General features: G+C 33.7%; 1 protein-coding gene and 2 long non-coding RNA genes across 4 annotated transcripts in view; all 3 read left to right on the top strand.

Moving 5' to 3' along the window:
• Positions 1 to 2,595, top strand: part of LOC105798301 (uncharacterized) — a 5,425-nt gene extending 2,830 nt beyond the window's left edge. Inside the window, exons 2-3 of the long non-coding RNA XR_008189144.1 lie at positions 2,257 to 2,356; positions 2,457 to 2,595. This is a non-coding gene — a long non-coding RNA (uncharacterized LOC105798301). The remainder of the gene's footprint in view (positions 1 to 2,256; positions 2,357 to 2,456) is intronic.
• Positions 2,596 to 3,817: 1,222 nt separating this feature from the next.
• Positions 3,818 to 4,351, top strand: LOC128032808 (uncharacterized). Its single transcript, XR_008189145.1, has 2 exons — positions 3,818 to 3,964; positions 4,048 to 4,351. It is a non-coding gene; the product is annotated as an uncharacterized LOC128032808 (long non-coding RNA).
• Positions 4,352 to 52,420: 48,069 nt separating this feature from the next.
• LOC105798298 (protein PHLOEM PROTEIN 2-LIKE A9) lies at positions 52,421 to 53,336 on the top strand. Of its 2 annotated transcripts, XM_012628323.2 has the most exons (3): positions 52,421 to 52,567; positions 52,666 to 52,772; positions 52,845 to 53,336. In XM_012628323.2, the coding sequence occupies exons 1-3, from the start codon at positions 52,517 to 52,519 to the stop codon at positions 53,227 to 53,229; spliced, it is 543 nt and encodes a 180-aa protein (XP_012483777.1). In that variant the 5' UTR covers positions 52,421 to 52,516; the 3' UTR covers positions 53,230 to 53,336. The 2 variants fall into 2 exon arrangements, with proteins under 2 accessions (XP_012483777.1, XP_012483774.1); XM_012628320.2 differs by having other exon boundaries at positions 52,666 to 53,336.
• The last annotated feature ends 18,753 nt before the right edge of the window (positions 53,337 to 72,089 follow it).

Raw genomic sequence — 72,089 nt, 5'->3', positions numbered from 1 at the left:
CAAGTCATTCGTGTGTAATCATCAACAATCGTTAAAAAAAACCTATGACCACTATGAGTAGAAACTCGATAAGGTCCCCACAAATCAATGTGCACAAGAGAAAAAGCAGTATTAGCACGAGACTTATGAATAGGAAATGGAAGTCTGGTTTGTTTAGCTAGTAGACAAACATGACACTTATGAATACTATCAACGGCAGATTTTGTACAAGAAAAAATAGGAACCTTGTTCAGTCTCGAAACCGACGCATGACCAAGTCTATGGTGCCAAAGAATGGATGAATCTGTAGAAGCCATTGCAACAAAAGAAGGAGGTAAAACCATAGTCTGTTGAGACAGATCCAGGATATAAAGACCACCTCGTGCTTTACCAATCCCCCTCATCCTTCCACTGGAGAGATCCTGTATAAGGCAAAAATGAGGATAAAAAGAAACCATACAATGAAGATCGGTGGTAAGTTTGGAAACAGAAAGTAAATTGTAACGAAAATTCGGAACATAAAGAACTTTTGTCAATGAAAGGTTAGGTAAAATTGTGCAAGTGCCAGTATGAGTAACGGAGACTGAAGACCCATTTGGAAGCCTAACACTTGGTGACCCTAATGGACATGCAACAGGAGATTCCAAGAAATGAAGATCCGACAGTATATGGTCAGTGGCCCCAGTGTCAATGATCCATTTGTTACCAAGATCCACCATACCTGCTATACTGGTAGCAGCTTCAACGACAATAGGGTCTTTATTCAACAAACGCATGATCTGGTTATACTGATCTTGTGTAAACATAGGAGCTGGCAGACATGACCCACTAGAGTCCAATACTTCACTACTACAAGCAGAGTCAGGGGTAGAAACATTATTCACTGCCGAAGAAGAAGAAACATTCATTTTCCTCTTTGTAAACTTAAAATCTGCAGGATAACCGATGAGTTTATAACAAGTCTCTCTTTTATGTCCCTTAACTTTGCAGTGGTCACAAATACCATTAAATCGTTTTTTCTGTACCATCTGAACTGAAGAAAAAGGAACCAAGTCATCCCCAACATTACTAGAACTATGCTTTCTCTGTGACTCTTCTTGCATAATCATCGAGTACGCATGATTAACAGACGGTAAAGGACTCATCAATAAAATCTGACTACGCACAGCACTATATGACTCATTTAATCCCATAAGAAACTGAAATAAATGCTGCTGTCCAACATGAACATCATTCTATCGAGACTGACCACAATCACAAGAAACCGGTGGTACAAGGGCGTCATATTCGTTCCAAAGTAACTTCAATCTGGTAAAATAGGCAGAGATTGAGACCGTACCTTGATAATAGGTAGTAATTTCACGATGCAAGAAATAAATTCTTGAACCATCAATTTTGTGAAATCGTTCACTAAGATCGTTCCAAACTGCCGCCGCACTGGACGCAAAAACAATCCCCGCCGAGAGTTCTTTACTAATAGTATTTAGAATCTAAGAAAGGACAATCGCATTGCAGCGCTCCCACTGATGACCCATATCCTCCGGTACCATGGTTTTAGAACAGGTGCCATCCACAAATCCCAACTTGTTTTTTGCCAATAACGCAATTCTCATCGTCCGACTCCAAACAGTGTAATTCTCAACACCTGTCAACTGATGAGCGACGAGCAATGTACACGGAGTATCTGATGGATGAAGATAACACGGGTGATTGAAATCAAGAACAGAATCAGAGAGACTCATCTTCTTTGTTATTGAAAGAACCCAAAAAGAGAACAAAGATAACCAGCAATCCAAAAAACGTCAACAAAGAATTATCAGAAAAAAACGACTACCATAGCATCTGATACCATGTTGAAAAAAAATATTCTCACTTACTTGTTTAATACACAGAGTATGTTTACATTTATAGACTATTTGTTGAACTAACTAACTAATCTTGTAACTGCCTAATTTTGCTAACTACTAACTACATTAACTTCTCAACACCAGCTTTATTTAATTTTGTTAAAAGTGACCTGAATGCATTGAAACAAGAAGTTTTGGATATTGGTCAACTTATTCACTTTGATGATCACTCTTCATTCTTCTACAGCAGTATCCTTATGCTAGTAAATCCTTTGGGATGACTTATATATATTGCTTGTCTTATTATGTGGCAACTAAGATCAAAGCATTGTCAATTTGTGATTTTTCGTGTTCATCCGGTGATTTCCCCCTGGTGATGTTTATTTGGTTGCATTAACATTTGAGCAATGGTTCTTTTATTTTTAAATAGGAAAATGAGTTCTTTCAGATGCATGGGCTTTGGATACTGGCCAGAAACCATATGTATGGCAGAGACTAAACCCTGAAGGCGATAGGCCTTCTGCTAGAATGTGAGTTTGTTTATTTCAATAATATAAACAAGCCATCAACTTGTGTAAGTTTGCACAATTTGCGTTCTAGATGTTCCAATTACCTCTACTTTTGTTATAGGTATGCGACTGCTAGTGCCCGCTCGGATGGCATGTTTTTACTTTGTGGTGGAAGAGATTACACTGGGGCGGTATGATCAATCCTTGTATAACATGTACTTTATGCATAATACATTACGATTACAGATGGAGATGATGAATAGTGAGTCATTGTCTCAGGATTCAAGTACTTTAAACAATGAAACTGAGAGACACTTGGAGAATGTAAAACTGAAGTCTATGAAAAAGGAACAAGAGTCTGAGGGCATAGTTTGGTCTCATGAGCTCCTCAAATCTCAATCAGATGCTGTGAATAGGAAGAGATTGGTCTTAAAATTTTTTACAATGCTTGAAATTGTTGTTTATTGTTGCTCCATTTTATGGATCGTTAGGTGATAGTTGGTCCTTTGGCGATATAATGAAATGCATGTCTGAGTGAATTCACTAGCTAAATGTTTTATGATCAATGCTGCAAACTTTTGCTTCTAAAGATGCTTGCAGTGGGAATTTTTGTTGTTAGACTCCTGTGACTTCTTTTATGACTCTTCAATGGTCTGATCAATAAGTCTTTGTTTTGAATGGTTTTCTTTTGTTGCAAAGGATGGTGCACAGGATGAATTCAGTTTTATGCTGTATTTTAAAATGCTATGTTGTATGTATCTTGATCGCATTTCATTCTCTTGTGTTTATTGTCCGTGATGTTCAAATTGTCGTGAGCTTGTTACAAATACTTTTTAAAATGTCAACAACATTCTATTTCAACAGATACCTTTTTTTTTATTCTTGCTATGTCCGGTGTTTGACATTCTTGCTATGCCAACAATAATAATCTTTCAATAATGAATTGAGCCCCTATAATTAAATATATGATTAATTTTGAAATATTAAATAAAATAAATTTTTGAATTTTTCTCTACTTTTAATTCATTTTAATTATTTATTATTGAAAATAAATATAATTTTAATAATTTTTAGTCATTTATTAATTTTGTAATTGTTAAATAATTTTAAAAACTTCTATTATATATCATTTTTAATCTAATGTCTTTAAAAGTCATTTTTTATTTTCACATCACCGCTACAGCTGCGTTTGAATCCAAACACACACTCCACCGCTGTTTCTAATCTCACTGCTACAGTATCCAATCTCACCGCTACAGTAACTAATCTCACCGCCACCGCTATTTTTAACCTCACCGGAGCTAGACACACTGCCCATCCAAACGGAGCCTAAGTTCTGATTTAGCTGCTGTTGTTGTCTTATACTCGGTAAGCCCTTAAGTTCTGATTTAGTATTTGGTGCAATTAACCCAAACATGAAGCATACAATTTGATCAGGATCTGAATGCAACTTTGTTGTTGCTTCTTACTTGTTTAGGGACTTTTGGGGTTCTCCTTTTTATGCGTTGTACACATATGGGGCATACACTTGAAGGAGCCTGTATTTGTTGCAAGTTTCAAGCCAACTTCAATTGCCATTGCAGTTGTTATGAGTGCCATATTCCTTGGCGAAGCAATATTTCTTGGAAGGTACTAAATCAACCATTGTTTTACAGTTTCAACTCTCTTTTTTTGTTTAACATTTCCTGATAGTATCCATTAATATTTTACAGTGTGATTGGAAGCCTAATTTTACGTACGGGACTGTATTGCGTATTATGGGGAACAGCAAAAGAAGAAGAAGAAATGAGAGAAGATGATTGTGGCTTAAGCACCACCATTAGTGGAAGGGTCCCTTTATTGCAAAGCCAACAAAGTTGAACAACTGGCTTACCTTTCTTGAATGTTTTTCCACTCTCCTTGGCATCCTAAAAACAATCATTACTCAATGCCTATCCATTCGGTCCAATTGGATCGAATTTACTCAGTTTCGATTAAGTTTATTTGATAACTCAATATTTTACTCGCCTTTCTTCACTAACACTTATTTCTAACTTTGATGTTGAGGGTTTGAAAATTAACAAAAACAAATTACTAACTTAAAATTTAAATTAAGATAGGACTTGAAAAATCACCTAATTAAAAAATTTTAGTAGTGTTAGAATAGTTACCACCATTGGTTCAAAATCCATTTGAGTTGGGGTAGAGCTCGCTCGCCGAGCCTACTCTCGTACAAAGTTATACGTGCATGAGAATTTGTAACACGTGTTAAATCTAGAGTAGGGTACGTGTCTATATGCATGGAGCCTATTTAACTTGACATCTCAATGACCAGTACTCATATCATATAAATAGATAAATATCGCCAGAAAAAGAGAACTTAGAAAAAAAATACCTCAACGAGTAAGTTGAATTTTAAAATCTTTCATCCTCAATACAATTTCTTGTACAAAACCTTTTAAAAGAATCTTAAATGTTTGTTTATTCAAATCTATTTATTTATCTTTTATGGGATCAACTTCCAAAATATTGGACAAAGGCAAAACTCAACCTTAATATTATATTTAATCATTGTATTCATTGGTGTTAGAACGTTTTCAAATATTTATAATATTTCAAGAACTATAAATGAAAAGATGTGATTAATCAAAAGTTATATTTTTAATTATTGGTAAAAGTTATATCACTTGATTTTTGACAAAGAATTATAACTATTCAATCAATATTATTTGAATAGTTATGTTTAATCAATAGATATTAAATGAATAATTATGTCTCTTTTAGATATGTGATTATATAGAAAAGATACCTATTGAAAGATGTCTTTATGAATAGACATGAAAATTTATATAAATAGGAGTGAGATTTCATTTGGAAAACATACCAAAAAATTCTTATAAGCTCTTTCTATCATTTCTCCATCTTTTTCTATGTATTATACATTGCTTAGTGCTTAGTGGGCTATTTTTGTCAGAGCAAAACGCAAATAGTCATCAGGCTTAATTGTATCCTCGAGGTTCATTTGCACACCGAGTATAGGTGGGGCGAATAGAACCTTAAAGATAACGGCTTGATACAAGCCATGGAGCCTTGTACTATTTCTTCGTTTTCTATTCGAGTTTTGTTCATGTTCCATTTGTGTGTTTGAGATTTTCCTTACTGAAGTTTTCTACTAATAATTTTAAGATTCTATTTCATGATGACTACTACAACACATGCAAGTGGAACACTAAAGGAGTTGGTTTCCAACTTTGTTAAGCTTGATCGGTTTGATAGTGGTAATTTCCGACTATGGTAGAAAAATTTCGACTACTCCGCACATTTCATAAAGTATTTTGCTCGGTTTAACGACAGCTACCCAATACTCAGTAGATCCTTTCCCCAAACCTATACGTGTTTCTGTAGGTTTTACCATAATGGGTTTCTCTGGAAATATATGTACCCATATTTTTCCACCACGGTGTGCATTTCGTGTCATTGTGCGGCACCCTTGTCAAAGTTGTTGATTTGACTTAGGGCTCTAAACGTTCGGAAATAGACTTGGATTTTGACACAACCTGAAATGAAATTGAATCCAAGTCAGATAAAATAATTAAAATAAGTAACTAAAATAAAATAATAAATCAATGATTAAAGAAGCGAATAAAGAAGATAAATGGAAAGATAGAACATGGCATGTAAAAGTCCTACGAAGCCTTGGAAACACGAAGAATCCACAACCCATTCAAGCGGCTCTAATTTCCCCTCCAAGATAGAAACCTTGGCAAGAAAAGGTTTGAAATTGATCCCCACAATCTAAAAAGATTGTTAGAACTCTTCTAAAAGAAACTTAAGAGAAATTCTTGAAAAGAAAAACCTAGAGAGAATTTATTAACTCAAAAGAGAAATAGAATAATAATCAATTGAATGTATTGTGTACAATACAAAAGCCTATATAGAGGCTAGCTAAATAAATTTAAATAAAACTCCTAAGTATACTAGAACTCTAATTTAATCTAAACAAGAAGTAGTTTTAAACTAAATTTTCTTCTTAACATAAAACTCCTAAATAACTTAAAATACTTAATAATTATCAATGTAACACCCCAAAATTTTTAATTCTTGTTTTTGTGTTTATGTGCCACAAGTACTTGTCTACCTCAATGGTTAAGTGCTCTGGGTGTGTGTGAGAGGTTCCAAGTTCAAGCTATGACTTGTACAAGTTTTAGTATTTTTATAAATAAAGCCTTAACCTGACCTAAAGGCCTTAAGTTTAATAGTTGGTAATAAAATAATAGAATGGGCTTGCTGGTCTAGTGGTTAAGTGGAGTGTTTGATTTCATGAGGTCTTGAGTTCAAATCCATGCTAGAGCATAGGCGTTATTTTTGTGCAGTGATGGATAATTATTTCGACAGAGTAGGATTCTGGAGTGGTTGTAGGTTAGTAGGATTAGTGGGAGAAAATTTAGGGATATGGGGTAGCTATCGATATCATCTAAGTTTCTATTTGGTTTTTATTTTTCCCAAATTTCGGCATTCTCCTCTTTTTCCCAATTTTTCTGCCATCCTATTCTTCTTTGCTTTGTCGAATTTTCGCTCCCTAGTCCACTCTCTCTTTTTGATTTTTTTACTAGCCCACTTTCCGGCCAACAATTGTATACACTCGTTCTGTAAGTATCTGACTGCCTCTATTTTATCGTTTCTTAGCTAGTTCCTAAAAAGGATTGTTTTGGCTCTCTTGGTTTAGGCAAAAATCAGAAATTAGTTGCGGTTTCTCAAGCAAATTGAGCATTAGAAATTTTGGTTCGTTGTTGATATGTGTTTAGGTTCGCTATCGATTTTGATGTAGACGATTTTCAGTTGTGAGTTTTCGTTAGTGATCTAAATTGGGCTCTAATTATTGATTTTTAGGTCTTTGAGTGCTTAGGAGTGTATTTGCAGTGAAACGATATCAGGTGTGTACCCGAAACACAACAATAAGGGATTCAGCGAAAAGCCAAAATTGCTTGCTGTTTGGACAGCAGAAGTAGGCTAAATTTTAAAAATCACCATAAATTGTGGAAATCGAATTAGAGGATGAAAAAAAAATTGCGATTAAATATATTTGAGTCTAATTTCTCATAGAAGAAACGAAGTAAGCAAAAGAATTTTATATTATGGTTATAATTTATATGTTTAAAATCCTGAATGAGTATAATTTCAAGAAAACAAATGGGAACATCATCCGAATTTTGTACGAGAAGATAATTAATTTTTAGTACAGAAAGGTCAAAACTGTCAGACAGCAGAATAGGGGAAACTTTAAAGAATAAACTGTACTTATTGGCTAAACCAATAATTATAAAAATTTTATGGTAAGAAGATATGTGAGTCTAGTTTCAGGGAAAATTTACGGATCTTAATTCAGAATTCTGTAGCTTAAGATATAAATAATTTAGTAACAGTGACTCAAGTACACAACTGTGAAGGATCATATGAGTAAATAATGGAAACACATATGAATAATTAACTAGAACGAGTTACATTAAAATGGATCACGAGGCCAAGCCCAATATGGGTCATGTGGGCCACACGGGCGTGTGGGCCCACACAGGCGAACATCATGGGCTTGTAGGCCCATTTTCACTGTTTGATTGATAAGGTTGCAAGGGCTGCCCAAGTCGAATGTGAACCTACTGTAGGGTCGGTAAGCTTACCTAGACCCCTAATTGAATGAAATGACTGTATGACTGATATGATTAAGCCTGACGATGCCCCACTGATTTGATACTGTATGCCCTGTTTACTTGCATGATATTATGTTATAGCATGTCATATCTGTATATTGCATTGCATTGGGTTGGGGGATTATAATGTTTAGAGAAAGTGTACTGAAAGGCCTTGAGCCTAATTTACTAGCATTTCAGCTGCAAACTACTGTCTAGTGCCGCATTCGATACTACTTGGAGTGTAGGGATGGGTAGGTTGATTATATCCCCACATGGAGTGTAGGGTTGGATAGAGATGGTGTGTAGAGCTTGGATGGGTATGATTTTTGTGACTACATATCATTCGCTCTCGATCTTGTGATGGTGAAAGCCCTCTTGTATGATTGTTTTGTACTCAAATGGGCTAAGGCCCAAACTGGACTGATACTGATACTAAAAAGGGATTAAGCCCAAACTATGATTATCTGTTTATTGTCTATTCATTTGTATGGGGATTACACGCTGAATTTATGTAAACTCACCTATTCTGTTTAATTTGTACAGGTAATCCCCACATTTAGGCAGATCGGTACGGCAGAGGACTCAGTGGTGGCCACACGACTTCTTTTACACTGTTTATTACCAATTTATGATTCTACTTTTATTTGGGAGTATTTTGCTATAATTATGGCCTTTACCAATTTTGGTTTAAATTTGGTTTTTATACGGTTTTATAATTTAAATCTGCTAGTGTTAGGTAAAACTCAGGTTTTCAAATGAAATTAATGTTTTATCAAAAATACCACGAATACGCAAACTGTTTAAAAGCTTCCGTAATAAGAAAATGTTTTGAAATTGAATAACGATTTGTAAATGAATAATGTTTTGGAAACGAATGACATGATTTGAAATTAACATAAGATAATGAAAACAATGGTTAAATAGAAAATGGGATTTAGCGACGACATGTTTTTCGAAAAGCACTACCTTGTGACATCGTCAAATTCGGCCATAATGTCTAGGTTGGGTTTGGGGTGTTACAATAAAAAAATTAGAATAACATAATAATATCTGACAAATATAATATTGGGCTCATATATAATAAAAATTAAGTCTAAAACCCGAACCCAATATGATTTAAACTCGAATTAAAAGCCTAAAATTTGTAATTCCCGTCATAATCCCGTTTAGAAATTTTGCTCGCGCAGTCTTCACTAAAACGATCATAACTTGAGCTCCCGAACTCAAAATCGAGTGATTCAAAATGAGTTTCGAAGCTAAGAGATATGTCTTCAAGCACCATGAGACATATCAACCCAAAAGTTTCAGGATCCCATCAAAAAAGTCATTCCAAGTCTACTGATTTCCCAAGTCTGAAAATTGGCAGTTTTGATAATTGGAATCTAATAAATTTCACCTCATTTGTGAATGTATCATTTTCCCTTTCCTCAAAAAGATTCGTCCTCGAATCTTGTCTTTGATCAAGTCCTGATTTTATTTGCTTAGCCTTTGACATTGTTGTTGGGCCTTGAGGTAGTGTGAGCCCATCACATTCATGGGTCTGAAATTATGCCTTGAAACCCGCATTAGATGCACTTCTTATTATCAACTTTGAAGATTTCCTATGTTTTGAATACTCGAAAATTGGAAGAGAATGAAAATGAATCTATTGTTGCAACCTGAGAAAGACAAAAATGGGACAATGTTGATTACATGTGTATAGGCCACATATTGAATGATTTATCTGATGGTTTCTTAGACACCTACCAAAACGAGGTCACCGCTAAGGAACTATGGGACAAATTAGAGACAAGATACATGACCAAAGATGCTACAAGTAAGAAATTTCTTATTAGTCGTTTCAGTAATTATGAAATGATTGATGGTCATTTTATCATGGAACAATTTCGTGATATTAAAAAAAATGTTGAATCAATTTAAGCAATATGATATGAAAATGGATGAAATGATTATTGTATCCTCCATTATAGATGAACTTCTTCCATCTTGAAAAGACTTTAAAAGAAGTCTAAAACATAAGAAAAAGGAAATATCTCTTAAGGCTTTGGCAAATCATCTTTGTATTGAAGAAGAATATTGAAAGTAAGATTAGAACCTAGATTCTGAAAATGCCAAAGTGTTGGAAAATCGGGTTTGAAAAACACAGCCGAAAATAGGTTTAAGGAAAAAGTAGAGTTTAACCATTGAACGAGTGTGGGTTTGCTTCGAATCAGAAAATTTTTCACAAAATTACCAGTGGGGAAATTTCATAAATTCTCGAAACTTCTAAGGTCAAGTTGTAAATAACAAGAATATATCTAGAAATTTTCTAAAATAGTTTCTTCAAAAAATTTTCTCTCTGCAACTTTTCTTGAATTCAAGTGTATGAGAATAATGACCCATGCTTTCTTTATATAGGGAGAGTTTAGAAAGAGTTCAACTAGGATTAAAATTAACCACATTAATATTAAATTAATAAAATATTATCTATATAAATATTAAATTTAATTTAACATCTCATTTTAATATCTAGATAAATATTAAATTAAATTTAATATTAAATTAATTAAAATAATATTATCTTTGGAAAAATTAATTTGAAATCAAGCTACCTGTTAGAGTCCCACTAATATTCTAATTTTTTTCACTACTTTACCATTGAAGAACCACTACTGCCGACCATCTGCTAGTTGCTGGATCGCCGTCATCGCAGTCGTCGTGCCCAATAATGCCATTATTGGTGCAATTCTCCCGACACTCCAAACCGTCACCGTTTTGCCCAAATGGGTCTGATCGATTTGGATGTTGTCGGTTTGATCTGAGAGAGTGACAGCCTGGCCAATCTGGTCTAGCCACCAATTGGATCATCGACTCGGTTTCATACATAGGGCTCAGTTCAACCAGTTTTTGGGTTTCAGGCTCGGGCTTTGGTTCTCGGGTTCAATTTCAATCTTGAGTCCAATTTTAGAGTTCAATTACCCATTGGCCCAATTGTCTAACTTGAAAATTAATTTCCAAAAGTGTCATATTTGTTTTAATTAATTTGATTAATTTATTTTTACTTGATCAAAACTAATTTTTCCAATAATCACTAAGATTTTCAAAATTATTTTTCGAAAAAATTCTTTAATCAAATTCTCTAATTAAAAAATTCACACGACCACCTAATTTAATTTGACATCGAATAAATCGAATCAATTAAATTATTTCCAAAGTTGTAGAACTTTCTTTTGATTCAAATGCAATCCAATCAAGTTTTTACTAAACTAGTGAAGGGACCAATCAGACATATACAATTAGGCTCGAGTAATTGTAGTTATGTCTAGAAGTATCGTTCCAATAACTCGCAATTTACTTAATCATAGAGTCAAGCCACAATAAGTACCATGATTAGGGGGTAGAGTTGTAATGCTCCAAAATTTCTAATTTCATTATTGTGAAAATATGACACAAAATATCTGTCAGGTTTAGTGGTTATGTGTTCTAGGATGTGTAGTGGGAATTTGGGGAGAAGATTAAGAGATTTTGGGGGTTATCGGGATTTTATTTTATTTTTCTCCTATAACCAAATTTTGACTCTCTTTTCCAAAAAAATTATGTTGTCTATTCTTCTCCCTCTCCTCCTGCTGAAATTTTTTGAGTTTTCCATCATTGTCTTCTTTTGCTTCTTCTTGATTTTTCCCTAATCCATTTATTTTCCTTCGTTTTCGCACGCGGTTAGTGCTCGCTTAGTTTCAGGGGAGGCTCGAACTAGTGAATTTAGTGTTCTCGTCTTAGCAATAGTTAAATCGAGGGTTATCGTTCGTGGCTTTGGAGTGCTCGGAGACTGTTTTAGCATCAAACAAAACCAGTTGTGTACCCAAAACACCAAAAAAAAGATTCGACAAAAAGCCAAAATTGCTTGCTGTTTGGACAACAGCAGTAGGCTAACTTTGAAAAATCGCCATAAATTGTGAAAATCGAATTAGAGGATGAAAAAAAAACTAGAATTAAAGCTTATTGAGTCTAGTTTCTCATAGAAGAAATGGTGTAAGTAATGCAATTATAAATCGTGAGGTATAATAAACTTTGTGAGACAAGGTCAGATTGAATTCGGGTTCCCCTGTTCCGACTTTGGAAAATCATCAAAACTTGGAGAAAAATAATTAGGGGTTAAAATTTACATGTTTAAATTATTAATGATTATATTTTCAATAGAAATAAATGGAAATATCATCCAAATTTTTTACTAAGAGATAATTAATTTTTAGCAAAGAAGGAACGAAGCTGTTACACATCAAAATAGGGGTAAATTTGAAGATTTTACTGTACTTATTGGCTAAACCAAAAATTCTAAAAATTTTATGGTAGAAAAGTATTTGAGTCTAGTTTCAAAAACATCAAGAAGATCTTAATTCGGAATTCTGTAGCTCAAGATATAAATAATTTAGTAACAGTGACTCAAGTAGATAGCTTTGAAGGAACATATAAGTAAAGAGTGAAAACATATATGAATAATTAACTAGCACGAGTTACATTAAAAATGGATCATGTGGCCAAGACCAATTTGGACCGAGTGGGCCACATAGGTGTGTGAGCCTATTTTTCTGAAACGTTCTGTAAGGTTGCACGGGTTGCCTAAGTCGACTGTGGACCTACTGTAGGGTCGGTAAGCTTTACTTAGACCCTATATATGTGATCTGTGTGTCTAATTTCTATATCGAGCATGACTTATGGTATCTGAATGTATGTAGTATTAATTGCATAATGGCATGACATATTTTGTATGTTGCATTGCATCAGGGTGGGTTGATGATATTTGGAGCAAGTGTCTAAAAGGCTATTAAGTTTGTTATCTGACAGCTCAACTGCAACCTTCTGATTATGTGCTGCATTTCGGTACAGCATGGTGTGTAGGGATGGGTGGGTTGATTTAATCTTCACATGGTGTGTAGGGTTGGATGGTGATGGTGTGTAGAGGATGGTGGGTAGGATTTTGATTTACTGTATCTGCATTCTGTATCTGATATGGCTAAGGCCCTAATGTATTTCTGAGACTGTATCTGAATCGGCTAAGGCCCAAACTAATTCTGTGATGGGCACGGGCCCCAGAGTGTATCTAACTAAGTTCTGTTGATTATTTGTATGCATGTTTCCTATGGAGGTTACACACTGAGTTTGCGAAAACTTACCCTTTCTCTGTTTAATCTGTACTGGTAATCCTTAGACTTGACAGGTCAGTGCAGCGAAGGACTCGACGGTGGCCACACGTAAATTTTAGACTGTTTTCCGTTAATGCCTAGAATTTATTACTTATTTGGGGTTTTTGATGTATCTTCTGAACTATGGACTGGTTGGCTTTAAATTTGGGACTTTATACTGTTTTTTATGGATTTTTTTTAAAAACTGCAACTCCACAAGACACAGTTTTGTTTTCTAAAAACTAAGGTTTTTTGTAGAAACGATTTTCCATAAATTAATTGGTTATAAAAGCTTCCGCTAAGAGACAAGTTTTAAAGCAAATCAACTAGTTTTTTTTTAATTAAATAAAAGCTAACTTATTGTAACGATTTTAAACTTGACAACCTTGTCTTCAAATCCCTTTCCATGTGACATCGTTAGATTCGGGCATAACGTCTAGGCCGAGTTTGGGGTGCTACATTTTGCGGTATCAGAGCCAGGTTACAAAATTCGATTGTGGATTTGGGTTTTAAAACTTGGTTTTAAGGAGATGATTCTGTAAGTGTTCTAAAAACTCAGATGTGTTTTTGAAAATATGAGTAGCATATTCTGAAACCACTATAGGTAGTACACTGTACTGAGAACACTGTAGATAGTGTATACTGAAAATAGTAGCGAAATTGAAAATTTTGGCAAGACTACGATTCATGATAACAAACTCTAAATTTCTGATATTGTTTTGCATAAAATATCTACTAATAGATATCGAAACTGTAACTGATTTATAAAACTGTTAACACAGATAAGCTATGAATTCTACGATGAGTGCACGAGGTATTTGAGGACGGGGTACTAGAGGCCGAGGTAGAGGCCATAGAGGGGCTCGAGTCGAGTCCTTGTTGTTAGGCAGCATGCCAAATTTGGATACTAGTGAGACGTCAATGTCGCCCGCTACTGAGACTGGGTCTCAAGATCGCATGGGTGGGGATGATGCATTGTCCCAGGCTATGCTAAGGATTTCAGAGAGGGTCGCTGGGCCCAATACTGGATTTGGGTCTGAGGGTCGATTACGAAACGACTCAGGTCTAATGGAGCTGAACTCTTCAGGAGTATTACTGGGGTCGCCCTTAATGTGGCCGAGTACTGGATTGTGGCCACGTTGAGGATCATGGATGATCTAGATTGCACCTCTAAGCAAAAATTAAAGGGTTGAGTCCCGCTACTGCGTGACGAGGCTGATCAGTGGTGGCTGGCCGTTAAGGAGGGCACTTAGCCTGAACATCTAATCTGGGAATTCTTTAAGACCGCCTTCTTGGGGAAATATATCGAAGCTAGTTACGTGGATCCACGTAGGAGGGATTTTCTGAATCCTACACAGGTGGATCGATGAGTGGCTGAGTATGAGGCTGAGTTTTTGAGACTAAGCCGCTATGCGCGAGTTATGGTGGCATTTGAGTATGAGCAATGTGTCCGCTTTGAGGATGGCCTTAGAAATAATTTGAGAGTTCTGATAGCCCCGTAGAGGGAGTGAGATCGTTCTACCCTGGTCGAGAAGGCAAAAATCACTAAGGAGGTAGTCATGATTGGAGAACGTCAGAACTACTTATCTAATGTGATCTCTGCACTGGTGGCAGAGAAGTTGGTTCGTAAGGGATGTGAGGCATTCTTGGCCTACATAAGTGTTTCTGCTTCTGGAGACTCTACTGTTATGGACATCAGAACTGTGAGGGATTTTTCATACGTCTTTCTTGAGGAACTACCGGGTTTACCTCTGAATCAGGAAGTGGAGTTTGGGATTGAGCTTCTCCTTGGTACAGCTCCGGTATCTATCACTCTCTATCAATTGGCACCGAAGGAGCTTACGAAGCTCAAGGCTCAAATTCAAGAGTTATTGGATCGTGGGTTCATCTGCCCTAGTGTGTCCCCGTGGGGAGCACTGGTATTGTTTGTTAAGAAAAAGGATGGATCCATGAGGATGTGTATCGACTACCAACAACTAAATAAGTTGACAATTAAGAACAAGTATCCACTTCCGAGGATTGATGATTTGTATGACCAATTTCGAGGGGCGTCTATGTTCTCCAAAATTGACTTGCATTCTGGGTATCATCAGTTGAGGGTTAAGGAGGCTGATGTGCATAAGAAGGCATTTAGGACTAGTTATGGTCATTTCGAGTTCCTAGTGATGCCATTTGGACTAACTAATGCACCGACAGTTTTCATGGATCTGATGAACAGAGTGTTTCAGCCCTACCTGGATCGATTTGTAATGGTGTTCATCGATGACATATTAGTTTATTTGATGACTGAGGATGAGCATGACGAGCACCTTAGGATTGTTCTTCAAATTTTGAGGGAAAAGTAACTCTATTCTAAGTTCAGCAAGTGCAAGTTCTCGTTACGTGAAGTAACATTTCTGGGTCATGTGGTGTCTGCTGAGGGGATTCGAGTCGATCGTCAAAAAATTAAGACTGTATTGGACTGGAAGCAGCTTAAGAGTGTGTTTGAGATCAACAACTTTTTGGGGCTGGCAAGTTATTACCGACGGTTTGTTGAAGGATTTTCACTAATCGCAGCATCCTTGACCAAGCTGTTACGTAAAGGTGTACTGTTTGACTGGGCTAATGCGCAGCAAGAGAGCTTTGAGAAGCTTAAGACTGTACTGACTGAGTCTCCTGTTTTGGTACAGCTTGAACTTGGAAAGGAGTTTACGGTTTATAGTGATGCATCACATGTCAGTTTGGGATGTATGCTGATGCAGGATGGTAAGGTGATTGCATATGCGTCTTGTCAGCTTAAGACACATGAGGCGAACTATCTGACGCATGATTTGGAGTTGGTTGTAGTAGTCTTTGCATTAAAAATCTGGAGGCATTATCTGTATGGTGAGAAGTGTATTATCTACATTGATCATAAGAGCCTCAAGTATCTCCTCATTTAGGAGTTAAATCTTAGGCAGCATAGATGGGTTGAGTTGCTTAAGGATTATGATTGTACCATTGAGTACCATCTCGGTAAGGCCAATGTGGTGGCCAATGTGTTGAGCCGTAGGGCTATGGCCGATCTGAGAGCTATGTTCGCTCGACTTAGCCTATTCGACGATGGAAGTCTGTTGGCAGAACTTCAGGTCAAATTGACATGAATTGAACATATTTGAGGTAAACAGTTGGGGGATAAGTCTCTCAAGTTGCGTTTTCGTATGGTTGAGAATGGTGGCACTACTGATTTTGGGATAAACAGTGATGGGGTACTTTGTTTCCGTGGTTGAATTTGTGTACTGAATGATGAGGATTTAAGGCAGTCGATTCTGAGAGAGGCGCATGGTAGTCCTTATACTATGCATCTCGGCGGGGACAAGATGTACCGAGATCTTCGAGAATTGTACTAGTGGCCAGGGTTGAAACGTGAGGTTACCGACTTCGTTGCTTCTTTGCTTTTACTTGTCAAGAGGTTAAGTGAGCATCGCCACCTTCTGTTTGTCTGCAATTTGTTAAGATATTGTTATGGAAATGGGAGCGAGGAATGATGGACTTCATTAGTGGGTTGCCTCTAACACCCACTAAAAAGGATTCTATCTAGGTCATCATGGATCGATTGACCAAGTCTACTCACTTCATCCCTGTAAGGACAGACTTTTCTCTTCAGAAATTAGTTAAGCTTTACATATAAAAAATAGTGAGACTGTATGGGGTACCTGTCTTGATAATTTCTAATCGGGATCTTCATTTCACGTCTCGGTTCTGGAAGCAGCTTCATAAGGCTCTAGGTTCAAGATTAGACTTCAGTGCTGCTTTCCATCCTTAGACAGATGGTCAGTCGGAGAGGGTGATTCAGATATTGGAGGACATGTTGAGGAGATGTGTTATTGATTTCTGAGGCAGTTGGGAGGAGTACTTGCCATTAGCAGAGTTTGCCTACAATAATAGCTTCCAGTCTAGCATCCTGATAGCACCTTACGAGGCACTATACGGTCGTAAGTGTCGCACTCCTTTATGTTGGACTGAGTTACGCGAGCGACGTGTTCTGGGTCCTGAGTTGGTCTCTGAGACAGAGGATAAGGTTAGATTGATTCGGAATCATTTGAAAGCGGCTTCTGATAGACAAAAATTGTATGCGGATTTGAAGAGGTATGAGATCGAGTATTCTGTGGAGGACTTAGTTTTTCTCAGGGTCTCGCCATGAAAAAAGGTTATGAGGTTTGGTCGCAAGGGCAAGCTGAGCCATTGGTTTATTGGACCTTACCGCATTCTGAAACGTGTGAGACCTGTCGCTTATAAGTTGGAGTTACCTTCGGAGTTGGAACGCATTCATGATTTTTTAATGTCTCGATGTTGACGCGCTATCGCTCTGATCCCACGCATGTTATTTTTGTTGAGGAGATTGAGGTTAGGCCAGATTTAACCTTCGAGGAGGAGCCAGTTCAAATTCTAGAGCGTGATATAAATGTCCTTCGAAAAAACTCTATTCCCTTAGTGAAGGTTTTGTGGTGTAATCATAGCGCTGAGGAGACCATGTTGGAGCTGAGAATGCGATGTGTCAGCAATATCCTCATCTGTTTTGATCAAGTAAAATTTCGAGGACGGAACTTTCTTTTACGGCTTAGAGTTGTAACTCCCTAAAATTTCTAATTTCATTATTGTGAAAATATGACACAAAGTATCTGTCAGCTTTAGTGGTTATGTGTTCTAGGAGTGTTTGGGAGGTTTCAAGTTCAAGCTTCCGCTTGGACAAATTTTGGTATTTTGAATGAATTAGTCCTTACTCTTATCTTGTAGGCTTTTATTTGATTGTTGGGTATATTACATTAGAATGGGCTTGCTGGTTCGATGGTTAAATGGTGTGTTATTATGGTGGAGGTTTTGTGTTCGAATCCCTATGCAGGCAAGGGTATTATTTAGCAACCTGAAATTGCTTGCTGTTTGGACAGCAGCAGTAGGCTAACTTTGAAAAATCGCCATAAATTGTGAAAATCGAATTAGAGGATGAAAACAATATAGAATTAAAGCTTACTGAGTCTAGTTTCTCATAAAAGAAACGGTGTAAGTAATGAAATTATAAATCGTGAAGTATAATAAACTTTGTGAGACAAGGTAAGAATGAATTCGAGTTCCCTGTTCTGAATTTGGAAAATAATCAAAAATTGGAGAAAAATAATTAGAGGTTAAAATTTTAAATTTTAAATTATTAATAAGTCTATTTTCAATAGAAACAAGTGGAAACATCATCCAAATTTTGTACTAAGAGATAATTAATTTTAGGAAAGAAGGACAAAGTCACGACAAGGTAAAATAGGGGTAAAGTAAAAATTTTGTACTTATTGGCTAAACCAAAAACTCTGAAAATTTTATGGTAGAAAGGTATTTGAGTCTAGTTTCAAAGACATTAAGATGATCTTAATTCGGAAGTCTATAGCTCAAGATATAAATAATTTACTAACAGTGACTCAAGTAGACAGCTTTGAAAGAACATATAAGTAAATAGTGAAAACATATATAAATAATTAACTAGCATGGGTTACATTAAAAATGGATCACGTGGCCAAGGCCAATTTAGGTCGAGTGGGGCACATGGGCATGTGATCCCATTTTTCTGAAAAGTTCTTTAAGGTTACAAGGGTCGCCCAAGTCGACTGTGGACCTACTGTAGGGTCAGTAGGCTTTACTTAGACCCCTATATGTGTGATCTGTCTGTCTGATTTCTATACCGAGCATGACTTATGATCTTTGAATGCATGTACTATTAATTGCATAATGGCATGACATATTTTGTATGTTGCATTGCATCGGCTCGAGATGAGTGTCAGTGTAAGACCATATCTGGGACATTGCATCGGCACCGATATGTGATCCCATGTAAGACCATATTTGGGATATGGCATTTACATCCTACTAGGTGTACAAGATATCCCAAACGTCCTTAATATTACAAGTAGTTCAATAGGAAATTCAAGGAGTATGTTCAAGATAACTAAGAATAGGATATGTGAGTATTATGACTAGACACAGGTATGTATACGAGACTCATAAATAATGTGCTCAGATTATGATGCATTATTGATAAGGATGCAAACAAGTAAGATGTGTCTATGATCACTTGATTGTTATGTGCCAAGACATAATATTCTTTGGTGTAAGTGTGTATAAATGAAAGTGAACACAAAGAATTAATGAATGAGTGAAATTGACATTAAAATAGTTGTGGGCAGCAGCCTTAGTATAACTTTGAAAAATCACAAAAAAGGTAGAAATTGAATTAAAGGCTGGGTGAGATATGAAATTAAAGCTTAATGAGTCTATGTTTCCCATAAAAGAAATAGAGTAAGCAAAAGAAGTGTGAATTATGAGATATTTGAATTTTAGTGAGACAGGGTTGGAATGAGTATCGGAATCCCCTATTCCAATTTTGAAAAATCATTACAAATTGTACAAAAATAATTATCGAGTATAATTTATATTCTTGAAATCCTTAATAAGTATATTTTCAAGTGAAATAAACGAGAACATCATATGAATTTTGTACGAGGAGAAAATTGATTCGTAGTGTAAAAGTGCCAAAACTGTTGGACAGTGAAACATGGATAAATTTAATGAATAAACTGTATTAGTTGGCTAGACCAGAAATTATAAAATTTCTATGGTAAGAAATTATGTGAGTCTAGTTTTAGGGAAAATTAACGGTTCTTCATTCGAAACTCTGTAGCTCGAGAAATAAATAATTTAGTGACAGTGACTGAAGTAGACAAATTAATATGAACATTAGTAATAAGGTGTAAGCATGTGATATAATGATTATATCATCTTAAGAAATTATTGTGAGGATTTGTCCACACAAGTTTATTAATTTCTTATTATTTGCATATGAACTTACTAAGAATTTGTGCTTACTTCCCCTCTCTTTTCCTTTATCTTTTAGTATCGCCAAGTTAGCTCGAGGATCGGTGGATGTCGGAGATTCGCTCACACTATCAATTGGAACACTTGGTATATCTAGATACATTAATTTTTGGGTTATCATGTATAGTAGGCTTGGTCGTTTTGTCATATATGTCATATTTCTTATGGCCTAAAATGTTGGCCCTTATTTAATAAATGTTCTTTTTGATTAAGGCTATTTGGAGATGGCCAATATTGATGGTTGTTATATGCCTATGATGTGGCTATTCATGTATGTGGTAATTTCATAATTGAGATGTTGTGGAGGTGATTTACAAATGATTTCATTAATGGCGATGTGTATGGGAATGTGTATGCAAAATTGGATATTCGGATGTCCAATTAAAGTATGATACATGTTGATGAAATGGATACAAGAGAGTTTGTGTTTTAGAGTGGGGAACTGGCTTGGAAAATAGCCAACTTTCAGATCACACGAGTGTGTGACCCCTATTTTGACAAAAAAATTTTAAATTTTCCCAAAAGTTTCCAAAGTTTTCGGTTTTATCCCGAACCATCCTAAAGGATGTTTTGGGCCTTATAAGCCCATATAAGAGACAAAATGCATGTGTTAGAAAAGTTTTAAATTTGACAAAATTTTAAGTCCAGTAATGCCTCGTACCCTGTTCTGGTGTTGGATACGAGTAAGGAGTGTTACGGTGTAGGGTTGGACGGAGATGGTGTGTAGAGGCTGGTGGGTAGGATTCTGATTTACTGTATCTGCATTCTTTACCTAATTTGGGCCAAGGCCCTACTGTATTTCTGAGACTGTATCTGAATGGATTAAAAACCAAATTGATTCTGTGATGGGCACGGGCCCCAGATTGTATCTAACTGAATTTTGTTGATTATCTGTATGCATGTGTAACGCCCCAAATTTTTAATTTTGGGTATTGTGAATGTGTGACACAAAATATCTGTCTGCTTTAGTGGTTATGTGTTCTGGGTGTGTTTAGGAGGTCTCAAGTTCAAGTCAGGACTTGGGCAAATTTTGGTATTTTTATGAATAAGCCCTATCTTTGGTTAGTAGGTTTTTAAGTAAAAGTTGGCAAATTATTAACAGAATGTGCCTGCTGGTCTAGTGGATAAGTGGAGTGTTGGTGTGAAGGAGGTCCTTTGTTCGAATCTTGGTGTGGGCATTATTTTTGCTCGTGTGTCTAGGAGAGTTTTATATGAACTAAAAATCTGAGTAGTGGATTTCGTGGGGATTTTGATGGAGAGAAATAAGGGATTGGGGTGATTATCAAATATTCTTCATCTTTCTTTTTTCTTTCCCCAAAATCCCTCCACCTTCTTTCTATTTTTCTCTTCATTGCTGCCAAATTTCTACTCTCTTTCACCCTTCATCTTCTTGATTTTTCTTTTCCCACTCTGCCTCGTGTTGCCCCACGTTTGTCTGCGATCATACGTTTGTCTACGATCGTACGTTTGTCTGCGATCACTCGGTAATTTTAGATAAGTGATTTGTCTCCATTTGTTAACTTTCTTCTGAAGTGTTTTCTTTATGCCAATTAGGGCAGGATTCATGGGCTCGTAATCACCAATCGGAGTCTTAGTTTGTGTGGGAATTACTGTTCATCGGTTGAACGTAAGGTTTAGTCGCTTATGGGTTAAAACCTTGATATGAGTTCAATTTAGGATCACATTATGTGAGATTAAATTAGTGTTATTTGTTCAATTATAGGCTTTAGAGTGCTCGGGGACTGTTTTAGCATCAAACAAAACTAGGTGTGTACCTGAAACGCATAAAGAAAGGATTCGACGAAAACCCAAAATTGCTTGTTGTTTGGACAATAGCAGTAGGATAACTTTGAAAAATCACCATAAATTGTGGAAATCTAATTAGAGGATGAAAAAAGTATGAAATTAAATCTTATTGAGTATAGCTTCTTATAGAAGACACAATGTAAGTAATGGAATTGTAGATTGTGAGATATAATAAGTTTTGTGAGATAAGGTCAGAATGAATTTGGGTTCCCTTGTTCTAACTTTGAAAAATCATCAAAAATTGGAGAAAAATAATTAGAGGTTAAAATTTACATGTTTAAATTATCAATGAGTATATTTTCAATAGAAAGAAATGGTAACATCATAAAAATTTTGTACTAAGAGATAATTAATTTTTAGCAAAGAAAGTTCGAAGTTATCAGACAGCAGAACAGAGGTAAGATTGAAGATTTTACTGTACTTATTAGCTAAACCAAAAATTCTGAAAATTTTATGGTAGAAAGGTATTTAACTCTACTTTCAAAGCCATCAAGCGGACCTTAATTTTGAATTTTGTAGCTCAAGATATAAATAATTTAGTAATAGTGACTCAAGTAGACAGCTTTGAAGGAACATATAAGTAAATAGTGAAAACATATATGAATATTTAGCTAGCACGGGTTTTATTAAAAATGGACTACGCAACCAAGGAAAATTTGGGCCGAGGGGGCCACACGGGCAGACCACATGGGTGTGTGAGCCCATTTTCACTGAATTGATTGCTAAGATTGCACAGGTCGCCCAAGTCGACTGTGAACCTACTGTAGGCTCGGTAAGCATCACTTAGACCCCTAATTGTACGAATTGACTGTTTGATTTATATATGTGTTGAGCATGATGATAGTATGCTTGTATACTGAACTGATTATATGTACTGATGTCCTGAGATAGCATGTCATGACTTGTATGTTGCATTGTATGGGGTTGGGTTAATTATGTTTGGAGGAAGTGTACTGAAAGGCTCTTAAGCCTAATATACTGGCAGCTCAGTTGTAAATTACTATTTTTTTTGCATTCGGTACTACCTGGAAAGTAAGGATGGTGGGTTGATTTGATCCCCACATGGAGTGTAGGGTTGGACGGAGATGGTCTGTAGAGGCTGGTTGGGTAGGACTTTGTTACTGAATACTGCATGACTACTACTGATATTGTGATGGGTTAAGGCCCTACTATAGATTTGATACTGTACTGAGAATGGCTAAGACCCAAACTGTTATTGATACTGAAAAAGGGTTTAGGCCTAGGACTGCTTTAACTGTGCACTGTGATTTGCTATTGTTTGTTTTATGTGGGATTACACACTGACTTCTCGTAAACTCACCCCTTTTGTTTTAATGTGCACAGTTAATCCCTAGATCTAGACGAATCGGTGCGGTGGAGAACTCGACGGTGACCACAGTTTTGGATTTTCATGGTTTTTAACCCATATTTACGATAATTGGTTTTATTTCTATTCTATTTTTACTGGCTAAGTTTTTGGGTTGTAATTGGACTTTCAGACTTTGGTTTTGGGTTTTAATTATCTTTACCTTATGGATTACAACTGCTAGTAATAGGAAACCTCAGTTTTCAAAGGAAACAAATGTTTTTCCTAAATGCACGATTGTTTAATCTGATTTAAAAGCTTCCGCAAACGAATAACATTTTGAAACTATCGATTAAATGTGCAACAAAATTTAGAACTAATAAGATATGAAGATAAGGAATTCAATGGAAACGGTTTTAACGCGACGACACGATTTTCAAACACCCTATCATATGACATCGCTAGATCTGGCCATAATGTCTGGCCCAGGTTTAGGGTGTTACAACATGTTTTCTATGGGGATTACACACTGAGTTTACGAAAACTCACCCTTTCTCTGTTTAATCTGTACATGTAATCCCCAGACTTGAAGGGTCGGTGCAACGGAGGACTCGACGATGGCCACACGTAAATTTTAGACTATTTTCCTTTAATGCCTAGAATTTATTACTTATTTGAGGTTTTTGATGTATCTTCTGGACTATGGATTGGTTGGATTTAAATTTGAGACTTTATACTGTTTTTTATGGATTTTGTTTTTTAAAACTGCAACTCCACAAAAGACGATTTTTTTTCTAAAAACTAAGGTTTTTCGCAAATAGAAACGATTTTCCCTAAATTAATTGGTTACAAAAGCTTCTGCTAATAGACAAGTTTTAAAGCAAATCAACTAGTTTTTTTTTCGAATTAAATAAAAGCTAACTTACTATAACGGTTTTTTAACTCGACAATCTTGTCTTCAAATCCCTTTCCATGTGACACCGCCAGATTCAGCCATAACGTCTAGGCCGGGTTTGGGGTGTTACAATATGTATGATGGAATGGTCAAACTTAATATTATTAATAAGATTAAAAATATTTTTTCTGCTTATATAGTTGAATCTTCTTATTTATGACATAATAGATTTGGTCATTTGAATTATAAAAAATTGAATGACATGCATAAGTTAGATTTAATTCATGTTTTTAATAATAATATTGAAAATGCAATACATGTATGTTAATTAAAATTACTAGAAACTCTTTCCCTAAGGCTAAAAGGAAAACAAAATGCTTGATTTGATACATAATGGTTTATGTGACATGCATAATACTTCTACATTAGGTGAAAAGAAATATTTTGTTACTTTTATTGATGATTGGTTTAGATATTACTATGTATATTTACTACATTCAAAAGATGAAACTCTTGATAAATTCAAAGTTTATAAATCTGGAGCCGAACTTTAGTCTGAATAATTTATCAAGTGCTTAAGATCGGATAGAGGTGGAGAATACAATAATCCAAGTTATTTTGAATCCACTGGGATTATCCATCAAGTTTCAGCCCATTACACACCACAACAAAATGGTGTAGTTGAAAGGAAAAATAGAGTCTTAACTAAAATGGTAAATTCAATGTTATTATATTCAGGTCCTAGACAAGATTTCTTAGGAGAAATTGTTCTAACAGCTTGTCGGATATTAAATAGAGTTCCTAATAAGGAAAATAAAATAATCCCTTATGAACAATGGGAGAAAAGGAAACCAAACTTAATTATTTGAAGGTTTGGAGTTGTAGAGCTATTGTCAAAGTTCCAATACCTAAACGTAAAAAGTGAGGTGAAAGAGGAATTGAATGCAAATTTATAGGAAATGCACATAATAGCAAGGCACATAGGTTCATGGTAATTGAACCCAATGGTTAAATTTCGATTAATACTATTATTGAATTAAGAGATGCTATTTTTTTATGAAAATAGATTTAATTTGTAACGACCAGTTTTTAGTGAAATCGGAACAGTGGTTTTAGGACCACAAATCTGATGAGTAAATTATTATTTTATTATTATTTTAATGTCTATAGGATATTATTCAAGCCATAGTAAAATTTTGTTAAGAAATTTTTATGTTTGCATGAGTAATTAAATAAAAGGAATAAATCATAAAAAGAGTAAAAGTAGAGTTCTATTACTTAAAAGGGTAAAATGGCTATAAAACTTTAAAGTGAAAAGGCTTAGATGGTAATTAGACCATTTTTGTAGTTAGTGGATATTCATGGCAAGTTTTTGTTGTAAATTTTAATAAGTAATAAGGCTAAAATAGTAATTTGGGAATTAAAAAAATTAAGAAAAGAAAAGATGAATTAAAGTTATTATTTTTTCATTATTTCTTCTTGCTTGGACGAATACACCATTGAAGGACGAATACACCATTGAAGGAGGGAGCTTGATTTTGAATTTCACTTGCATGTATAATTTTTAAGCTCATTTTTTAATGATTTTTATGTTTTCGAGATCGTTGTAGCTTAACCTAGCTAGCCTGAGGATCAAATTGCAAAATTGTTAAATGTTAATTAATTTTTGATAAAAATTTTATGTAAGGACTTATTTGTAAAAATAATAAAATTTCATGGTAAACTTGTGAAATGATGGTTTGTATGGATTGATTTAGGTCCCTATAGAATTCGGCTAGCTTGAGAAAATGATTAAAATGCGTAAATTTCAATTTATGAGATTAATGACTAAATTGTGATAAGTTAAAATGTTTGGGGGAAAATGGTATTTTTTGCATAAAAATGAATTATGGATTAAATTGATGTTTAGAAGTAGTCAAGTGAATGAAACTATTGTTTTAGATCACAAACGATGTGACGTTCGTGGAAAAAGAAATACTTGTACAATCTAGTTCGGTAAGTTCGTTATATGTTTATTTTTAGTTGAATTGAATACCTTGTTAGTGATTAAACTTTTAATTCTATTATGAATGATGTTTATCTAAATGTTTAATTATAGTGTTATTCAGGCTTTGTGCCTAGCAGGTTTTGTGCCTAGCAGGCTTTGTGCTTAGCAGGCTTTGTGCCGGTGTTATTCAAGCTTTGCTCCTAGCAGGCTTTGTGCCGGTGTTATCCAGGCTTTGTGCCTAGCAAGCTTAGTGCAGTGTATTAAAAGTTAACATCCTTTGGAAATTTGGTAGTTGATAGCAAATGAGTCTATTATTGAACTTAATAAGCTCTCTTGTGCTTATTAGTTTGATTTGTTTTTGTAGGACTCTTGGAATCATTGCTTTGATTGGATCGACTTGAAATCTCACACACTATTATCATCATCTCAGTAGTTATTTTCGTTTTTGTTGTAGTTGGTTAAAGTGGCATGAATTAGGAAGGGTCCTTAGTAATATGATATTTTGGTGAATATGTAAATATTAAAAGTTGGCATGTTTATGCTTGTTGTTATTAAATGGTATTTTGAATTATGTTGGTTAACTAGGTAAGCCTTTCGGAACATTTATCTGTAGTAGATGTATAAAGCTTTTTGGTGCGAAGTGTTGGAGTAAGAATGTTTCAATTGTGTTGTGTGTTATAGCTTAGTAAGTAATGAGATATTATGCTTGAATTGTGATAGTTTCTGGCATGTTTAGGTAAGTTGAGGATAATGCATTTGAGTTGATGATACATGCACGGGAACTATTGAAGTGCACTCGAGCTCATCAAGTAGACCAACCTCCAAGCTGCCTATTTCAAGAGAGGATCCAATTGAAATTTCCATCGGGCCTATAATGCATACTAGATCCAATAAGCTTGAAGAGGCGATGATGGACCTGATTCAGCAAGTTTGGGTCGAAATGAGATGTCCAACCTTTATTGGACCCAACATAACGTTCCAAGCCCATGTAATGTTTCACATGTGGCTATTTATTTAGTTTAATTAATTCTAAAACTTTTAATTATGTCTTGATCATTAAGTGCATATTTTAATTATGATATGCATTATGTGTTCTGCATTTTATAAAGTCATGTATTATAAAACTCTCATGTTAGTTAAGATTGCATCATAAATTATGACATGCATTATGTAACCCTCATGATAGTTAAAGTTTGCATCTTAAATGAAGTCACGCATTTATAACTCATTTGTTCATTTAGTTTACATCTTAATTAAATCATGCATTTAAGCATCTTAGTTGTTTGAGTTAGTTTATATAAGTGTGTTATTTAATTTGGCTGTTATTTTAATACATAAGTTATAGTGTGTTTATTTTCAATTTTAACAAGGTGTTTTAAGTTGAATAAGAATTCGAAAAGTTGCCAATAATTAACTATTTACTTATGATGTAGGTGATTGTTCATTTCATTTCAGCTTATTAGCATGATTAAATTTTCTTAATTCATGTTTAATGTGTCTTAGGGATGATTTAAGGCTGATAAGAAGATCTAGGGACGTTCACACACAAAGGTTGTTCAGTTTTGGCATGAAAGAATGTGCATTCGGTCACTTAATTTGTTGGTACATGAAGAGGATGTTTTTGGTGGATATTGAAGCACTCAAAGCTTATTATGGAGGCTGTTCAATAAACCAAAAGAGACTTCTTAAGTCTGATCAGTTTTGAAGTTTTTAACATTCATTATGATGCCATTTTAGGAGGATGTTACACAAGCTTTTATAATTCGATTTCAAAGGAGCTGAAGGGACATCAACTAAGCACATTAAGAACACATCTAGTCTTTATTAAGGAATAGATTCATGCCTTTTCATCTATACCATAACCAAATGAAGAGACATGACCATTGGCTTTCCTACATGAGTTAAAAAGAAAATTAAAGCTTGTAATAACATTAGTTAATTGCTGAAGATGAAAGGTCTCACATAGGCATTCGAATAGTCACAATGCTGCCTATAAATAATTTGTGAAAAGAACCTTTTTAATCTAATGATAAATGAATAATTTTGATTTTATGCAATAATTCTATCTTATTGTTCTTGATCAAACTTATTTGGGCTTATCAAGGTACTCCTTGTGGCGTCAAACCAATTTCTTTTGAACTTATCACTTCTTTTCTTTCTTTGTCTTGAATGTGGTGTTCTAACATATTGATCGTTCCTATTTTTCTAAATAGCGAGTCATAGTTTACTTCTTCAAAGACTTGTTTGTTATTTCACTTTATAGAAATCGGGTCACGATCTCTAATATTGTTGGTTCATTTATAAGTGTTTGATTCGTACAAGGCATCCATCCAACCTACTTTTAGTCATTTTCATCTACAAAGTTTCCATTATTCACAATTTCACGTTGAATGCTAAACTGAGACGATATAGAATTAGATGATCAGGAAAATTAGCGTATTGTAATAAAACTCACGATTACAAGCACACAATAGGTGCCTTGCATGGCATATTGGTTGAATGATCTTGGACTACTGAAATGGCCATGTCATGTAGGTTTTGGTCATATTTTGAGGTCTTGATTATGTGCACAAAATGTTTTTAGATACATGTTTGATTTGGAGGTGGAAATGGCTTGTTTTTGGGCAAACTCATGTCCACACAGCCAGAGACATGGGTGTGTGACTGAGTCGTGTGTCAGGCGACACGACCGTGTGTCTCCTGTAAGTTTTAGGGCATTCAAGTCAGGCTGTTACACGGCCTAGCACATGGCCTGGCACATAGGCGTGTGTGGCTATTTCGAGAGTTGCATGGCCTAACACACGAACATGTGGCTTGGCCGTGTAACCCAACTCAGAGGGTTACACGAGCACAGACACAGGCTGCGACATGACTGTGTGTCCCTATTTTGATTGCTACATGGCCTGAGACACGGGTGTGTGTCTCAACCGTGTGAGTCACAGGGCCTAGCCATACTATCGTGTGACCCCTACAGTCTAGATTTTCTAAATTTTTCTTAAACTTTCCAAATGACTTTAATTTAGTCCCGAATTGTTTCTAATGTACTTTTAGGGCCTCGAGGGCTCAATTAAGTGACGTTATGTATGTGATTGAATGTAATTAGATTGTGTTTGCATTGATGTATGAAATGAATGATTTATTGTTTTGTTGGTACGGTAATGCTCCGTAACTCTATTTTAATGACGGATATGAGTTAGAGGTGTTACATTTAATGATATCAGAGTTATAGTTTAGTCGGTTCTCGGACTAAACTTAGCATGTATAGAGTCTAGAAATACATGCCACTTGACTAACTGATGATTAGTATGATAGCTTTTGATTATTTTTAAAATGTCTGTATATAGATAAAAGATGTCGTCGGGGTCCAATCGAGCAGGTTCTGATGAGATAGAATGTTTTATTCCACCTACTGATGAGGAAAGTACGTGGAATGAACCTGGACCGCAGGGATCTAGAGAGGTAGCACCTAATGTGTTTCTTCGTATAATGCATGACATGTACAATGCGTACTTAAAGGTAGACTCCACAGTTCCACAACCTCAATCTTCTCACCCTCAAGGTTCGAGTAAGCAACATGTCCATAGAGTGACCATAGATAAAGTTACAAAGTGTGGAGCCGTTGAATTTTGTTGTAATGTGAGTGATGACCCAACTAAGGCTGAATATTGGTTAGAACATACTCAAATGGTGCTTGATGAAATGTTGTGTTCCCCTAAAGATTGTTTACGGTATACGGTATCCTTTTTAAAGGAAGAAGTATTTCAATGGCGGTCCACATTAACAGCAGTTGTACATAAAGAAAGAAGCAACTGGGACTCCTTTAAGTCTGAATTTTGAAAGAAGTATATTAGCAAGCGCTATCTAGAACAGAAGAAGAAAGAATTTCTTAAGTTGAAGCAATGAAGTAGAATAGTAGCAGAATATGAGAGACAGTTCGTTCAACTTAGTAAATATGCTCGTGAGATAGTTCCTATCAAAGAAGATATGCGTGTACATTTTGAGGATGGACTAAAAGATGAGATTAGAATGTTAGTAGAAGCTTTGGAGATCCGTGAATTTGTAATGTTGTCTGACCGAGCCCAGAAAATGGAAGAGATCTGCGAAAGTAAAAGATGGAACGAAGAAAAAAGACGTGAATTTGGCAAGTGCGGTGGGTCTAAAGCTTTTTTGAGCTCTGCACAGAAGAAGATGAAGGAATCTAGTAATAAGTTCTTAGTTCCGTCAGGGTTTTTTGGGAGTGATCAACCGAAGCAGAGTAGCATGAAAGCTCCAGCTCCTACAGTAGCTAGTGTGAGCAATGTGCGGAATACAAATAGAACAGAGTGCAAACAATATGCATAGTTTCACCTTGGTGTTTGCAGAGTTAACGATGGTACATGTTTTATATATGGATCTCCAGACCATTTTAAAATAAGTGTCCAAATCGAAATGAGCCTAGTAAAGAGCATAATGAGAAATCGATGACCACTCTTACCCGAGGTAGAAGACCTGGAAATAGCACTGCTATTGGGTTCAATAGAGGTAGGGTTAAACAGACAGTGGTCAAATCTGAAGCTAGGGCTCCTACTAGAACATAAGCCATTCATGCGCGAGAGGAAGCTTCGGCTTCTGACGTTATTGTAGGTAATTTTTCTATCTTTAATGCTAGTGTGTATGCATTAATTGACTAGGGGTCGACACATTCATATATATGCACTATGTTAGCGACAGAAAAGAACTTACCTGTAGAATCAACTGGTTGTGTTGTTAAAGTCACAAATCCCTTAGGCCATAGTGTTATAGTTGATTTGGTTTACAAGCAATGTCCACTGAAAATTTAGGGCTATAACTTTCTTGTTGACTTAATGTTGTTACTCTTCAACGATTTTGTATGTTATCTTGGGTATAGATTGGTTAAATATGCATGATGATGTGGTTTGTTGTCGTAAAAAAAGAGTTGAGTTGAAAGGTTCCAATAGTGAAGTAATTCCTATTGAGTTTGGGAGATTAGATGGGATTTCAAATATAATCTCGGCAATGAAAGCACATAAGTTAGTGTGGAACAGCTGTGAAGCATTTTTGGCTTACATTTTAGATTCCAAAGTGTCAGAGAAGAAAGTGGACCAAGTGCCGATAGTTTGTGAATTCTCAGATGTTTTCTCTAAAGAATTATCGGGTTTACCACTAGAGCGAGAGGTTGAATTTTTCATTCAATTAGTGCCCGGTACTGCTCTAATTTCGATTACACCATATCAAAATTGCTCAAGCTAAACTTAAAGAACTTAAACTACAGTTGCAAGAACTAATAGAAAGTGGTTTTATTAGACCGAGTGTATCGTCTTGGGATGCACCTGTTCTGTTTGTTAAAAAAAAGATGGGTCGTTGAGGTTGTGCATTGACTATCGGTAATTGAACAAGAAGACTATACAGAATAAGTATCTGTTACCTCGTATCAATGACCTTTTTGATCAATTGAAAGGAGCTTCAATGTTTTCAAAGTTTGACTTTCGATCAAGATATCATCAAGCGAGTGAAAGATGTAGATGTACCAAAGACAACATTCAGAACTCGCTATGGACATTATGAGTTTTTGGTTATGCTGTTTGGGTTGACAAATGCTCCAACAGCATTTATGGATTTAATGAATCGAGTTTTTCAGCCTCATCTTGATCAATTCATTGTTGTCTTTATTGATGACATTTTGATTTATTCTAAAAGTGAAGGCAAACATGCTCAGGATTGGAAGATTCTATGGTAGACTTTGCGAGAAAAGAAAATGTATGCTAAATTTAGTAAATCTAAATTTTGGCTTACTAAATTCAGATTCCTCGGTCATGTGATCATGAGTGATGGTATAAAAGTAGAACTGAGCAAATTTTGGCTCTTCTGAATTAGAAAAACCCACGAGATGCATATGAAGTACGAAGCTTTCTAGGGTTAGCTGGGTACTATCATCATTTTGTAAAGAATTTTTTGATTATAGCTTCACCTATGACGAAACTATTGCAAAAAGATGTTTGTTTCATTTGGTCGGATAAGTGTCAGCAAAGTTTTGAAAGGTTAAAAAGCTCATTGACAGAAGCTCTAGTGTTGGCACAACCTGAATTGGGGAAGGAATTTCTTGTTTATAGTGATGCCTCTCTGAATGGCTTGGGGTGTGTCTTAATGCAAGAAGGAAAGCTCATCGCATATGCCTTTCGGAAACTGAAAGTTCATGAAAAGAACTATCCAACGCACAATTTGGAATTAGCGTCGATTGCGTTTGTTTTAAAATTTCGGCGTCATTATTTGTATGGCGAAAAGTGTCATGTGTATACTGGCCACAAGAGTTTGAAATATTTGATGACCCCAAAAAATTTGAATCTGAAACAGGGTAGATGGTTAGAATTGTTAAAGGACTAGAAACTTGTGATTGATTACCATCTTAGTAAAGCAAATGTGGTTGCTGACGCTTTGAGCTGTAAATCTCTTTTTGCCCTTCAAGAAATGAATATTGAATTACAGATGAATTACGATGGTCCTATCCCAGCTGAACTCAAGGTTAAACCTTTGTTTTTACAGAGCATACAGGAATTACAGCTTTTTGATCTGAAGTTATTAGCCATACTTAAGATGGTTGAAACTAGTCAAAATAATGAATTTATTATTCGTGATGATAGAAATTTTTACTTTCACAAAAGGTTGTGTGTTCTTGATGATCTGCAACTTATAAAAAAAATTTTAAAAGAAGCTTCTAGCAGTGTGTACTCTATTCATCCGGGAAGTTCGAAGACGTATGCTAATTTGAAACAGTTTTATTGGTGGCCAAGAATGAAACGAGAAATTTCTGACTTTGTATTGAAATACCTAGTGTGTCAACAAGTAAAAGCTTAGCAGTAAGTCCCGTTTGGGTTATTAGAATCGATCATGATTCCAGAGTGGAAATGGGATCAAGTTACAATGGATTTTGCCACAGGATTTCCGTTAACGCCAGGAAAGAAAGATGCAATATGGGTTATTGTGGATCGACTAACAAAATCTGCACATTTCATACTTGTACGAATGGATTATTCGTTGGAAAAATTAGCCGAACTCTATGTTAATAAGATTGTTAGATTACATGGTGTTTCATTATCCATAATTTCAGTTCGTATCTTGAGGTTTACGTTAAGATTTTGGGGTAAGTTACACGAGGCGTTGGGCACAAAATTGAAGTTTAGTATGGCTTTTCATCCTTAAACGGGCGATCAAACTGAACGAGTGATTCAGATTTTAGAAGACATGTTTCGGTGTTGTATTATTGAGTTTGAGGGTAGTTGGGAGAAATATTTGTTGTTAGTCGAGTTTGCTTACAATAACAGTTATCAAGTGAGCTTGAAAATGGCACTGTATGAAGCTTTTTATGGGCGTAAATGTAGAAGTCCATTATGTTGGTCAGAGTTGAGTGAAAGGAAGTTGGAAGGGGTTGATTTAATTTGAGATACTGAAGACAAAGTCAGATCAATTCAGGATAACTTGAAAGCCGCGACGGATCGTCAAAAATCTTATGCATAATTGAAGTGTAAAGATATTGAGTTTGTTGTGGGTGATCGAGCATTTTTAAAAGTTTCTCTATGGAAAAGGATTCTACGTTTTGGCAGAAAAAGGAAGTTGAGTCCGAGGTTTATCGGGCAATTTGAAATCGTTGAAAGAGTTGGTCCTGTAGCTTACAGGTTAGCTCTACCCCCAAAACTTGAAAAGATTCATAATGTCTTTCATGTTTCTATGCTGAGGTGATATAGATTAGATCCTTCGCCTATAGTCGCTCATTGTGAAATTGAGATTCAACTTGATTTATCATATTTTGAAGAACCGATCAAGATTTTAGCAGATGAGGTAAAAGAACTCCAAAGTAAAAAGGTGTCGTCGGTTAAAGTATTATGGAAGTGTCATGGGGTTGAAGAGGCTACGTGGGAGATGGAAGAATTGATGAAATCATAGTACCCCAATATATTTTCTAGTAAGATTTTTGGGGACGAAAATTTCTTTAGGGGTAGAATTGTAACAGTCAGTTTTTAGTGAAATCAGAATAGTAGTTTCGGGACCACAAATATAATGAGTAAATTATTAGTTTATTATTATTTTAATTTCTATAGGATATTATAAAGGCCGTAGTAAAATTTTGTTAAGAAATTTTGATATTTGCATGAGTAATTAAATAAAAGGACTAAATCGTAAAAAGGGTAAAAGTAGAGTTCTATTAGTTAAAAGGGTCAAATGGCTATAGAAATTTTAAATTGAAAAGACTTGGATGATAATTAGACCATTTTTGTAGTTAGTGGATATTCATGGCAAGGTTTTGCTGTAAATTTTAATAAGTAATAAGGCTAAAATAGTAATGAGGGAATTAAAAGAAAATTAAGAAAAGAAAAGATGAATTAAAGTTATCATTTTTTCATTCTTTCTTCTTGCTTGGCCGATTACACCATTGAAGGGGGGAAGCTTGATTTTGAATTTCACTTGCATGGTCGATTTTTAAGCTCATTTTTAATGATTTTTATGTTTTCGAGATTGTTGTAGCTTAACCTAGTTAGCCTAGGAATCAATTCGCAAAACTGTTAAAGATTTAGGGTTGTGCCATGAATGCTCTTGTGTGATTCTTGATGTTTTATGATAAATTATAAGTCCTTGTTGATAAATAAACAAGTTTTGTTAAGTGATTTTTGATGAAAATTTTATTTAGGGACTTAATTGTAAAAATAATAAAAGTTCACGGTAAATTTGTGAAATGATGGTTTGTATGGATTGATTTAGGTCCCTAGAGAACACGCCTAGCTTGAGAAAAGGATTAAAATGCTTAAATTTTAATTTACGAGATTTAAAGCTAAATTGTGAAAAGTTAAAATGCTAGGGGCAAAACGATAATTTTTGCATAAAAATGAATTATGGATTAAATTGATGTTTAGAAGTACTCAATTGAATGAAACTATTGTTTTAGATCATGAACGAGGTGACGATCATGGAAAAGGAAAAAAATTCAGAGTAATTTCTGTACTTTGCAATTTCTACAATCTAGTTCGGTAAGTTCGTTATCGGTTTATTTTTAGTTGAATTGAATACCTTGTTAGTGAATAACCTTTGAATTCTATTATGAATGATGTTTATTTAAATGTTGAATTATATTGCTATTCAGGCTTTGTGCCTAGCAGGCTTCGTGCTGGTGTTAATCAGGCTTTGTGCCGGTGTTATTCTAGCTTTGTGCCGATGTTATTCAGGCTTTGCTCCTAGCAGGCTTTGTACCAGTGTTATTCAGGCTTTGTGCCTAGCAAGCTTAGTGCCGGTTTATTAAAAGTTAACATCCTTTGGAAATTTGGCAGTTGATAGCAAATGAGTCTATTATTGAACTTCCTAAGCTCCCTTGTGCTTATTAGTTTGATATGTTTCAATTGTGTTGTGTGTTTTAGCTTAGTAAGTAATTAGATATGATGCTTGAATTGTTATAGGTTTTTGGCATGTTTAGGTAAGTTAAGGATAATACATTTGAGGTGTCTTGCATGGCATATTGGTTGAATGATATTGGACTATTGAAATGGTCATGTCACATAGGTTTTGGTCATGTTTTGAGGTCTTCATTATGTGCACAAAATGCTTTTAGATACATGTTTGATTTGGAGGTGGAAATGGCTTGTTTTTGGGCAAATTCATGTCCACACGTCCTGAAAATGGCCGTGTGAGTCAGTCGTGTGTGACACACAGCTAGGCGACACGACCGTGTGTCCCCTATAATTTTTCAGGCATTCAATTCAAACTGTTACACTGCCTAGCACACGGGCCTGTGTGGCTATTTCGAGAGTTACACGGCCTGGCACACGGGCGTGTGGCCCAACTCAGAGAGTTACTGGGCACGGACACGTGCTGGGACATGGTCACGTGTCCCTTTTTTTATTGTTACATGGCCTGAGACACGAGCGTGTGTCTCAGCCGAGTGAGTCACACGGCCTGGCTATACAGTCGTCTAACCCCTACTGTCCAAATTTTCTAACTTTTTCTTAAATTTTCCAAATAACTTTAATTTTGTCCCGAACTATTTCTAAAGTACTTTTAAAGCCTCGAGGACTTGATTAAGGGACGTTATGTATGTGATTGAATGTAATTATATTATGTTTGCATTGATGTATGAAATGAATGATTTATTATTCCCTTGGTTCGGTAATGCTCCGTAACTCTATTCCAACGATGGATACGGGTTAAGAGTATTACATAATTCTATTTCAAGTCAATTAAAACCACAACAATTAATTCATTCTTCAAATGAAAATTAGATTCCATTGGAACAAATTGATAATAATGATGAATATTGTTAAGAATTAAGAAAAAGTAAAATGATTAAAAAGGTCAAAGATTTTGGACTAGATTTCATTATGTCCCTTGTAAAAGGTAAAGGTGAAAGTGTAACGCCCCAAAATTTTAAGAATTTAATTGTGAGAATCAGTAGTAATTAGATTTCTGCATCTCTGGTTTTGTGCTTTGCTATTGTGTTTAAGGTCTATGGCTCGAGTTGCATCGTTAAAAGTTTCGTTGTTTTTGAAACCAACCCATAATCAAGAGTTACCCGGTTAAGTTCAATTCAGTGTGAAACTGTGCCAAGAATGAGCCTACTGGTTCACTAGTTAAACATTTTTCTGTATTTTGTTAGGTCCCGTGTTAGAGTCTCGAAGGTTTCTAATAAGGAAATTTTTTGTCAAATGCTAGAAATCTGCTTGGAAGTTAGGAAATTAATTAACGATAGTTCATTCTTCTTCATTTTTTTATTTCTTACTTCTTTGTCGTTTCTATCTTCTTTTATTATTTTTTGTTTTACTTATTTTGCTAATCGGAGTCGTGGGGGAATATGGGATTAATAGAAATTTTGTTGTTAGTCACTGGTCAAAAGGCTATCGGGTAAGTAACTATCAATGCGAGTGTCTCCGTGATTTTTCTTTGTTTCGTAATTTTCTTGGAATAGGGTATTTTTATGAGTTGCGAGAATCTCTTATTAACGATCGTTTATTTACTTAGCAGGCGAGAATATTAACAACAAAGAATAGCAACAAGATAGTCTCTATGATTGTTGCTAAAGTTTCGGTAAGTTTGGGTCGGTTGAAGGGTTCGTGTCGAAACTTTCGACATAGACATTAAGTGAGTAATTGGGAAATTCTATTGATTAGATGGCTGAATTGTGTCACTGGATGATTGTTTTAGGCTTCAAGGATCTTTTTCGTTGTTGTTTCTTCGAAATCTCTTCAGGTGCGTACTTGAAACCTTAATTTTTGCAAGTTTCAGTCGCCGAAAATGGTGGCTGTCGACGCCACACGGCTAGGTACACGGGCATGTGCCTAGGCTGTGTGAGCCACACAGCCTTGTGGCAGACTGTGTGGTTGGCCGTGTAACTTACTGTTCATCAATTTGGGGCCACACGGACAAGGCATACGACCGTGTGTCTAGACCGTGTGTGGCCATAATAAAGCAAAGACCACACGGCCAGGGACACGAACGTGTACCTAGGCCGTGTAAGTCACACAAGCAGGGACAAAGATGTGTGTTCAGGCTATGTAACTCACTGTTTATGCTTCGAAACGACACGGGCAAGGCACATGGGCGTGTGACCAGGCCGTGTGTCATGTTATGGGGGCCCAAAACCTATTTTTGAGGCCGTGAATGTTATTTAACACTGTTACTGACTTCCTTATTGTTTGAATGGCTGAATTTGATTATATGAAAGCTTTCTGATATTCTAAGACTGATGTGTGAATAACATAGTTGTATGTATACTATGATACTTATTCTGAGGTTGAACTGTCTTACCTGTTTGTGAAACAAAATAGAATGACTGAATACTCAATATGGGTACTTGTGCTATGCATTTGCATGGGTTGGGATATTGTGAAGAAGAAAGTAATCTGTTCTGAATTAGTGGCTATGCCATAATGCTTATAAATCTGATTCTAGTGCTTTGTCGCAACCTGGCCTAGCAGCTAAGTTGTGTATCTGTAAAGTGTCAAACGAGCACTCTAAGGTGTGTAGGGTTGGTTGGGCATTGAATGTCCTAATGGTGTTTTGGGATGACCGAAGATGGTGTGTAGCGAACGGGGATAGGAATATTGCATCTAAATCTGATTTGTAACTGAAATTGCATATATATATATAACTGATCTGCTTTAAATCTGAACTGAAATTACTTTTACATCGAACCGAATCTCTAAATTTGGAATTACTCTATAAGCAAGCATTAATTCAGTAAACTTTTACGCATTGAGTTCACAACTCATTTTGTTTTTGATTGGATTTCAAGTGGTTCCCAGTCTTGAACGGGTCGGTGCTGCGGGAGCTCGGTCAAGCATTTATCTCTCTTTAAGTAGTACATTAGGAATTTCGGTACTATAACAGTATTACTTTGGAAGATTATACACTTAATTAGTCTTGTGATGAATATGATGTGAAGCATGGTTTAGCTTTATTATTTTGATCGTGTGGTAATTGATAATCGATGAGGCAACTCTCTAAACTTGGGCTGGATATCTAGGCTGGGTTTAGGGTGTTACAAAAAGTATAGGCTATAAGATACTTTATTGTTATAATACGAAATCTGATCCTATTATATTTGAAGAGACAATGAAATCTCAAGACTCTACTTTTTGGAATGAAGCTATAACTGATGAGATGAATTCAATAATGGGAAATCAAACTTGGATCTTAGTTGATCTTCCACTGGGTTCCAAACCAATAGGTTGTAAATGGATCTTCAAAAAGAAAATGAAGGTCGATGGAACCATTGATAAATTTAAAGCAAGATTGGTAGCCAAAGGTTTTACACAAAAACAAGGTATTGATTACTTTGATACGTATACTCCAGTAGTAAGAATTGCTACAATTAGACTCTTAATATCACTTACCTCAATGTATAATTTGGTTGTTCACCAAATAGATGCTAAAATTGCATTTTTAAATGGCGAATTGGAAGAGGAAGTGTACATGGAACAACCGGAAGGATTTGTTGATCCAGGACAAAAGCGTAAAGTATGTAAGCTTGTTAAATCTCTATATGGACTTAAACAAGCACCAAAGCAATTGCACCAAAAGTTTCACAAGATTTTTTCGGGTTAATGGCTATAAAATAAATGAATCCGGTAAATGCATATATAACAAATTTAAAAATGGAAAAGGTGTCATAATTTTCTTATATGTAGATAATATGCTTATATTTGGCATAGATTTGTAACAAATAGAAAATACAAAGAAATTCTTGTCAAACAACTTTGCTATGAAGGATATGGGTGTACCAGATGTCATTCATGGGATTAAAATAGCCTAAGGGGAAAGCACTATACTTTTTCACAATCACATTACATTGAAAAAGTGCATAAAATTTTGATCTTTTCAATTGTATACAACATCTACACCCATGGATCCTCAAACAAAATTAATATCTAATGCTGGTTAAAAAATTGGTCAATTGAAATATGCAAGTCTAATTGATTGTCTTATGTACATAATGACTTGTACAAGACTAGATATTAGATATGTTGTTAGGAGATTGAATAGGTACACAAGTAATCCAAGTAATTTGCATTAGCAATCTTCAAATAGATTACTTGGGTACTTAAAGAAAATTATTAACTATGAGCTGTGCTATAGTGGATATCCTTTAGTTTTAGAATAGCATTTGGATGCAAGTTGGATTACAAGCTTGGAAGATCATGCTTCTACTAGTGGATGAATTTTCATTCTTGGTGGAGGAGCCATTTCTTGGAGTTCCAAGAAACAAACATATATTACTGATTCCACCATGGCAGCCAAATTTATTGCATTAGCCGCTACACCTAAAGATGTAAAATGGTTAAGAAATTTTCTTTATGATGTACCTCTATGGCCTAAACCAATTTTACATATTTCTATCCGTTGTGATAGTGAGGCTACTCGAACAAAGACATATAGCCAAGTATATAATGGAATGTCTAGACATATTGGATTAAGACATAGCTAGGTATGACAATTAACCTCTGATGAAGTGCTCACTATTAATTATGTGAGGTCAAGTGAAATTTTGGCAGATCCATTCAGAAAAAGTCTTACTAGAGATGTAGTCAACAAGACCTCAAAAGGGATGAGACTCAAGCCCATTAATTAAAGTCCCTCATGATGGAAACTTGATTCAACGCTTGGTATAGCACAAAGTCTTAAGTCCAATAAGACAAAGTAAATCATTAGTATGTGATTGCTAGCACTATAAGTAAATTCATCCTAAGATTATAGTGCTAGGTACCCGTAATGATAAGGGAGGGATGAGTAATGTACTCTTAATGGACCCATAATATAAATATGTTAGAGTGTTATAATTACAGGAACACTCTTAGTGGGATTTACCTATGTTAGTGTGAAGTGTAGCCACTTCTAGGAGCTTAAGAGCTTGGCTCTAATAGCACTCATGAAAATAGGACACAGAAACATGGCCAGAATAGTGTCCCTAGACACTATGCATTGATCGATGTTAAAATCACTCTGTTAGATGTGTCAAATTAAACAAATGGAATAGATTGTTCAAAGCTTAGTCTACCATGCAAGTTCGATTAACTTTAACATGTTTTCACTAAGTGAAGGTTCAATCGTAAGACACCTTTATTTATGCAAATTGATTTCCAAGAATATCAAAATCTAAAATATTTTGAAAATAGGGGGAGATTGTTGGAACATTTTCAAATGTTTATAGTGTTCAAATAACTATAATGAAAGGATACAATTAATCAAAAGTTATATCTTTCGGTTATTGGTAAAGAGTTATATCACTTGATTTTTGATAAAGAATTATAACTATTCAAATAATATATTTGAATAGTTATGTTTAATCAAGAGATATTAGATGAATAATTATGTCTTTTTAGATATGTGATTATTCAAAAAGTCACCTATTGAAAGATGTCTTTATGAATAGACATGAAAATTCCTATAAATAGAAGTGAGATTTCATTTGGAAAACATACCAAAAAATTCTCAAAATTTCTGTCTATCCTTCCTCCATCTTCTTCTATTGTTAGATTGTTCTATAAAGAATTACTGTAGAATTTCTTTATAGAAATTGATTTTCTTGTTATACATTGCTTAGTCCTTAATGGACTATTTTCGTCAGTGCAAAACGCAAATAGTCATCATGCTTCATTGTAACCTCGATGTTCATTTGTTTGAAACTCATTTGCACACCAAGTATAGGTGGGGGTGAATAGAACATTAAAGATAGTGGCTTGATACACGCCTTGGAGCCTTTTTATATTTCTCGTTTTCTGTTCTAGTTGTTGTTCGTGTTCTATTCGTATTGGAAGACATCAATAATGAAATTATTTTTTTTCAAAAGTTTCCAAAAATAAATAATTTCAAACAAATTGATAATTTTTTAATGATTTCGGTGGCAATTATCTATAAACAATATATACAAAAGAAAGGTCCAAACCACCTTCCTTCTATTCACACATGGCTTTTTATAGTGTATTTTTAACCTTATAGATTAGTGGTTAAATTTTAAATTTGATTTTTTATATTTTTATAATATTATTAATTAGTCCAAGTAGTTAATATTGTTAACTTTTTTATTACAATATTATGTGATTATAGATAATTTGAATGTCTTAAGAGTCCTAAAGACCGATTTAGTGACATTTCAATTTTGGCTCCTATACTATGCTGAAACTTAAGATTTAATATATATATATATATATATATATATATATATATGCTTTAATTTTATATGTAATTTGGTTCCTCTACTTTATATTATCATTGGTTAGTCTAAATAGTTAATATTGTTAATTATTTCAATCAAATGTTTACGTCATTTTTTCTTAAGAAAGTTGCAACAACAAAAATTATTTTATCATGACGAGTTTAAATGAGTGTTTTAAGAAAAAATCCTAATCAATATTCTCAACATTATTTTTATTGTTGCATGACTATCGAGTGAATGTAATTTTTTTAATTTGAATTGTCACTTTAGTAAATTTAATAGAAGAATTTTAATAGTGATAACAACTAAACCTAAATTTATAAATTAAAAATAGAGGAATTAAATTCCTGAAAAATAAATTAGGGACTAGATTTCAAATGTACAAAATGTATAGAAACTTAGAGCATATTTTAACATTCAAAATTTTACTCTTTAATTTGACACAAATAAATCTATACTAGCTTATATAAAAGAAATGTGCTAAGGCCTTTGTAACACTCGCATCCATCTAGACATGTAGTAACAATGAAAGATGCTACTGGAACATATCCAAAAAAAAAAAAACTCAAAGTTGCTTAAAATAAAATAAAAAAATTAAAGGTGTAGATACCATAGGAGCTGTTAAAGACTCAAAGTGGACAAAACAGTACAGCAAAAATAAAGTGGTGCAAAATACTGAAACAGCACACGAAGTCGCAACGTAGAACAATTGACGTCATGGCATGACCTGCCAATAAGGCGAGATCGCTACGTCACCTTATGAGCAACTAAAAAATACTCCAAATTATCCTCGAATACAAACAAAAATCATCCCAAAACATACTCAACCAAACATTACATTGGAAAAGATATTGAAAACACATTAAGCCTTCATGGTTTCATTCAAAACAAATTTAATCCTTCATAATCACTTCCCACTTTATTTCCACATAAGTCATGACATTATCAAACTGCATTCAAACTTACAAACTTATTAAGTAAATTATTTTAACTAAATATTTTAGTAAAATTATTTTTTTATAAATGTGATAAATTTTATAAATAGTAAAAATATTTAAAATGGAAATTTTGATATTATAATATACAACACAAACTATATTAATCATTTTAAAAATTTTTGTTTTTATATATTATTAGTTTCTAATGTCATGTATGCTGCACGTGATTTTACACATTTAATTTTTATTTATTTTTTAAATAATATATTTTAATTATTGTAATTAGTTTCTCTAATTTGTTATTCAAATTTTGAATATAATTAAAGCATTTTTACCATAATAAATATCAATCAATTTGATAATTCAAATATAATGCTAATAAAAAACTATAAATCATTATTAAAACGTTTATTTTTCTTTTCACTCTTTAATAATAGTATTATTAATCATGTAAAATTATTATTCATAAAATTATATATATGAAATATAAAGTTAGTTAATATATAAACAATTAAAATTTTCTATTTAAAACTAAAATAATTTTTTTACTTTTACTTTTGGTTAATAAGAATTTAATAATTTAATATAAACTAATTTAATACAAAATTTTAAGTTTTATTTTTTATTATATAACTTCTTTTAATAGAATATGAATTCTCATTTATAAGTACTATCAAGTAAATTTATTTAATCTAATATCTTAATAAAACAATTTTGTTATAAATCATTTAAAAAATTAAAAAATTAAAATGATAAATTGGGTAATATAATCAACAATAAAAATCATATTTATTTTTACAGTTAATTTTTACATATATATGCTGAAAAAGAAAACATGTGAGAAAGTAGGCTGAAAATTTTAAAATTTATCGATCTATGTTGTTTTTGGAGAGAGAGGAAAATGCATCCTACAGGGTTCTACAAGGTGCGTTTTCCTTAGTATTCCATTTGATGTACCAAGATGATTAGGTTATTTATAATTTTCCCAAATTGTATAATTTGTTTTATGTCTTAAATATACACTTATTTACAATATACAAAACAATTATATTAAATTGGTTTGCTTTATAACATACCATATTGTGAGTTTAAAATTTATAATTATTTATGTTACTTTTTCATTTAAGTTTTTTTTTCCATCGATTTGTTAAGTACAATATTTTGACAAAGCAAAGAATTGCTCAGAAGCTTCCCAATTTCAGATTAAAACTTCGGCTTGCGTATTGTAATATATCTTACTTAAAAAAGTAATAATGACTTACACTTTATAGAAAAAATTAATGAATAAATGATTAAGTTAGTGTTTTAATTAGCTATTCTCCTCGATGCTCCCAGGTTGTATGGACATGTTGGCATCTTATGCTCTGGGTTCCTACAGTATGTGCATAACCTCAGTGTGTCTCGCTGCTCCCAAATATCCATATTTCCTCGTATCCGAGTTGAGTTTGGTCGACCTTTCGGCTTGCGCCGCGAGTTCTTATCTGGTACCAACTCGAAAGGAATGCGCGAGGTAGGCGATCACATGCTTTCATCCGGGATAAGTGGGAATTCAGATTTTCAAACATTATACGCGCGTTTAAGTCTATAAACTTTGTCAACATAGGTCATCCAATCTATACATTTCGAGGCACATGCCGAATTGCATTTGCGCATGAATAATGAAGTGCTTGAAATCCCCCACAATCGCAAGTCATTTGTCTGAGGTTTATGTGGCATGCTCCACTGATAACTCCATGGTCGGGTCTATGGGGCTGCTTAGCCCGGAATACTAGATTTAGTCACGAATGACATACTAAAGTCATTGAGTTGGCGATTTCTAAATTTTCCCCAATATCTTTCAGCATTGACTTGTACCAAATGTGCCCGCCCTTTAGCTGTCCCGCTTATGTCTTGGCCCGTTTTAGAAACAAGGCTGCTAATCGAAAATATGTTTCTTTGACCACTGATGTTACCAGCAAATGACATGTCCCCTTCCATACGGAATTAATACATTCTTCTAGGTTCGAGGTCATGTGCCCGTATCTTATTTTTCTGTCATGCGTCTGCATCCGCTACTCCTTCGATATCCCATTGAGGTACCACACACCCAGTTGGTTACAGCTCATAGTCTCTCCAACATTTCATGGAATCGATGTTGGACGAGCTCGTACCCTAACAATGATAATCAACAATGCATTTAAGAAAAATGACCCAAAATGTATATGTTAAACTATTTTATAGGAAACCAATTCTATGCACAACGTGTTAGAAAAAAACGAGTTTGGAAAACGTAGTGAAAAATAAATTTAGGGAAAACAAGAGTTTTAAATTTGTTTTCCAAAACAAGATCTTCATTGTGATATCTAAAGTAATAAACACTTAATCAAAATTGTACATTTTCGATTCGTCTGGGATGAGCGCTTCGACTAAGTAGTCTTCTCCACTATCCTCAAGCTCACGTCTAATGAGTGTGAGCTCGCTTCAAATTAGAAAATTTTTCACAAAAATTACATGTGACGTAATTTTTTAATTTCTATAAACTTTTGGGTCAAGTTGTAAATCAGAAAAATATCTCTTGAAATTTCTGAAATAGTCTCTTCAGAGAATTTTCTCTCTACAACTTTCTCTTGAATATAAGTATGTGTCAAATAATGACGCAATACTCTTTTTATATAGAAAGAGTTTAGAGAGTTCAACTATAAGTAAAATTAATCACTTTAATATTAAATTTAATCTAATATTTATCTTGATTAATTTAATATTAAATCTTATTAAAATAGTAGAATGTCTATATACAAGATAAACATTAAATTAAATTTAATATTAAGATAATCACTTTAATATTAAACTAATAAAATACTATTAAGATAAGTATTAAATTTAATTTAATATTAAACTATTAAAATACTATTATTTTTGGAATAGTTAATCTAAAACCAAATTCTTTTGTAGAGTCTCAGTAGGAGTGTAACTCTTCACTACTCAACCACCGAAAACCAACTGTCGTCGGCCACCAAGACGACGCCGTCGCAGTCGCCAGCACCATCATGTTCAATGATGCAGGTGTGACACCCTTACAGCACCCCAAGTCGGTTCGGCTGCTACTGGTTCTGTTTGGGTCATTAACGACCCAACTGGTCCGGTCTGGCGACCGGTTAGACCATCGGCTCAGCCCGATTTGACCAGTTTTTTATTCTTGGTCTTGGTTTTCGGCTCTCAGACCCAATTTACGATCTCAGGTCCAATTTTCAAGTTCAATTACCCAATGGGCCAATTTTCTAACTTGAAAATTAATTTCCAAAAATATCATATTAATTTTAATTAATTTGATTAATTTATTTTTACTTGATCAAAATTAATTTTTCCAAAAATCACTTAGATTTTTCAAATTAATTTTTCAAGAAAATTCTTTTATCAAATTCTCTTGTTGAATAATTCTCACGACCACCTAATTTAATTCCACATCGAATAAATCGACTCAATTAAATTATTTTTAAAGTTGTAGAATTTTCTTTTGATTCAAATATAGTCTGATTGAGCTTTTTTTAAGCTAGCAGAGAGACCAATCAAAGATATACAATTAGGCTCTAGTAATTGCAATTATGTCCAGAAGCATCGTTTTGATAATTCGTAATTACTTAATCATGGAGTCTACCAACAAAAAGTATAATGATTGAAAACTCTTTATTGTATACTCTTTACGAAAACAATTCATCCAACTATTTTATACAATAACCTCGTCATGTGTGTGTTACCCTCATATGATATCCTTGATTCCTTTGAGTTAAATCTGTTCACTTAATGCAATATTATTTTATCTCATTGTCACTATTGTGTCTTCTTAATGGTTAATATGATCACTATCAACAAATGGCTATGATAAATTACTTGTTTGAGAACAAGCAACCCGTGACCACTTTCTATATTTATCAATCCACACAATACCAATGAGAGGATATCATTAACTCTTTAATTGAGCTATGAATTCCACCGTTACTAATAAAACCATGACATACACAAGTCATGTACCCAACATACTGGTTATGGGCTCAACCATCTTTAGAGCATAAGCCTCCACTTATATCAAAGCACATGAGTTGCATATGCATGGTCAGTGACTACTTCAGGATTTAGGTAAATCACACCATAAACGTCACAAGTGAATTAATTCATAAGCGGATTCAAAACTAATTCATCTTCGGTCCAGTCCAATGTATCATTCTACCAATGAATACATCTATGTCTCTACCCATTGAGTCAACTGCTCTTATAGCCAAGACTAGCCATCTCCCTAATTGGAATTATAGACGACATAATAATCCTTCTCATTATTTGAATCAAATGCTCATTTCAATTCTTTTATGGGATTATGAGCTTATTTAGATTATCTACTGAAGTAAGTTTTTTTTCTCGCAATGTAAATGTTCTTACAATACCACTTATCTTCAGTTTGAACTTAGACAATCTATGAGCTAATATTTGTTTGTCACAATTTTGCTATACTTGTCACAATTTTACTATGCATGCAAAATATAAAAGATAGAAATAAAAAAGACATAATAGTGTAATGTGAAATTAACTTTATTTATTTATTCATCATTAAAATAAATAGAAAATAGAAAACAAACACATGTTTACTACAAGATGGGAAAATTTCCTAACACAACATACTCATGTTAATGACATGTTTCCACTCCACATCCTTATGGTATCGACCCATGTAGTTAGACCCTGTGTGACACAAACAATATCTATGGCGTACACGATCCCATAGGTTTAAACGTCGATCAAATACAGCTTGTATTATGGTGCCATTGTTAGAAATGATACACACATCTGGCTACGACATAATATGCCGCCTTAGGTTAGTCAAGAAGAAATCTCAGTTATCACTCAATTCTTTCAGAGCTATTACAAAAGCTATTGGTAAGATTCTTTGGTTACCATCTTGTTCAACAACTATTAACAACTTATGAATGTATCTTCCATACAGGAATGTGCCATCAATTTGGACTAGTGACTTATAGCACCGGAATGCAGTTACGCATTGCTTGAAAGTCCAGAAAGAATGATGGAAAACTCTTTTTCTAAGAACCAAGCGATCACCGTAATATGCAGGCTCCATTTGTAGCTTGATTATGAAACCTGGTACATACCACTCTAATACCTGACACCATTACCACAATTTGTTATACGATTTCTCCCACCCACTGTGCATCTTTTCCAACACCTTTTACTTTTCCAACCATTTTTTGTGGTAGGACACTATGTAACTGAACTTGCTATGGATGTATGCAATCAAAACAAGGACTGAAATATTAGGAATCACCTTAACCATAGGTAATATAAAGTTATATATCATATCTGAATACAATTTTGAATGATTGTTCAACATGCTTGTAAAATAATAAATTGGGTCACCATATGCAGTAGAATATCAAAAAAAAATGTCAGAGTTCAAGTCGGTGCTGTTAATCATGATACATTCTAGCTACAACATATGTATGTGCCACGGTAAACTTTCTAATGATCCAGAACGACTTCTTCCTCACAGATGCCATGATTTTCCATGGATATATTGTTCCATGCATTGCACACTTCACCTCATATTTCTCAGATCAAGAGAATTTAATGGTGAAGTTGACATCAAGTTGTATGTTATACAGCTTAATAGTAGCTACAAAAGCATCTTTGAAGTTAGACTCCATCCCAATCTCTAAATGGCTAAAATTTGTTGACCAAGACGCATAGCCTGGTCTTCTATAAGGGAAGTATGAGAATTCTAAATCTCCCTCAATAGTAAGATCAAGAGTTCGCATGTGGGGGTGGGGGTTGGCCCGTAAAACCTGAGTCATCCCATCGAGAAATGTCCGTATCTTCACCACCAGATCCACCGTATTTTGTTTTAATAGGAATGATATCCTGTTCTAAAATTACTGTAATTTTTGCACCGTCGAGCCCCGTCTTCTTTTTTGGGTCGTTATTTGTTTCTTCATCCTCTTCGCTCTCTTCTCCCTCTTGGTTATCAACCTTGGTTGCAAGTCCAAGGTCAGATGTCCCCTCATTATCGAGGTTGTCGGGAGTAGATCATTCGTTCTTGTAAATTCGATGTCAACCCCAAAATCACTTATGTTTGACCCACCCCAGTAACTTGATGGTGTGTCTGCCTGAGTGTTACTAGTGTTGAACATTGGTGTGACGAAGTTAAAATCAAAGGCACTGAAAAAATTTCTTGCAGGCGTGTCGTAGGCCCGGTGACCAAATACCCCGACTGTCCCCCATCTCAGTAATCGAGGGGAAAAATTGATAAATGACTCACCATTGATGATGATTCTAGTGGGTCTTGGTATGAGCTTTATAGAAATTATGTGAATCCACTGCACAACTATGTGGTGAGACTTTCAACTTCTTGATCAGGTGTAAGATTTGGTGGACAATGTGTAACCAAGCTCAGGCCACCTGCATCCTTCTCGATGAAGTCAACATACAACTCTAGTACAACATTGCCATTAGAGTAATGGTATTCGATCAACTACTCTAGATTGTTGTCCCTATTGATCTAAAAATGGCATATCTAGTGGGTTCCAATGACGAAAGGTATCTACATTTGGGGCTCAAAATTCTTCTCTGGATCTCCACTTTGTATTAAATCCTTGTCCGAAGCTCTTTTAATGTTATGGTTCGGTTGAATGTCAAATCTTCAGATTGTTTTAAAACAAAAACGGGGTCAATTTTGGTCTAAAAAATTTGACTGTTGTAATGGATAAGAGCTCTAACTCGTCTGCTTATCTTTAACCAAATAGTATGTTTCACATGTTTAAAATTGAGAAAATAGTAGAAAAATATAGTACTCATCATCCAAAACCCCAAAATTAAATGTAAATTAACGAATTACCTTTGCTTCGACATCAACGTAGGAACAAAATTCAAGTTTTCACAACAACGTTGATTGCTCATAGTGCCAACTATCCTTCAAATCAACAATCTACTTCAAAGGTTAGTATGGAAAATCAAAGGCTTGTATTGAGTTCTTTCTATATAAATCTTTTGTGGGGGAGAAAACGCTCCCCCGTAGAGGCAGGAACGGGAATTTTTTATCCTAAGTTGTAAAGGCTCAAAAGCAAAAGCAATCGAGTTGGCCAGGAGGTTGAAATGACCAAAGAGAAAATGCTCACCGCAGAATGCATTTCCACCAACATCTTACAGGAAAACGTGTCCTAAGGAAGCATTTTCACTGACATGTTAGATGAAAACGCCTCCTGCAAAAACCGTTTTCTCTCTGGCCATTTCAACCTTCTAACCAACTCGATTGTTTCTGCCTCTGAGCCTCTGCAACTTGGGATTACCGAGATAAAAAATAAATAAATTTTTACCCCGTCCCATACCCTATATAAATGCATATTCCTATCCCCCTAAATTGTTTTCTTTTTCTTTTTTCTTGCGTGTTGAAATTTTTGAGTTTAAAGATTTATTTCTCTCACACTATAAGGGAGACATAGTCACAATTTTAAGCTGTGTTTGGGTTCACGGTAATGTCATCGAGCTTGATAACCTACAAATTTTACCTATTGTGTGAGTATGGTGCCATGACCCGAGAAACTGGGATCGCTTTGCAACTCGAAGTCCAAGTTGGCGGGGATTATACCATCTCGGGTTGAAGTGTAACTAGGGCTTCAATGTTACAAAGGTTATGCTGTCAAAGGATGGAGCATAATTGGGGCCCTAGTTGACGATGGTTATGCGAGCACAAAAACCAGTTTCTCCTCATCAGAGAAGCATGCTTTATAAAACCCACACGGAAGTGAGAAGAAGTAAAACGGAGGGACCTTCTAATATAATCAAGTAATTTGTATTGTCCATGTCCACCAAAGGTAGTGACCCTGTTAGTAAAGCCTATTACACCCTAATTATGTCACAGGTTATAATAACGGGGTCACCTTTGGTGGATATGGATAAAACGAAATACTTTATTATACTAAAACGCTATTACATTTTTCTTCCTCGTACTTTTATTTGGGTTTTATAAAGCATCCTTCTTTGACAAGGAAAAATTGGTTGTCATGCCCGCGTAACCACTGCCAAGTGGGGCCCTATTTTATGCTCTATCATTTGATAGCATAAACCTTGAAGCCGTAGTTACACTTCAACAATCACTATCAAGTGGGACCTTGAGTTGCAACGTGATCCGGCTTCCCGGTTGATGGCTCCATACTCAAATGGTAGATGAAATTTGTAAGTCACCCAACTCCATGACACCACCATAAATTCAAACATTCTTTAAAACAATAACTATGTCTATCTCGAACATGGATAAAAATAAATCTACAAATTTTTAATTTCCAATCGCAAGAAAAATACAAATTTTAGAGAAGTCTGTAGGACGCGTTTTCAAGAGAGAGAAACAAGACACGTTTTCACTAATGTCTCACTCTAAAAACAACATAAATCAATAATTTTTTTTTTATAAATTTAGCCTAGTTTCTTAAATGCTTATTTCAGCATATTTATATAAAAACCTATTTTTACATATATTAGAGATATAAAGTTGATTATTACGAAACCATCGGTTGGTAGAAAAGAAAAGGTGACCGAATATATAGTTATATCAAATATTTTAACTTTATTCTTAAATTTCCTACCCCATATATTGACAAAATTATTCTTATAAGTCGTTGGTGTTGCCGAGAATCAAGTTCTCGAATCCACGTTATTTCACTAATAAAATAAAATAAAATAAAATTTTACGTGTTACCTTTTGTTTAACTTGATAATGGTTTGGATATGGTTTGGGTCGAGCGAATATCAAATTTTAGATCTTGTCTAAAAATAAATATAAAATTTTATTTTAAATTTAACTAGATTCAATTGTAATATTTTTTTGATTTTTTATACAAAAATAAATTTAAAAATTATAATAAATTAAATACACTAAAAATATTAAAATAATTGTTCTTCAACAAATTGAAAATATAAAAAAAATTCTAGTCATGAGATTCAAGTCAGGGCGGGCCGAGCCGAGCCTGAGCCAAAAAAGTTTTACTTGAGGTCAAACCCGTTTACTAAATAAACCTTATTTTTTGTCTAAACTCATTTTTCAAGACTATATTTTTGCTAAAACTATCTCATTTTTCGAGTGGATCTTTGGACCTGAGTAGGTGACCCGACCCATTATTAAGTCTACTTTTGTTCAAAATTTTTAAAAATATATATTAAGGCATTAATTTTATTGATAAGGATAATGTTTTGAAATTTCAGTAGGTGAGTTTTCATTTCGATTTATTCTGGTTATTTATTTTCAATTGAATTAATTATTAATTTTAGTGTTTATAATTATTAATTTTAATTAAATATTTTATTTAAATGTAATTTTAAAGTTTCTTTAAAAAAATTTGTGGCTCGAAATTGCGTATGCGAAGATGTTAGTGATAAGTAATTAAAAAAGTTAAAAGGAAAAAAAAGAATACAAGTGTTGAGTAAATTGGTCAATATTATAAGTAATAATAGTCACTTTGGTGCGCTTACATGTGCGATTAGTGTAAGTAGTGACGATAAAATTAGATATTATAGTGTGAGATAAAAATTAAATTAAATGTATTGCATCACATCCAAATCCCAACTTAATTCAGTTGACATTGATATTATTATCAGTGTGAATTCAAGTGCATCCTCTTATTAAAAATGAAACAATAAAAAAGAAGTTGTGATTCTTTTCGTTTTTCATTAAATAAAAAAAGGTTTGATTCTTTTAGGTTTCCAGCTTGTGTGGGTTCCTTTGAGTGGTCCTATTCATGAATTAAGCAAAAAAAATTCCTTCCACTTTTTCTCATTATATAAAATTAGGGCTCACATTTCATTTCAAAAACATAACAACCTTCATCTTCACAATGGCTAGAGAGCCTCATCAAAAAGCAAACTATGATTATATGGAAGAACAGGTAATAGCACACGATGACTTTTGAAAAATATTAGCTTGTTGTTTGGTTACCAGGAAAATGATTAAAATCAGTTTGAAAATATGTTGTTTGGTTACCAGGAAAATGATTCAGGGTATATATTTAAACCCAGAGCATTTAACATTGTATGGGGAAATGACAAACGTTGTTGGCGCATGGCTAAGCCTATTGGCTCATCTACGTCAAGGTGCCACTTTTATTTGTTGGTTTTTTTGGATGGATATTTAACTGATAAGATTTTCCTTTTTCATTATTATAGCAAAAATGAGGAGGAATGTGCAGAGCTGGTTCAGGTGTCGTGGCTGGAAGTAACCGGTGTAACCCCCAGACTTCATGCATCCACAACATATCAAATCACCTTCCAACTGAGCCTCGAAAAGGGTGCATCTGGTTGGACTGGGGCGCCGGTATTCCTGATGGCTAAGGTGGGGAAGAAAGGCAAGTACAAGTGGAAAAAGCTGGAGGTGGAGAAGCTGACTAGGGACCCCACTGATTTTCCAAGTGTGAGAGACCCATTTGGTGTGGAAATTGCTGATGAACAACTAGACAAAAGGCTTTATTTTGGTTTGTATGAAGTGTGGAGTGGCAGATGGAAGAAAGGCTTGAAAGTTTATAAAGCCACTGTCAAACAAATCAAGAAGTGAACCAAATCCAGGCTTTGATTTCATGATGTTTATATATATATATATAATGAAGAAGTTGGTGCTTTTTTATTTCTATTAAATAAAGGGGTAGGTAGAAATTATCTAAAGTCTGGCATAATTCCTTTCCTTTTTTTTAACAAGAGATAAGAATTTCAATTACAAGCTAACAATAGTATTTATGTTAGGTAGCATAACTCGTCTGTCTGTCTATAATTAATCATCAACCTGTGAAGGAGTAGCATTAAATATTTTCAAGTCAATACGAGTACCTTTCATAAAACCAGCTAAAATATATGAGTCGAATTCACCTCTCTTGATACTTGTTTAAAGAGAATTATTCATTCGCGTTGGCAAAATTCGTGGATTTGCATAATTAAATCTCTATTAGAGTATCCTCTACGTTTTTCATGAACACCTTTAATAGCTTGCACTCTATCTGTCTCAATAATAACATTAACCCATTTAGCTGCTCAGGCTAAACGGTGGCCATTATAGATTGCCTAAAACTCAGCTTATAATACACTACATCTACCAATACTTCTTCTTATTCCTCGCATCCAATTACCATCATCAATCGAAATGTGTGTAAAGCTTTAATTTGAGTTAACCTCCAAAGTGGCCTCAATAATTAAATGGATTTTATCTTAAATGGAATATTAATGGCAAGATTTCCTCATGTTTTGGACATTAAACCTAGATTTAGTTTTCCTTGTGTGTTTTGATTTTCTATTATTTACATTTCTTATCGATTAAAATTTTAAAATTATACTTTGGAACTTTCGAATTTGTAATATATGGTTGACATAATGTTAAATTTAGCTTTCCACGTTTATATCTTTTATCAATTTAGTTCTTATTATCTTTTTAAAAAGTGTTAATTTGATATAATTCGAGCTTGAGAACAGCCCAAGAACGACCTAAGACCAATCCAAACTCAAGCTCAAGATAGATCCGATCTAAAACCCGAAAAATCTGAATTATGAAAATATATTTTAAATATTATATAATTATATTAAAAAATTATAAATAACAATGCATATTTATGTTAAATTAAAATAAATTTCAAAAACATTAATTATGAATATAAAATAATTTTAAATGCAATTATTATATATGTATAATAAATATTCAAAGTTAATAATTATTTAAATTTAATTATTGTATAAAATATATAATAATTTAATGTATTAATATAATGATATAAAATCAAATTCAACCTAAAGAGCTTACCTATTGAACTTGTCAAACTTTTAGTTAAGGAAAACTCAAATCTGTATATACTCATTGTACCCATAATTCATATGAAAAACGAATACGAGAATATCTTAATATATTTTTCTTGTTAATTTATGAGATTTTGATGAATACTAGCTTGAATTACAAAACTGATCAAATAATATGACTTTTATATTTTTTAAATATTTTACAACTTTGTAATAGTTTTTATATATTTTTTTATAATTTTCTGAACCACATATAGGTGCCAAAATTCAAATAATTTTGGACGTTCATTTGTTTAGGTTTATTCTAGACATACATTGTTAGTATTTTTTTATAGTTTTTAGGATTTTAGTTTTTTAATATATGGTACTTGGCATGCTACATCAGGATATTTGTCCATGTGGCTTGCTATATCTTGTTTCTCATTAATTTTGTTTATTAGTTCGTAAATATTTGTTAACAGTCCAATCGATCAATGATAGTTTTTATTATTAGAAGGGCTTTGTTAATTTTCTTTTTTGTCATTGAGGGCTCAATTAAATGCATCCTTAAGGCTTAACTTTTTTTTCATAAAAGATTATTGTTTACCTTTAAATCTAAATATAATAAATATTTATCAATATTCAAAATTTAATAATAAAATAAAAATTGTTCAAATGTCAATTTAGTAATATAATAAATAATAAAAAATATTTTTGTCAATTTAAAGTTTTTCCAAACTCGTGCCTTGTAACACCCCTCACACATCCTAATGGCCAGGGGGCTGGCAGGGGCCCTAACCCCCCCCAAAAAAAATGGAAAAATTTTCATTTAGGCCCATTTAAAATTTATAAAAATTTAAATTAGAAAAGGTAAAATTGCACTTTGGCCACCCTAAAATGATAAAAATTGATTTAATCCTTAAAAATCATAAAGATATAGATATTAAAATGGTGAAATTGTATTTTTAATATCATAAAAATATACAATTTAATTTTGCCCCCTAAAAAAATTTTCAAGCTTTACCAGAAATGCCACCAGAGCATATACAAGTAAGAAATCTCAAATTTATTTAAGCATTAAAGGTTTAAAACATTTTTATAAAATAATTAAAATAGGTTTTTGAAATTTTTTAAAAGAAATTTAAAATCATTTAACATTTATTTGGTGTTGATCGGAACTCAAAATGAGTCCAGAAAGGTCAAAACGTCATAAAATAGTGTAAGGCTAAAAAAGGGAGGAAGGTCGCGACGTTGAAGCCAGGGAATTCGCAATGTGACTAATTGACTTGTTAAGTCCCAAGATCAACGGTCCGAGGTTGCGGCGCCACTTGCCAAAGTTGCATTGTAACAGCTATGAAGTCACGACGTCACTTATTGAGTAGTTAAGAACATTTTAAAATCTTCCCTTTAAGTCCCTTTGGCCAAGGAATACATACAACATGCTTATAAATAGATCTGATCATGGTTTGGGCCCCCTGATTCGGCCTGAAGGCCCCTTTGAAAAGTGGAAGGGTTTTGGAAAAAATATAGGCCCAAAAAATTAGATTGGACAAAAAATTAGGCTCGTTTTCAAACGGGTCGGGCCTCGAATAAGATTTTTTCGGCCCAAGCCCAACCCAAATAAATTTATTATTTTTTCATAAAAAATTATATTCATCTATTTCCATTTCCCTATTGCCCTGTGTCATGCGTGCAAATCCCTGAATTGTAAAACAACCTTTGTTCCCAAATCAATTCCTATTTTCACAAAAAAAACCCTAAATGTCGCTCACCAACCGCTGTTCGTCGATAACCGTCTCTAATCCGGTGGCGACTCTATCTCTTGCTTTTTCTATCGCCAGCGCCCATCACCATTGCGTCGTCCCGCTCGTTCTTCCATCAAGATACTGCCATCGTTTAGGTTGAGCTATTTCTTCATCTATTGCCAACGTTGTTTTTTTTTCACTTCTTCAACATTATTTCATTTCCAAGTTTGTGTTGCTCTCTTTATTACTGAAAGCTTAGACTTTTTTTGTATTTAACTTTTCTATTGGGTTGATTATATGGGTCTTTGCTTGTGCTTCAAATACATGAGTATTGTAATTTAGGTTGTTTAGTTTTGCTCATTCAAGTACATGAATATATGTAAATGTGGTATGAATGGTTGAAGCCTACTTGGAAATGGTAAGTTTTGATATAGGTAAGTTCGATGATATGTGATTGTCACACTCGATTCCCTTTAAGTTTGAAAATTAAGGAATAACTAAGAGTTTAAATTGAAAGAAGCCATAAGCTGGCAGCCTCTATTGAAAACTCAGGAAAACTTAGTGACCAAATTGGACATTGTTAAGAACTGATTCTAGTTCGATTAGGTTAGAACTAAGAGGGCGTTTGGTTCAGTGTATTACCTAATACAATACAGGCCGAATACGCGCGTATTACATGACGCCTCTAATCCGGCGTTTGGTTCATTGTAATAGGCATTACGGCGTAAACCAATCCCGACCTAATCCCCTTTTTCACGCTTTTGTAATCCCTTCCCAAATCCTCGTAATACCTATTACGTCCGCCTTCCGTCCCCGCTCTGCTTTTACCCTCCTCCCTACCCGACCCTCTCCTATTCTCGTCCTCAAAATTTCTCCTTCCATCTCCCACCGCTTTTGTTTATTATTCGTCCTCATCGTTTCTTGATCTCTGTCTCCTCCCATTTCCTCCCAACCCTATCTGCAACTCTCTCTGCTCTTCAATATTTTCACAAAATTGGAAATAAACGATAGTGAATCCATTGAAAAAGAGTGAAGCATTTTTCGTCATCACCTCTAATCCAATATCGGTGAGTTTTATTTCAACCCAAATTAATCTGCCAATTCTTTTGTTCGACAATCTTTTATCAAATATTTTTGCATGGTTATGAATCTTTAGTCTTCATAGTTTCATTGAAATTGCTATTTTATTTTATGAAATTGTTGCTTGATTTCATTGGAATTATTGTATAATTGCACTTGTGGCTTTTTATTCTTCAAGAGTTTAATGTTGATTTCATGGTTATGAATCTTTTACTCTTCGTAGTTTTAGTTAACGAAAGTTTTTCGGGTTTAATATCCCTTGCTTTCGATGGTGATTTCATATAAATTATGTGCGTGTAATTTATAAATCCCGATTTTGAAAGAGCAACATCAAAAGTTTAAAGCAAATACTTCTTTCAAGAAATAATATTTCCATTTTCGTATGACAAATTTTACATTCATGAGTTGAGTTTCTATTTTCCTCATTGCACCAAAGATGGCACATTATTCGTGCAATATTTTTATGTTTTGTTAAAGTTCCAGAATTCAAGAATATGATTTAGAGAGAGTAGATATCTTGTTTATATTTGTCAAATTCACAAACACTCGCAAGCGATATGTGAAAACCGGTGAAGTCCATGAAAATCAAAGAGAAGCTTTTGTTGTATTAGTGAAAATTCGTGTGGTTTTCTTTGTTGTTTAATTGTTTATGGTGCGTTGTTTTTTTTAATTTCTTGTATATCGGTTTAATATTATGGTTAATAGTTTCGGTTGTGGTAAGGTTGTAAAATAGTAATTAATTTACTCTGTAAGTGATTATACATTTTAGTGTCACCTTTGTCATTTACTTGGTTTTGAACCGCTCTTTTGATTTTGTTCTTAAATTTTTCAAGCTTACTTTGTTCGATGCTAAGCTTTGTCTTAACTATGAACCTCTAGAATCTAGATAATTGCATGCTATTGCTCATGCTATGAACTAGAAATTTTGGTCATGTTTGATGATTGCATATCTAAAGCAAATGATGTTTCTCCTACATTCTTCACCAAATCATTGGCTAAATTAGCTTATCAATTGTTGTTGTCTCCTTTTGAAATTAGGTTTGATGGATAAATTATGAGCATCAAATCACTTTTGAAGTTAGTTTGAATCTTTTTGCTCGGTTGATGATACATATGCCTGCATTGTGTTGTTTGCTAATGGGGATGAATGTGGGGAATTAGAGGCCGTGGTTTGTTATGTATTAACCGAGTGCAACTTACTACATGTAGGATGTTAGACACTGAATTTACTTAATATGGTTGGTTTTATGGTTGTGCCATGACTGCTTCCAAGATTCTTGAAAAACAAAAGAAAATTATTATCTAGTCTTCTCATATTGTAATGAAAAGAGGACACTTGCTGGTTCGGGCTTTTATTAGGAAGAAAAGGAGGTGAGAACTAATTACAAATAATGAGGAAATGAGGAGGCGATTCGATGTAGGTTATTGAACTTGGAATTGGGTTTAATGGTTTGTCGCTTTGGTTTCATACGAAACAAAGAAAATCCAAAGAATCCTTTGAAAGCTATGCAATTGGATTTAATAGTTTCATAGTTCCCTCTTTTTGTGTTCTTAATTGCTGCTTTGCTTTTAAATTATACTGCTACAATTAAATTTGGAAGTTATTATTAGAAGCATGTTTCCGATCATCCAACTGTGACATGTAGGATGTTTCTCTTCATTCTCCTTGTTTTCTCTTTTGAACCACAACAGTTTTCCTTATGGACGCAAAAGCTCCTATCCTAACAGCCATTCCCTTTTTTAATGTTTAACAATGTTGCTTCTTTCTCTTTTAATTATCTCTTCGATACTGGCCAAGGAACATTATCTGTCTAGAAAGGATGGATGTCTGTGAATGGAGTTTATGTGTCTGTCCATGAGTTTCCGGGCCTGATGTATGCTGGCATGATGACTATTTGCTAGAGATGGTTGGACTTTTAATTAGGAATTTGGTTGAGGTGTGGGTGGGGTCATCAAGTACTCTGTAAAGTTAGAATTTTGTGGTTTGTAATTGATGGATTGCTTGTTGACTGTTCTGTGTGTTTTACTCTTGGGATTTGGTGTTTATGTTTTTGAGGGAATAGTGAGAGGTTTGATATGGCTCATGGATGATGATTGGTGTATGGTTGTTCTGTGCTTTGATATACTATATTTAGCTATAGCATAAATATTTTTCCCAAAAAAAAAAGGTTGATCCGAGCACTTTTCTCATTACAGGTAACATTTTTCCAACACTTCCACATCGCAGTCGTCCCAGATTTAAGCATTACAGGTTAGTTTTCCATTGGTATTCATGGTTTTGTTTGTATGTTTTCCCTGATTCCATGTTTGTATTGATGTAGCAGGTTCTGTTGTTTCCCAAATGAATATGGTTTTGTTTGTATGTTTGTAATGCTCATTAAAGCTTTTGTTTGTATGGTTATGGTTATTCTGCATGACCATTGTTCTTTTGAATTTATCACCAAGTTATATGTTTTGCCTATTAGGTAACATTTTTTAAAGAGCATTATGCCTACAAATAATGGGCTTCAAATCACAATTATTTGTACATGTAAATACAATCTTGTTAATAATAAATTTGTACATGTAAATGAGATAAAAGTTATATATTTTTATGAAATTATATTACCATTTAAAATGTTATTATCTAGTTTTAAAACTTCAATTTCATTATTAAACTAAATCTTCATTCTTCATTTTATTTATTTTGAAATTAGAAAACCTTAACTAAACTAATCATCAATAAAAAAATTTCATTGATCAAACTTTGAACATGCTTTAAGTAACTAATCAATATATTTATACGATATCATTTTAGGTCAATTAATTTGGGTGATTTTAATTAACTAATCAATATATTTAAATGTCCAAATTATAATTAGTTTAGTTATAATCTAACAAATACCAACCTTCAAATTTTACCTCAATTAATTTTACCTCAATTATACATAATATATTAAATTTTAATATAAGTTTTTGAAGAAATAAAATGCTCATGGATTATAATTAACCTTTTATGCACGCAATACATGTTATTTAAAACAAATGTTAATTGATTCAAACATTATTTTTCCCTATAATGGAAATAAGTCCTCTTCAAAGTTATATATATTTTTACAAAATGAAATTATCATTTAAAATGTTATAAAAGTTATAAAACTTCAATTTCATTATTAAACCAAATCCTCATTCTTCATTTTATTTATTTTGAAATAAGAAAACCTTAATTAAACTAATCATCAGAATTAAATATACTCTTTCATTATTATTTGGGTGATTGATAAAGAAATGAAATTAAAGTTGCAACGATATCATTTAGTAGATAATTTTTTGCTTCGTGTGTTCTAAATTTGTGCTGTTTATTTTTATTTGATAATGTGTAATTGCAACTTCAATTCTTTGATAGTGTGTTCTAATTTTAAAATGTTGCAGTAATGGCTCATCTGCCTTTAATTGCACAAAGTGTGAGGCGTAAAAGATTTAGTATTGCTGTGACAATATGGTTGGAAATCTGTAGAATCGCGATTTGGTTCTTATTTAGAATGGGTGCCAGCCTTAGCCTACATAGACCAATGATTAGGTCCTATACCGTAGATTTTTATGCAAAACGGGATTATGTGAATAGGCTTGTATATGCTAGTGATTTAGACTGTATTGAACAAGTTAGGATGAATAGAATGCCTTTTTAAATTATGTGAGATGTTAGAATCGATAGGGGGATTGAAGTCGACAAGGTTCATGCTTATTGACGAGCAAGTAGCAATGTTTTTACATATCATCTCCCATCACCTGAAAAATCGAGTTATCAAGCATCACTTTAGAAGGTCCGGGGAAACTGTTAGCAGAGCATTTCATAGTGTTTTAAATGCTGTCATACGCTTGCAAGATGTGTTATTTAAAAAGCCGGAGCCAATTACAGCCGATTCTTCTGACACAAGGTGGAAATGGTTTAAGGTATAGGACTAAGTTTTATATATAGCTTCAACAACATTTACTTGATTTAGATTTAAGTTAGTATTCTAACTCAAGGTTTTATATCATGTGATATAGAATTGCTTAGGTGCTCTTGATGGAACCCACATCAAGATTAGGGTTCCAACAGTTGATAAACCTAGATATCGGACGAAAAGGTGACATAGCAACAAATATGCTAGGTGTTTGTACACCGAGATGCAATTTGTTTATGTTCTTCCCGGTTGGGAAGGTTCGATTCTTGATGGACGGGTTCTTCGAGATGCCATTAGTAGAAGACATGGATTAAAAGTTCCTCATGGTAAAGTGTATAGTTAGAGGACTTTGATTTATTCATTAAGATCAAACTTTGTGTCTGAATTAATCATTTTTAATATGAAACTTATTTTATAGGTTGTTATTATCTAGTTGATCTTTGGATACACAAATTGTGAGGATTTCTTGCACCATTTAGAGGACAACGATATCATTTGAACGAGTGGCGTCGGGGTTATCGACCAAGTTCTCCGCAAGAGTTTTTAATATGAAACATGCCTCAAAGACGTAATGTCATTGAAAGATGCTTTGGCTTATTAAAACTTAGATGAGGAATACTTAGGAGTCCATCGTTCTATCCTGTAAGGGTGCACAATAGAATTATTATTGCATGTTGTTTGCTCCATAATTTTATTCGAACCCATATGAGTAGTGATCCCATTGAAGCGGAGGTGGGAGAAGGATTACCTACAATTAATGTGGTGGATGACGATGAACCGAATATCACAAATATTCATCCATCGGATGCTTGGGCTACTTGGAGGATGGAACTAGCCAACCAAATGTTCGATGAATGGCAAGCATCTAGAAATTAGTTTGTGAAACTTTTGTGAAACTTTTGTATTGATTTTTGTATTGTACTAAACTACAGAAATTATAATATAATTTCTTCTAATTCAGCATGTGTTATAATTTTAAATTTTTTGTGCTATGGAACTTTTGATTCATGATATTCAACTTAATTACTTAGATTTTATAAAGTGTTGACCTTTTGAATCATGATATTAAAATAGTAATTAATATAATTTGTTTTTTTTTGTTCTTAAGATCATTATGTCAGGTGTTCCAGAATCAAATGCTCAAGCTTCTCGAGGAAGCAAAAGAAAATGGGTTCCCGAGGAAGATGCAGCATTAGTTTCCAGCATGGTGGACCTGCACAAGGTTGGAACATTTAATGCTGATACCGGGTTCAAAGCCGGTTATTTGAACGAGTTGGAAAGAATGCTACAAACGGTTTTACCAAATGCAATGTTGAAGGCAAAACCTAATATTGAATCAAGGATTAGGTTACTTAAAGGGAGTGGTCAATCGCTCACGACATGCTTAATGGCCAAAACAATAGCGGTTTTGGTTGGGACGAGCATAGGCATACTTCGTTGTTGTTTGAAGATGCGCTTGGGAGTCCTATTTAAAGGTAAGATTATTTCAAGTCTTTATTATATTATTTTTACCAAACTTACGACTAATATGATTTCCTTATTTTTTTAGAGTCACAAAGAAGCCGCCCAATTCAGATTTCGTACTTTCCCTTACTATGACCAGCTTACTACCATATACGCAAGAGATCGAGCAACTGGGAGAGATGCTCAAACAGCTGCTGATGTTCTTGAAGAAATACATGCTGATGATGAACGTACTACAGATATGAATGAAGAGAGAAACACATTCTATGACTGCGAAGCTGACGTCTCTTTAGATGACATAGATGTTTCTGGTACGGATCCGCGAGGAGATCGAGACCAAGGGGGTTCCTCATCTTCAAACAAGAGAAAGAAGAAATCTGATGCTCGTGGTAATGTGTTTTCTTCATTTAATGAGGCTGCCACTTTGTTCGGGGAGAAAATCCAGGCCGTTGGCGATCAAATCAGTAGGAGTTTTGCCTCCGAGGTGGTAGTTCAGCAGAAGTCAGAACAACATATGGAAGAGAGAGCTTCAAATTTATATTCAGCCTTATGGTCAATTGAAGGTTTAACCGACGATCAGCGATATGATGCATTGAGTAAAATTCCCGACCATCCAACTCAAATGATCGTTTTCTTTAGTTTACCTTCAGTTGCCCGATTGGAATGGGTTAGGAGATTTCTTTCTTACCATTAAATATCAATGTTCAAACTTTTTGATGTTGTAAAACTATATAACATATGGATTTTAATGTACAATTTCATTTTCATCTAACCTTTTCTTAATATAAGTTAATTATGTTTATGCATAATATAATTCTCAAGTTATATATTGATTTTAGTAAATTCATATAAGAACATTTTATTATTAAGAATTTTATGAAATTATATATCACTATATAATTATATTTAATATTAATTATTTTAAATTGTATAAATTCATATAAGAAAATTTTATTATCAAGAATTTTATGAAATTATATATTATTATTAAATTATATGTAATAATTATTATTTTAAATTATACAAATTCATAAACTATAATCATATTAGTTATAATAATTTTAAATTTTATTAAATCATATATTTAATTAAATCATATTTAATATTAATTATTTGAAATTTTCTTTTATAGTATCATATATTATGATTTGAGTAAATTCATAGAAGAATTTTATTTATTAAGAATTTTATTAAATTATATATTTTAATTATAATATATTTAATAATAATTATATTAATTTATATTTTACAGTATCATATATTATGATTTGAGTAAATTCATATAAGAATATTAATTTTAAGAATTTTATTAAATTATATATTTTAATTATAATATATTTAATAATAATTATGTTTAAATATGATTAAATTATTTATTATTGATATTAATCTTATTAAAATTTAAATCAAAACAAATTTATGCTAATTATTAAGAATTTTATTAAATTATATATTTTAATTAAAATATATTTAATAATAATTATGTTTTAAATATGATTAAATTATTTATTATTGATAATAATAATCTTATTAAAATTTAAATAACAATAACAATAATCATTTACCAAAACAAATTTCTGCTAAGGGTATTCTAGTCATTTTAGTTTTTTCATTATGCTATTACACCTCTATTACACTCAACCAAACACAGGATTACTATTACGCCTCTATTCCATTACATTCAACCAAACAGTTGATTTGCTATTACACAGCTTTTCCATTACACCTCTATTCCATTACACCTCTAATCCAATACACCTCTAATCCAATACAGCGAACCAAACGTGCTGTAATTGATTCCTTAGTGGGGGACAAAATGATTATCAATGGATGGTTGTTATACAGTGGAAGACAGCGCGTGAAGGGCTATAAATAGTTGGGTAGTGACTTTCCGGGGAGGATTCACCTTAAATCTGTTTCACTTTCTGTTGACACCATTTTTTGATAAAACGGGGTCGACTTGGATTTTAAAAAATGAATACGAATGTGGGAGTTGCCACCAATCTTTTTTTGATGAGGTGTGATCGGGTCACCTCGAAAAATGATTGTTTTAATAAGCAATTTTGATTTTATCCAAATAGCAATTTTGGTCCACGAAAATCAGAAAACAGGCTCAAGAGTCGGTTATGTACGAGGAAGGATTAGCACCTTCATAACTATCAAAATTGGTACCTAGTTGATTAATTAGTGTTGTAGCGTCGAAGATTGGAAATTTTAAAGAGATTTAAAATACGATCCTTTATTGAAATGCTAAAAAAATTGAGAAAAATGCATATTTTACGTTGATCGAGAAAGAGAATTACATCTCGTAAGTTAGGACACAATGTCTCGAATTCTCGATACGAAAATAAATACCAAAAAATTTACTTATTTTGAAAGATATTTGATTATCACGGGTTTAGGAAAGAGATCATGTCCCGTGAGTTAGAACACGATCTTTCGTTAATTCCCGAGAGCATTTAAAAACTTTGTTTGAAATGATTTGTGTATTTAGATTTATCGAGAAAATCGAAACACCCATAAGTTAGGGTACGATTTTTCGAATCTTAAAATATGAAATGCTATTTTTTAAAACAAATTTTGACATATCGATTAAAATGAAACACGATGTCATAAAAAAATACGAAAATAGATTATATTGTTGGTATGCGTGACAAAGCAATGGTAGATACGATGATGCAAACATGAATAGCACGAGCAACAGCAAATAAAAGATAAATAAAAGTCGAATTAATCATGCAAGGTAATAAACAGATAAACTATTCGAATAAAACGGGCATAAAATAGAAAGCAAACATCGCATGAAACCACGAAACCGTAGAAGGAATAAATAAAAAAATAGAATATATAAAATATATATATGTATATATTTGAAATTATAAAATGTGTAAGTGTATATATATATGTATATGAACTAAAATATGTATGTATATATATATATGTATATAGAAATTATGAAATATATATAAAATATATGAAAGTGTTTATATATATATAAATTATAGGATATAATAAGAGATATACATAAGCATGTATATATTTATAAAAATAAAAATATGTATAGGTATGTATGTAAATTGTATATTATAAAAATATGAGTATATATAAATTTGTATATGCATATTTACGAAGATAAACAAATATGTATATAGACATATAAGTGTGTATGTAAATCATAATATCAAAATATAAATATACACATACATGTATATATTATAAAAATGAGTGTATATGAAAAATGAAACAAAAACATACTTATAATAACTTTAAAATATATATACACTACACCAAAACAGGCTTTTAGAGGCACTATTAGTGGCGTTTGGATAACAGACGCCGGTAAAAATCGAGTATTAGCGGCGCATCAGAGAAAACGCCGCTAAAAATAGAGCATTAGCGGCGATTCTAAGTAAACACCACTAATAATATGAATTTAGCGGCGATTCTGGAGAAAACGCCACAAAAAACCAAACCCAATGGCGTCGTTTGGTGACCTTTCGGGGGCCTTAGTGGCGTTTTCGATAAAGCGCCGCAAAAAATCCCAAACGCGTCGTTTTGATTTGAGATGTAGTGGCATTAGTGGCGATTCCGTAAAAACGCCGCAAAAAAATAACCCAAACGCTTCGTTTTGATTTGAGATGTTGTGGCGTTAGCGGCGATTCCACAAAAGCATAGCAAAAAATAATCAAAACACATCGTTTTGATTTGGGATGTAGTTGCATTAGCGGCGCTTCCATAAAAGCGCAGCAAGGAATAACCAAAACACATCTTTTTGATTTCAGATGTAATGGCATTAGCGGCGCTTCTGTATAAGCGCCACAAAAAACAAACCAAAACGCATCGTTTTGATATGAGATGTAGTGGCATCAGCGGCGCTTCTGTAAAAGCGCCACCAAAAAAAACCCAAAACGCATCGTTTTGGTTTCAGATGTAGTGGCATTAGCGGCGCTTCTGTAAAACCGCCACAAAAAATAATCAAAACGCATCGTTTTGATTTGAGATGCAGTGGTATTAGTGGCGCTTTTCTTGAAAACGAGGCAATAAGTTGATCATTTTGCGGCGTAATTCTTAAAACGCCATAAAATGTTGGCCGGAACGACGTCGTTCATCTGAATTTAGTGGCATTTTTTCTTTAAAATGCCACAAAATGTATTCTATTTTAGGGTTTAGGATTTTGAATTTAAGATTTAATGTCTATTGTTTAGAGTTTTAAGGTTTATGGTATTGTATAATTTTTTATTTCGGATTAAGGGTTAATGTGTTAGAGTTTGGGTTTGGGGTTTAATTAGGGTTTGAGGATACTAATTTAAAGTTGAAGAACATTTGGATTTTAGTGGGACATGCCATTTTGTACTACACCCATATTATTTAATATAAGAATATAAAATATATATTTTGTACTACACACTAACATTATAAGAATATAAGGATTAATTATGGTTAGTTTAAGGTTACAATTTAGAGTTTAGGGTTTGGGATGTAGGGTTTAAGGTTTATGGTATATTGGGGGTTAGATTTTGAGGTTTGCTGGTTGGTGTTTATGGTTTACGGGCTTAATGTTTACAGTTTAGGGTTTACGATTTATAATTTATAGTTTAGGGTTTAGGGTTAGTTTTTAGGATTTGGGATTTATGGTTTAAGGTTTATGGTATATTGGGGGGTTGGATTTTGAGGTTTGGTGGTAGGTGTTTACGGTTTACGGGTTTATTGTTTATAGTTTAGGGTTTACGGTTTACGGGTTATAGTTTATAATTTAGGGTTTAGAGTTTAGGGTTTAATTTAAGTTTTTTATATTTTCTGAATCTAAATAAGATATATATAAATTATCAATTTAAAAAATATAAATATATATCAAAATGGGTTAAATCCGAAAAGCGTACATGAATAATGATTTAATGTTTAATTTGATCCAGAGCTTGTAAAATGTTAACACATGTTATTGATATACTTAACATCATTTTTTTATTAAATACGACATATATACATAAATATTTATATTTCTTAAAAATAAAAATATAAAAATATAAAAATATATTGATATAATTAACTTAATTTTTTCAAAATTTCCATGTTATTAGTGGCGTTTTACGCAAAAACGCCGCAAAATTGTCATAATTATCAGGAAAACGACTGCGTTTCATTTTTATTTCATGGCAAACGACGTCGTTTCTGCGGTTACTTAGTGGCGAAAGATTATAATCGCCGCAAATAGGTTCATTTAGTCATGAATACGTCGTCGTTGTTTCATGTTCTTAGTGGCGTTTTGTGCCAAAACGCCAGAAAGTTGTCCAAATTTTTTGGGAAATGACTTCGTTTGCACAGTTAACTTAGTGGCGCTTATGCGTAAACGCCGCAAAGTTCTTCATTTAGTCATGGTTAATTTAGTGGCGCTTATGCCAAAACGCCACAAGTTTGACTAACTGGCTAGGAAACGACAGCGTTTCTACTTTTATTTTGTGGAGTTTGTGAGTAAACGTCGCAAACGAGTTCATTTTGTCATAACTGTTTGGTAAACGTCATCGTTTCTAGAAACGTCAGGTTATTTAGTGGTGCTTGTTTAGAAACGCCGCAAATTTGTTAGTTTAGTCATGGAAAACGTCATCGTTTTTTTATGTTATGAGTGGCGTTTTATGCCAAAACGCCAGAAATAAGACTGTTTGTTCCTGAAATGACTTCGTTTCTGTGGACATTTTGTGGCGCTTGTTTATAAACGCCGCTATCAGTGGGTTCATTTATTTGTTGAAACGGCGTCGTTTTCTTTCCCACCCTTTTAGCCAGGCAAAAACCCGATTCTTCTTCACTTTCCCCCAATCCTAATGCCGAAATCCCTAGCTTCCTCAGTTCCTAATCTCCCCAAACCCGACCACCTTCGGCATCACTGTGACCGTCACCGTCACCTGCTTCATCACCATCACCGTCTCATCTATTGCATCACCATCACCGTCACCGTCACCGTCACCGTCGCTCTCTGCTCTCGTAACCACCGGTAAGTTATATTTTTAGTGTGGGAAAAAATTATAAAAATTTGTTTGACTTTATGCCTGGTCTGCTTGCTTGTAAACTTACATTGATATTGTCTTCTTTTGCGACCGTCCCCAAACAATGCATGAAGTAATTGGGTGTTGTTAGTTTGTAGCAACACTAACTCTTCAAACCGGTACACTGCTCTTTTATGTTTTGCTATTCTTTCTATTTTCTTTATTTAGTAAATAGATTTGTAAACAAATTTAGGAAATAGGATATTTATGCCTTACATGATGATAATAATACTATATAATACAAAAGCATAAAGATAATAAAAATTTTTATATGTTGAGTAGTCATGGAAATATTTGCAAGTAAAATAAACTTAATTACCATAGTGTAGTTAAACTGCAGATAGGGAAAAATAATTTTTTGGATTTGCTTCATAAGATTATTTATCTTAATAAAATGGAAAAACTTAACTATGCCCTTATCTTCATCACTTCTCTCTCAAATTTTTTGTTCTTTAATTGTTTATTTTAGTGATCTTTTACAAGATATTATATCACTTGGATAATAATACGTACTAAAATTTTAATTTTAATTGAAATAGTTAATCGTCTTGTTTGAATTAACTAATGACAACATATAAATAAAGAGATTATTTTAAGTTAAAAGACTAAATCTCGAATTTGAGAATAGTAGAGGAACTCAAAATCAAAATTTGACCCTTTTCCAAATTAGCTAATTTCATGGATAGTGAAGTTTCTAAGAGGTTCACATGGTCGGGTTATTTATATTTTTTGAATCGTCCATTATCGTTTAATTCAGCTCGATTTGGTTCACGCTTTTTATATTAATTTTTGTTTTAATTTTTAAGGTTTATTTTAATAAAATGAGTTTTGCTTTATAGCTTTTAAATATTATTTGATAAATTTCAAATTCATTTTAATAAATATTTCTAAAATACAATAATTTTTCAAAAACTTTTAAATTACTTTCACTATTTTAAATATAAAATATGTATTTTTACACCTTCTAAAATTTATAAAATTATAGTTTAACCCAAAAAATAAAATTTTGATTTATTCCTTAAAACTATAAAAATATGAACTAATGGTGTAGCTTAAATATTGTGAATTAGGCCCATCAAAAATTCATCCAACACTTGGACTAGATTAGTTATCATGGGCTTATATAGAAACTTATATATAAACTTAATTATATAAGAAAGAATTATGTAAGTGTGGGAAAAAGTTTATAAATGACTATATAATTATGTAAGTAAATTAAACTTAATTATATAAGTAAGTAAAATAAATGACTATATAATTAAGTAAGTAAAATAAACTTAATTATATAGAAACTTATATATAAACTTAATTATATAAGTAAGTAAAATAAATGACTATATAATGAAGTAAGTAAAATAAACTTAATTATATAGAAGCTTATATATAATTAAACTTGCATAACTTACATAATAACATAATAACTTACATAATATATAACCTGCATAAATTGCATAACTCACATAATACACAACTTACATAACTTAAATAACTTATATAATACATAACTTACATTAATATTATACATAACTTACATAACTTACAACTTACATAACTTAATTACATTATACACAACTTACATAATATATTACTTACATAACTTACATAATTTACGTAATTTACGTAATACATAAATATATATCATATCATAACTTACATAACTCACATATACTTATAACTGAACAACTTACCCTTGTAATTTCTGGTGAAAATCAGACTTCAAGAATTAAGAAATGGACCGATCTTGGATGAATTTGTCAAGGGTAAGCAACGGTTATCGAAATGGAGTACAGACGTTTCTAAATTTTGCATTTCAATATGCAAGCCAAGAGAATATGATTCTTTGACCCTGTAAGAATTGTGTCAACATTAACTGGCATTATCGTGAGGTTGTATACGAGCATCTAATTGTTGATGGGTTTGTTCGGGGTTATAAACAATGGTTATTTCATGGAGAATGCCCACCTAGTACTTCCTCTTCAAGGATGGATGTATCTTATCCTGATACATCTTACCATCAGTCTGATAGAGGGGATGACATGGAAGGTATGTTGCAGGATGCATTTAATATGCACAATCATGGTGTCCAGTCGTTCCCAACGGACTTTGTGGCATCTAATGATTGTAATATTGGTGAAAACGCTTTTACCGAACTGGGAAGTAGTGTACGTCATGAAGAGCTGAATGAAGAAGCAGCGAAGTTCTACGCGCTACTTAATGACATGAACGAAGAACTGTATGAGGGATCAAAATTTTCAAAAATGTCCTTCTGTGTTCGTCTTTTTCAATTAAAATGTTTGGGAGGGTGGACCGGAAACTCGTTGACAATGCTGTTAGAGTTTTTGAGAGAAATGTTTCCGTTTGCAAAAATCCTCAGTCATGCAAAGATATGAAGAAAATGATAAAAGATTTAGGCCTTGGGTACAACAAAATCCATAGTTGCCCAAATGACTGCATGTTGTATTGGGGCGATCGGAGAAACCAACAGTGCTGTCATGTATGCGGCCACTCCCATTGGATAAGTAAAAACACAGAAGATGGGAACGACGATGAAAATGATGCACAGTCAAGAAAGAAGATAGTCAAGATTTTACGATATTTTTTGCTGATACCAAGGCTTCAAAGGCTTTTCATTTCGTCGAAGACAGCGGAGTCTATGACGTGGCACCATGATGGACGAACCGATGATGGATTATTAAGGCATCCGACAGATTCTTTAGCTTGGAAATCATTTGACAATCTGCCTCCGTGGATTTGCATGAAGCAATCTTCCCTTATCTTATCTATGATTATCCCTGGAGAGAAAGGGCCCGAGAATGATATCGACATTTATTTACAGCTACTTATTGAAGAGTTAAAACAATTATGGGCTGGTGTCGAGACATACGATGTGCTGAGAAAGGAGAACTTTAATTTACGTGCAGCTTTGATATGGATCATTAATGACTTCCCCGCTTATGTCAATTTATCCGGTTGGAGTACCAAGGGTCGTTATGCGTGTCCTTGTTGTGCTGCACAAACATGTTCACAATGGTTGTACAATGGGAAGAAGTTCTCTTAAATGGGCCATCGTCGATGGTTACCGAAAAATCATAGATTTAGATTTCGAGTTCAGATTTGATTTGCATCAAGAGTTCAGAGAAGCTCCTTCGCAGACCAGTGGCTCTGAAATCTTGTTCATGTTGGAAGATATGAATTTCATTTATAGGAAGATGAACCAACCGCAAAACACGCAAAGAAATAGAAGATCAAATGATGAGGCTGATGATGACTCTGATGAAGAGGACGATCCTAATGAGGCGGACTTGTGGAAAAAAAGAAGTATTTTTTTTGAGTTGCCTTATTGGGAGCATCACCTTTTACGACACAATCTTGGTGTTATGCACATTGAGAAAAATGTCTGCGAGA

Source organism: Gossypium raimondii, chromosome 9, assembly GCF_025698545.1.
Source record: "Gossypium raimondii isolate GPD5lz chromosome 9, ASM2569854v1, whole genome shotgun sequence".
Classification (NCBI taxonomy): domain Eukaryota; kingdom Viridiplantae; phylum Streptophyta; class Magnoliopsida; order Malvales; family Malvaceae; genus Gossypium; species Gossypium raimondii.
This window is presented reverse-complemented; position numbering and strand designations above follow the sequence as displayed.

What these genes read in the sequence shown, in the direction of transcription:
- LOC105798298 (XM_012628320.2), top strand. Translation starts at nt 52,517, where the DNA reads ATGGCTAGAGAGCCTCATCAAAAAGCAAACTATGATTATATGGAAGAA. An exon ending in ATGATTATATGGAAGAACAG is followed by an intron (nt 52,568 to 52,665) that starts GTAATAGCACAC and finishes TTTGGTTACCAG; the next exon opens with GAAAATGATTCAGGGTATAT.